The sequence below is a fragment of the Carcharhinus amblyrhynchos genome, chromosome 9 (genome assembly GCF_965287045.1).
Source record: "Carcharhinus amblyrhynchos chromosome 9, sCarAmb.v2.hapA, whole genome shotgun sequence".
In the NCBI taxonomy this organism is placed as follows: Eukaryota; Metazoa; Chordata; class Chondrichthyes; order Carcharhiniformes; family Carcharhinidae; genus Carcharhinus; species Carcharhinus amblyrhynchos.
Window position 1 is genome coordinate 103,523,600 of NC_137332.1, and position 70,762 is coordinate 103,594,361.

General features: G+C 49.0%; 2 protein-coding genes, 5 non-coding genes and 1 pseudogene across 7 annotated transcripts in view; 1 reads left to right on the forward strand and 7 right to left on the reverse strand.

The window, feature by feature from the left end:
• Positions 1-2,994: 2,994 nt before the first annotated feature.
• On the reverse strand, positions 2,995-13,998 carry LOC145348515 (nuclear factor 7, brain-like). The gene is made up of 6 exons (XM_080196702.1): positions 13,599-13,998; positions 13,409-13,504; positions 12,493-12,726; positions 8,109-8,131; positions 7,898-8,013; positions 2,995-3,621 (listed from the first exon to the last, which is right to left on the reverse strand). Exons 1-6 carry the CDS (start codon positions 13,995-13,997, stop codon positions 3,071-3,073), a joined length of 1,419 nt encoding a protein of 472 aa, XP_080052828.1. The 5' UTR covers position 13,998; the 3' UTR covers positions 2,995-3,070.
• Positions 13,999-18,741: 4,743 nt separating this feature from the next.
• On the reverse strand, positions 18,742-18,889 carry LOC145348780 (U1 spliceosomal RNA; annotated as a pseudogene).
• Positions 18,890-22,506: 3,617 nt separating this feature from the next.
• On the reverse strand, positions 22,507-22,670 carry LOC145348762 (U1 spliceosomal RNA). The gene has a single exon (XR_013888002.1). It is a non-coding gene; the product is annotated as a U1 spliceosomal RNA (small nuclear RNA).
• Positions 22,671-27,554: 4,884 nt separating this feature from the next.
• LOC145348763 (U1 spliceosomal RNA) lies at positions 27,555-27,718 on the reverse strand. Its single transcript, XR_013888003.1, has one exon. It is a non-coding gene; the product is annotated as a U1 spliceosomal RNA (small nuclear RNA).
• Positions 27,719-36,755: 9,037 nt separating this feature from the next.
• On the reverse strand, positions 36,756-36,919 carry LOC145348764 (U1 spliceosomal RNA). The gene has a single exon (XR_013888004.1). It is a non-coding gene; the product is annotated as a U1 spliceosomal RNA (small nuclear RNA).
• An 8,179-nt stretch (positions 36,920-45,098) lies between these two features.
• Positions 45,099-45,262, reverse strand: LOC145348756 (U1 spliceosomal RNA). The gene has a single exon (XR_013887997.1). It is a non-coding gene; the product is annotated as a U1 spliceosomal RNA (small nuclear RNA).
• Positions 45,263-52,420: 7,158 nt separating this feature from the next.
• LOC145348765 (U1 spliceosomal RNA) lies at positions 52,421-52,584 on the reverse strand. Its single transcript, XR_013888005.1, has one exon. It is a non-coding gene; the product is annotated as a U1 spliceosomal RNA (small nuclear RNA).
• Positions 52,585-65,694: 13,110 nt separating this feature from the next.
• The window catches only part of LOC145348516 (nuclear factor 7, brain-like), a 7,835-nt gene continuing 2,767 nt past the window's right edge, over positions 65,695-70,762 (forward strand). Inside the window, exons 1-4 of the mRNA XM_080196704.1 lie at positions 65,695-66,249; positions 67,417-67,512; positions 67,622-67,855; positions 70,698-70,720. Of these exons, the coding sequence (XP_080052830.1) occupies positions 65,812-66,249; positions 67,417-67,512; positions 67,622-67,855; positions 70,698-70,720 (791 nt within the window). The 5' untranslated portion in view covers positions 65,695-65,811. The remainder of the gene's footprint in view (positions 66,250-67,416; positions 67,513-67,621; positions 67,856-70,697; positions 70,721-70,762) is intronic.

Below are 70,762 nucleotides of genomic sequence, written 5' to 3' on the forward strand. Positions count from 1 at the left end.
GGGGACCATGAATTGGATTTCAATATGAATTGCTTTTTGGAGCAAGCGGGGAGATGGATTAAAACGTGCTCTGTCCACTCCGCACCTTGTCTTTGTAACTTTAAGAAAGGAATAACGTTTCTAAATTATAAAGAAGTTTTAAAAAGCTGTGTGCCTCCTGAGGTTCAAGAACATTGCTCCTCAATATGGACAAGGCATTCCCGCTGGTGAATCTTCATGCTGCGGTGATGCCGGCGTTAGACTGGGGTAAACGCAATAAGGAGTCTCACAACACCAGGTTAAAATCCAACAGGTTTATTTGGAATCATGAGATTTCAGAGCACTGCCCCTTCATCAGGTGAGTGGGAGTTGGGTTCACAAACAGGGCATGTATGGACACAGACTCAGTTTACAAGATAATGGTTAGCATGCGAGTCTTAACAGGTAATCAAGTCTTTGCAGACACAGACAATGTGAGTGGAGAGAGGATTAAGCACAGGTTAAAAAGGTGTGAATTGTCTCAAGCCAGGAAGTTAGTGAGATTTTACAAGCCCAGGCAAGTTGTGGGGGTTTCTGATAGTGTGGCATGAACCCAAGATCCCAGTTGAGGCTGTCCTTGAGTGCTGAACTTGGCTATCAGTTTCTGCTTGGCGATTCTGCATTGTTGTGTATCTTGAAGGCCGCCTTGGAGAACGCTTACCCGAAGATCAGAGGCTGAATGCCCTTGACTGCTGAAGTGTTCCCCGACTGGAAGGGAGCACTCCTGCCTGGTGATTGTCACGTGCTGTCCGTTAATCTGTTGTCGTAGCGTCTGCATGGTCTCATCAATGTACCATGTACATTGAGGAAGTGCCATTGTGTACAATGCAATGGGTATAAAAATGATCCAACACTTTCCACTGGTAAAGTGACTAATAAGCAATTATCTCCTATTTTTAAGCTTAAGTTTTTTAAGTTGATTTAGTAGTGTCACAAATTTTACATTAACACTGCAATGAAGTTACTGTGAAAATCCCCTAGCCACCACACTCCAGTGCCTGTTCAGGTACACTGAGGGAGAATTTAGCATGGCCCGCCTAACCCGCATGTCTATCGGACTGTGGGAGGAAACTGGAGCTCCTGGAGGAAACCCACGCAAACACGTACAAACATCAAATTCCGCACAGTAACCCAAACCGGAATCAAACCCAGATCCCTGGTGCTGTGAGGCAGCAGTGCTAACCACAGTGTCACCATGCTGGGGGAGCGTGCGGGTTAGATGCATTGGCCGTGCTAAATTCTCCCTCAGTGGACCTGAACAGGCGCTGGAGTGTGGTGGCTAGGGGATTTTCACAGTAACTTCATTGCAGTGTTAATGTACACTTATTTGTGACACTAATAAATAAACTTAAAAAACTTGAACTTAAAAATAGGAGATAGTTGCTTATTAGTCACTTTACCAGCAGAAAGTGCTGGATCATTTTTATAACTGCTGCATTTGTATACAATAGCACTTCCTCATGTACATGGTACATTGGTGAGACCATGCAGACGCTACGACAACGGATTAACGGACACCACGTGACACTCATCAGGCAGGAGTGTTCCTTTCCAGTTGGGGAATACTTCAGAGGTCACAGGCATTCAGCTTCCAATCTTCGGGTAAGCATTCTTCAAGGTGGCCTTCAAGACACACGACAGCGCAGAGTCACCGAGCAGAAACTGATAGCCAAGTTCCACACACATGAGGACGGCCTCAATCGGGATCTTGGGTTCATGTCGCACTATCTGTGATCCCCACCATTTGGCCTGGGTTTTCACACCTCTTTGACCTGAGATTATCTCTCTCTCTCTCCACTTGTACTGCCTGTACCTGTAAAGACTCGCATTCCAACCTTTTTGTAGTCAAATATCCTGCATTTGGGGGACAACTTTTTTTTCCTCAAAAAATACACCTTACCCATAAAATATCTGCAAGAACATTATAATAATTCCAAAATGACCATCATACAAAAAGCAATAATATTCAGGTTCTTCACATACATCAAGTAACATTCTGAGATGTTTCAATACATTGAAAGAAACGCTTCAGACATTTCACAATGATCTTTGAAATGTTGCAGCTATTTTAAAGATTGTCCACATGGAAAAAGTTCCACTCCGAGGTGCTTCAGTACATGCAATATTTACTGTATGCATTCATTTGGCCCCAGTAGGTTCTGCTCCCCTCAGTTCATGGTGGTTGAAAGGTCTGAGACAGCGACCTTCCCCACTGTACCTCTGCAGCAGCTGCCCCAACCTTTAGTGCGTCCCTCAGCACGTAGTCTTGAGCTTTGGAATGTGCCCGACTGCAACGTTCAGTCGGGGTCAACTCCTTGTACTGGAGGACCAACAGGTTTCGGGCAGACCACAGAGCATCTTGTGGTGTTTGCATGCCGAGGAATTACACACAGCTTGAGGCAGCCACACACAGAAATGGCCATCAGGAGTAGGGTGATGTTGGACACGCTTTCCCCCCCTTTATCTAGAGGTTTATACATTGTGAATTTTCTAGCCCAGAGTGCAGTGAACACTGGAACACTAAACAAATGTAAGGAGATAAATAGGTTTTTAATTAGTAGTGTGATAAAGGGTTATGGGAACCTGGCAGGAAGGTGGATTTGAGGCTGAAATGAAATCAGCCATGGTCAAATTGAATGGCGGAGCAGGCTCGAGGGGCAGAATTGCCAATTCCTACTCCAAAGATGTGCACATTAGGTGGATTGACCATGCTAAACTGTCCCTTTGTTTCCAAAGGTGTGCAGATTAGCTGAATTAATCATGGTAAACGTGCGGGGTTACGGGCATAGGAATGATGAGTGGGGCCTGGTAAGGTGATCTTGAAGAGTCATTGCACATTTGATGGGCTGAATGGCCTCCTTTTGTACCTGTAGAGACTCTAGGATTTGTATGTTGTTTCACAATTTGTTCCATGGCAAAGATCACCAACATTGTGACTTTGCTTGTGTCCGCTATGCCCTCTTGGATGGCATGTGGACTATCTGTACCTCCGGTGACAGACAGGGACTGACAAGAGAGGTTGTAGGTGATGTAGAATGATGGGATTGTGCTGTCAGTGAACTTTAGCCCCACAGATTGTCAGTGGTGCTGAGTTATTCCCACCATGCTTCAGTCCTGGAGAGAAGAGGGGAAGGAGTTTCTCCGTGAAAGTGTGGGTGAACGTGTGGAGATGGGACATGTTATCCGCATTGTAAAATGACACCTGCCCTGCCTCATAGTCCAGGTACAGCCCCACCTTTGTGGCGTTTGCTCTCGGGAAGAGTCGGATCCGTGAGGGGGATGTGCCGGCAACATAGTCGCAATCAGGCAGCAGCCACACAGCCCAGTATCCGGTCTCAGGCCTAAGGCTGATGTCGCCTTTCCTGCTGGCAGATTCTTGGGCCAATCCCATGAACCACTCGGTCTTCTTGCCTAGCTCCACCTCCCAGTAATGTCTCCCTGATGTGAATCCCTCTGATCCCAGCACGAAGGCACCATGATCAAACCTCTCTGGGGTGTCAGAGAGCACTTGCTTTTTGTCTCCAAGCCTCACACTGGTCCGGTCCTCAGACACAATGAGCTGGGGATGGGCTGTATCCGGATCCAAAGTCACAGAAGTTGGACCTGTGGGCAATTTACAGTCAACACAGCGAAAAATTTAATTTCTGGCTGTATTTTATTCAAGCGCTACATTCTGCACCCTCTCCTTTCCTTCTCCTCTATGCACTCTATGAATGGTATGTCTTGTCTTTATAGCACGCAAGAAACAATACTTTTCACTGTATTCCAATAGGTGGGGCAGCACGGTGGCACAGTGGTTAGCAGAGACCCAGGTTTGATCCCTGTCTTGCGTCACTGTCTGTGTGGCGTTTGCACGTTCTCTGTGGTTATCTGCACCTACAGCTCACCACAGCAACCTATTTTAATCTATTTCGTTGCATCTTACTCTGACCCTATCTAATACCTTATCGTCCCCTACTCTGGTGCTCTGTCTCTCCCAATTCTTGGTGCACCTTTTTGCCTGTTTTCTCATGCTACGGGCTACCTCCCATCTCCTAGCCAGATTGGTTCAAACTGCATTAGCAAATCGCCTTAAGAGGACATTGATCCCAGCTCTGCTGATGCCCAATCTGTCCACCTCTTCATAAGCAATCCCAATATCCCATGAATCTGTAGCCTCCTCTATCTCCCCAGACACACATTCATCTGCTATATCTTCCATTTTGTCTATGACCAATATATGATACAATGGGTAATTGTTGATTATTATCATTTGCTGCCTTTTTTCCCTAGACTTCTAAGGTTTGCCCTGTGCAAAAACCATATCTCCCTTTCTACCTATGGCATTGATGTTCCCCACTAGCTGGTCCCAATGCTGAATGCCACAGTGGCACAGTGTTTAGGACTGCTGGCTCACAGTACCAGGGGCCTGGGTTCAATTCCTGGCCTTGGATGACTGTCTGTGAGAAGTTTGCACGTTCTCCCCATGTCTTTGTGGGTTTCCTCCGGGTGCTCCAGTTTCCTCCCACACTCCAAAGATCTGCAGGTTAGGTGGATTGGCCATGCCAAATTGCCCCTTCGTGTCCCAAGATATGTAGGTTAGGGGGATTTGTGGGCTAAATGCGTGGGGTTACAGGGATAGAGCCTGGGTAAGATGCTCTGTTGGAACGTCAGTGCAGAGTCGATGGGCCGAATGGCCTCCTTCTGCACTGTAGGGATTCTACAATCCTATATTCCAGTCCCCCTGCAGTATAGGCCAACATGCCAGTCACCTTTCTAATTGCTTGCTGCATCTGCTTGCTAGCTTTCTGCATTCCTTGCATGTGCACACCCGAGCCTCTCCGAACATTAACATTCATAAGTATCACACCTTCTACAAGTGCTCTGCTTTCCATTCTTAGGACCAAAGGGAATAACTTACACCCCCCTATTGTACTCCATCTGTCACCCTGTTGCACACCTATCCAAATCTCTTTTCAGCCTCCTGGCTCCTCACAGCCTACATTCCCATTTAGCTTTGTATTGTCAGCAGTGGTGTAGCAGTACCTTGCTGGACTGGTAATCCAGAGATCCACAGTAATGCTCTGGAGACCTGGGTTCAAATCCCACCATCGCAGATGGTGAAATTTGAATTTATTAAAAAATCTGAAATTAAAAGTCTAATGATGACCACAAAACCATTGTTGATTGTTGTAAAAACCCATCTGGTTGACTAATGCCCTTTAGGGAAGGAAATCTGCCATCCTTACCTGGTCTAGCCTATATGTGATTCCAGACCCACAGCAATGGGGTTGACTCTTAACTGCCCTTAGGAATGGGCAGTGGCAGATTAACTACCACCCGGACCCCTACGCTGAGCTTTAGTAAGGCCCCCTGACTTTGCCCCCTGCCCCATTCTTCGTTGACAATAAGTGATGTTAGACAACTTACATCGTTGTACTATGTACAATGTACTACATGTATAATATCATAAAGTTATATGAATCAATTACAGCCCTTTTATTCATTTATATTCAGTATGCACTAAAATAAATATGTTTAGTGTCATGTTACAGCGTGACAATAAACTCTTTGTTGCATTTATTTTGTATTTATATGCATGTGGTACAAGTCTGAGGGTGAAGCTCCTCTATTTATAGGTATTTGTTATATTAATTCACCCCTGGGGTACAGTTGTGAAAATTTATTCACCCTTAAAAGGGTTAAACCAATTTATTTTTTGCTCTCGGGCCCCCCTCCTTCCAGGCCCCTACTCAGCCTAATGGTTAATCTGCCACTGGGAATGGGCAACAAATGCTGGTCCAGTCAACGACCCCCACATCCCATGAATGAATAAAAAACTCAGATACGTTACTCTCTGTCTCTTCATCTAAGTTCATTAATCCAGGTTGTGAATGGCTGAGGCCCTGATACCTGTATTTGTGGCACTCTCACTAGTTACTGACTGGCAACTTGTAAATGCCCTGTGTATCCCCACTCTGCCCAGCCTTCAACACCACACAACCCTGCTACAGCAACCTCTGCAAGATGTGCTGGATCACCAACATGGACTCCATCATCTCACGTGAGAACACCGTCCATCAGGTACACGGTACATTCTCTTGCAAATCGGCCAACGTTGTCTACCTGATATGCTGCAGGAAAGGATGTCCCGAGGCATGGGACACTGGGGAAACCATGCAAACGCTACGACAATGGATGGATGAACACCGCTTGACAATCACCAGGCAAGACTGCTCTCTTCCTGTTGGCGAACACTTCACCAGTCACGGGCATTCAGCCTCTGATCTTCGGGTCAGCGTTCTCCAAGGCAGCCTTCACAACACATGACAGCGCAGAGTCACTGAGCAGTGACTGATAACCAAGTTCCGCACACATGAGCATAGCCTCAACCGGGTTCATGTCACACCATCTGTAACACCCACAACTTGCCTGGACTTGCAAAATCTCACTAACTGTCCAGTCTGGAAACAATACACATCCCTTTAACCTGTGCTTAAAGCTCTCTCCACTCACATTGTCTGTACCTTTAAGACTTGATTAGCTGTAAAGACTTGCATTCTAATCACTACTCATGCAAATTGAGTTTGTGTCTTTGTGCCCTGTTTGTGATCAGAACTCCTACCCACCTAACAAAGGAATAGTCTGTTCCAAAAGCTTGTGGCATTTGCTACAAATAAACCTGTTGGACTTTAGCTGGTATTGTGAGACTTCTTTCTGTTTTTACCCCAGTCCAATGCCGGCATCTCCACATCATATTCCCAGTCTGCCAATTGCAAAAATAGCCATTAACCATTGCCCTTTGCTTCCCAGGCCTGAACCAACTTTTGGATCCACCTTCTTCTGAATCCCTTGGGCCTTTTACCTCTAGTGACCAGTTTGTTTGGTGGGATTTGTCAGAAGCCTGGATAAAATCCATACAGACTACATGAAGTGCACTACACTCATCAAGAGTCCTTGATGCCTCCTCACAGATTCAATCCAAGTTAGTCAGGTACGACGTTCTCTTAAAGAAGCCACGTTGAGTGGTTACAGTGCAGATTTTTTGTGGATTCAGCAGACATTGCTGGTAGCTTCACACAGTTAGCCAGAGGAACGCAGAAGAAAGCAAAGTAGGGGACAGAGTAGATCAGGAGAAACAGTTCCCATTTGTGGTAAGATTGAGAACGAGAGAGCGCAGGTTTAAGGTAACTGGCATGAGAAACGATGGGGACGTGGGGAAAATCTTTTTCACACAGTGAGCAGTTGGAACGCACTGCCTGAAAGTTTAGGTTTAAGTTTAATTGTTAGCGTCACAAGTAGGCTTACATTAATACTGCAATGAAGTTACTGTGAAAATCCCCAGGTTGCCACATTCTGGTGCCTGTTGGGTACACTGAGGGAGAATTTAGCATGGTCCATGCACCTAACCAGCAGGTCTTTTGGACTGTGGGAGGAAACTGGAGCACCTGAATGAAACCCACCCAAACATGGGGAGAATATGCAAACTCCACACACACAGTGACCCAAGCCAGAAATTGAACTTGAGTCCCTAGTGCTGTGAAGCAGCAGTGCTAATCATTGTGCCACTGTGCCACCCTGTGAGGTGGAAACAGGTTCAATTGAGGCATTCAGAGAGAGGATTGAATTATCTGAAAAGGATAGAGCGCGCAGAGCAACGAGGAGAAGACAGAGATGTGGCACTAGATGAATCACTCCTTCAGAGAGCTACCACAGACACAATGGGTCAAATGGTCTCCTTCTGCACAGGAACCATTCTGTGATTCCATGCTATGATTCTACGAGATTCAAGGGGAATTTCTGGAGTAACCACGATCACATTTAACCTGTGGTCAGGGAATCTGATTATGCTCTTTACATCTGAGTGCATTTATCACCAAAAAGAATCTAAGAATCATACCAGGGTTAATGGTGTCCATCATTTCCCTCCATGCTATGTACTGTAAAGGGCCTTTGAACTTTCCAATAGACAAGGCGGTATCTGCGACAGACAGTACTTTGTAGTTCTCACTGGTTCTGTAAAAATTAAACAAGCAGTGCAATAAATTGACCGCACACATTGCTGGCTCGCTTCTAGGTTAAACAGAATGTCAATGAAGAGAATGTCCTACCTCCTCTTCTGACGGACTTCTTCCTAAAATAAACAAAATACAGAAATGTGTTCATGAGAAATTGACCATCCGTAATCAGACAGCACACACCAAACTCAAGGTTAGAATTGACAAGGAATTATTATTCTCACTGCTGGGTCCAACAGGTGAAAAAAGGATGTTACTGCTCCTTCCAAACTATTGGGTTTGGGTGGGGGAGCTGGTGGAGGCATCATTTAAAAATGATTTGAAATTGGGCATGTTGTAGGCAATGAGGAGGATATTGACAGACTTCAGGAGGGTTATAGACTGTTGAAATGGGCAGACACAAGGCAGAATAAACCACACATGCCGGAATTTTACTGCCTTGCTGGCTCGAGGCTCACAAGATCCTGCCTGAGGCCAACGGAGAATCCGTTCTGCGAGCCTTGCCCACCATGATTCTAGGGCAGGCAAGCTGGTAAAATTTCACCCTTAGAGTCATAGAGGAATACAACACAGAAACAGGCCCTTTGGCCCAGTTGCTCTATACTCACCATGGTGCTCTCCCAGCTAGTCCCAGTTGCCCGCCTTTGGCCCATATCCCTCTGATCCTTTCCCCTCCATGTACTTATCCAAATGTTGCTATTGAACCTGCCTCAACCTCTTTCTCTGGCAGCTTATTCCATACAAACACCACCCTCTGCATGAAAAAGTTACCCCTCAGGTTCCTTTTAAATCTTTTCCCTCTCACCTTTAACCTCTTATCTTAGGTTTCAATTCCCCTTCCCTGGGAAAAAGGTTATCGGGGTTAGATGGGAATGTGGACAGGGTTACAATCAGATCAGCCATGATCTAATCTAATGGTGGAGCAGGTTCGAGGGGCCGAGTGACCTCCTGCTTCTCATTTGTTCATGTTATAAGGCTGCTGTCTGTGTTATTGCAAATTAGAATTTCATTGTAGCTGAAATGATTGATTTTGATTCTCGCTTTCAGAGATTGGTACAAGTCTCAATCAGACATAGAGGGAGTATTTTAATTTACTCTGAGCAGCAGAAAGGGGTGGAGGGAGAGAGTGGTGTCAGTTAGATGGACAGAATCTGATAGTCTGCTCATCTTTATCATGGAGGGAAGGTCATTGATGGAACTCCTTTCTAACAACACAGTGGGTATACCGACACCACATGGACTGCAGAGCTTCAAGGTAGCAACACCTTCCTAAGGGAAATTAGGGATGAGCAATGAATACAGGCCTATAGAATCATAGAATGTGCAGAAGGAGGCTATTCAGCCCATCAAATCTGCACTGACCACAATCCCACCCAAGCCCTATCCCCATAACCCCATTTAGCCTAGCTAATCTCCAGACACAAAGAATCAATTTAGCATGGCCAATCTATCTAACCTGCACAGCTTTGGACCGAGGGAGGAAACCAGAGGAAACCCATGCAGACACGGGGAGAATGTGCAGAATCCACACAGTTAGTGACCCAAATCTGGAATCAAACTCAGGTCTCTGGGGCTATGAGGCAGCAGTGCTAACCATTGTGTCACCATACCACCCCTAACTAGTAGTACCCATCCACATCCACAAACAAAATATTGAGGCAGCTGAACATATTTGGGCCAAGGTCCTAAGGAACTACTGCAGTGATGTCCTGGGCCTGCGACGATTGGCTTCCAACAACCATAACCATCTTCCTTTGTGCCAGATATGACTTGCAATCAATGGATACTTTGGGGAGCATTTGGTGCTGAGGCAGCCTGATGGCACAGTGATTAGCACTGTGATCTCACAGTGCCAAGAGCCTGGGTTCAATTCCCAGCTTGGGTCACTGTCTGTGCGGAGTTTGCATGTTCTCCCTGTGTCTGTGTGGGCTTCCCTGAATGCTCCGGTTTCCTCCCACAGTCCAAAGATGTGAGGGTTAGATAGATTGCTAAATTGCTGTTTAGTGTTCCAAAATGTGTTGGGGGAATTAGTGGGGAAATACATGGAAATAGTGCAGAGGAGGTTTGCCAGGATGTTGCCTGGTATGGAAGGACTAGGGTATGAGGAAAGATTGAAGAAATTGGGGCTCTTTTCCCTTGAAAGACACCGACTGAGGGGGGAATCTAATAGAGGTATATAAAATTATGAAGGGTATAGATAGAGTAAACAGAGGTAAGCTATTTCCTATAATAGAGACACATAGGACAAGGAGCCATGGACTTAAGGTGAGGGGGGAGTGGTACAACACAGATATTAGAGGGAGGTTTTTCACACAGAGGGTAGTGGGGGTATGGAATGCTCTGCCAAGTAAGGTGGTGGAGGCAAACACGCTAGAGTCCTTTAAGAGTAACTTAGGCACATGACTGGGTTGGAGATGGGTGGATATAGGAGAACCTTTTAAATAAGGGTCATTAGCATTGGGGCGTCCCTGGTAATGTAAATGGGTATAATATGACAATAATTTTTTTTTTCTCTTTCATTCACAGGTTTTTAAGTCGGTCCACCTCGTGTCCAACGAGGGGCATATAGGCGATTGGTCGTACTGGGGCTGCTCTTGGTTGTTTGAGATTGGCCTAGTGTTTCATGTCGTTAGTGTGTGCCTAAACTGGACAAGATACTGGGCAAGATGGCAGCTCAGTGACTATCGCTGATTGCTGTGCAGACACATGGATTTGGGCCTGTGTCTGTGGGAGTTTGCGCATTCTCCGTGCTTGCGTGGGTTTTCTCCGGGTGCTCCAGTTTCCTCCCACACCCCAAAGATGTGCTGTTAGGCTGATTGGCAGGAATAAATTGTCCCTAAATCAGATTCCCTCAATCTGGATGGCCATAAAACATTCGATGGGGGTCATGAGTAGAGAGGTGGACTGGTGGTGTTGAGATGGCGGCGCGGGCTCGTTGGGCTGAAGGGCCTGTTTCCTGGGCTGATTTTGTTCTTCTTTCTTAGTTACGGAGATAGGGCTTAGGTGAGATGCTATGTTGGGAGTTGGTACAGACTCAATGCACTGAATGACCCCATTCTGTACATAGGGATTGTATAATTCAGGGGGATATAATAGTTTGAGGAAGTTGGAACAGGAGGCATAGTGAAAGAACTTGTGAGGATTGCAAACCTGGTGGATTGAGACAGGGATTCAGACACTAGGGAGTGTGGCAGTAGGAGGCTTGGGCATAAATGATTTGGAGGCCATCAGGGATGGGGGATGGGAATTTTGTCTCCGCCAAACTCCTTTTGAGATCCGATACCACTGTAGTGGATCGGATCTCAAACAATGATATGGAGTACATGAACATAAGAACATAAGAAATAGGAGCAGGAGTAGGCCATCTAGCCCTTCGAGCCTGCCCCGCCATTCAATAAGATCATGGCTGATCTGTTGTGGCTCAGTTCCACTTTCCCGCCCTCTCCCCATAACCCTTAATCCCCTCTCTTATCAAGAACCCATCAACCCGCGTCTTAAAAATATTTAGCGAGGTAGCCTCCACCACTTCAACGGGCAGAGAATTCCAGAGATTCACCACCCTTTGAGTGAAGAAGTTCCTCCTCAACTCCGTTCTAAACCGCCCCCCCTTTATCTTGAGGCTGTGCCCCCTAGTCCTAGTGTCTTTTTTGAGCGGGAAGAGTCTCTCTACCTCTATCCTATCCATCCCATTCATCATCTTATACGTCTCAATGAGATCTCCCCTCATTCTTCTAAACTCTAACAAGTACAAGCCTAGTTTATTCAGCCTCTCCTCATAGCTCAATCCCCTCAACTCCGGTATCAGCCTAGTAAACCTCCTCTGCACTCCCTCCAGGGCCAAAATATCCTTGCGCAGGTGCGGCGCCCAAAACTGCACACAGTACTCCAGCTGCGGCCTCACCAATGCCCTATACAGCTGCAGCAAGACCTCCCTACTTTTATATTCAATCCCCCTCGCTATGAAGGCCAGCATCCCATTCGCCTTCCTGACCACCTGCTGCACCTGCAAGCTGGGTTTTTGCGACTCATGCACAAGGACCCCGAGGTCCCTCTGCACCGTCGCCTGCTGCAGTTTTTCGCCACGTAAGTAATAGTCCGAGAAAGAGGTAGAGAATCTAGTGAACTGGTGCGGCAACTATAGTGTCTCCCTCAATGTCAACAAAACGAAGGAGATTGCCTTTGACTTCAGGAAGTGTGGTGGAGAACATGCCCCTGTCTACATCAACAAGGATAAAGTGGAAATGATCAAGAGCTTCAAGTTTCTAGGCATCCAGATCACCAATCTTTCCTGCAGCCTCCAAGCAAATGCAATGGTTAAAAAAGGCCACTAATGCCTCTACTTTCTCGGGAGGCTAAGGAAATTTGGTATGTCTGCTACAACTCTCATCAACTTCTACAGTTGCACCATAGAAATTATTTCAAAGTTACCACTGATTATTTTTCAATTGCCACATTCCATGAAATAACGAGTCCTCACCTTCAGAAATTTCACTCCGTCTTGCTGCTCCATCTGTTGCTGCAACTTTGAAAGTTCCCTGTCAATGGAATTTAAGTTTTTCTGGATCTTCTGCAGGTTTTTCTCCATTGTGTCCAGAATCCTCTCCTTGTCTCTCCTGAGCTCTCGGAGTAAACACTGCTCTTTCTCAGTGAGAATCTGGTGCATTTGAGTGAACTCGGATGTGATGTGTGTCTGCAGGCTGCTGGATTGCTCCTTATCCAATGAAATGTGGAAAATAAATAAATATTTATTTATATAGGGTGGCACAGTAGTTAGCACTGCTGACTCACAGCGCCTGGGACCCGGGTTCAATTCCCGGCTTGGGTCACTGTCTGTGTGGAGTTTGCATGTTCTCTCCGTGTCTGTGTGGGTTTTCTCCTGGTGCTCCAGTTTCCTCCCACACTCCAGAGATGTGCAAGTTAGATGGACTGCCTGTTAAATTGACCTTTTGTGTCAGGGGGACTAGCTAGGGTAAATGCATGGGGTTATGGGAATAGGATCTGGGTGGGATTGTAGTCGGTGCAGACTCGATGGGCCGAATGGCTTTCTTCTGCACTGCAAGAATTCTGTGATTCAATATATATTAAGAATCATGTCCCGCAATAGAGGTGATGTAGAGATGCCAGCGTTGGACTGGGATGAACACAGTAATAAGTCTCACAACGCCAGGTTAAAGTCCAACAGGTTTATTTGGAATCATGAACTTTTGGAGCACTGCTCCTTCCTCAGATGAGTGGAGGTAGATTCATAAACATGGCATACATCTACCTCCAGTTAGTTGAAGAAACAGTGCTCCGAAAGCTCATGATTCCAAATAAACCTGTTGGACTTTCATGCGATAGAGGGGAGCAAAACTCACCCAGATCCCAGGAAATCAGCACAGGGAGAAACTTACCCTGACTTCAGAAATCTTTCCGATCTGTTTCAGTTCACTTTTCAGAAACATCGATTTCTTCTCTGTGAGAGATTTGATAGATGATTTCAATTTATCCTGGGATGGGGAGAGGAGATCACAGAATGAAAGGGTCAGACTGGGAAACAATGGGATCAAAATAATCTGGTGATGAAACCCAGTCCCATCTCACCTTGTAGATTTCAACAGCTTCTTTAATGGGGATGAAGTTGTGAGATTTGTGTTCCCGGGAATCTCTACAAATCAAACAAATCAATTTCTTGTCAGTTTCACAGAAAAGTTTCAGTTCTTCCTGATGTTCCTGGCAGTGAGGTTTACTTCCCTCCTGTACCGGATTCAGGGTCCATTTCCTAGCTTTCTCTGCCAATTTGGCCAAATTCCTGTTGATCGTCAGTTTTCCTTTGGGAAATTCCTGCCTGCATTCCGGGCAGGAGTTTCCCCGACACCCTGTGATACAGGAGCGGCAGAAGTTGTGCCCACACTCCAGGGAGACTGGATCGGTGAAGAAATCCAAACAAACAGAGCAATTTATATCTTCGGTCCAGCTCTCAGTCTCCTGTGTGGAGGCCATATTCACACTCCAGGCTCTTCCTGATTTTAACCCACTTTCAGTTTCACTATTTTCCCTTAGGCTCGAGAGCAAATGCAATAAATATTTCATGGATTTCACTTCCTCCTTTAAATTCTGCCACCAGGTGTCACTGCTGCTGGATATTTCTCAAGCATGCACATTTCAAGTGTTTAAATGAGTGTCGTGTGACAAAAGGGTATAAAACATCCTGGCTTTTACTCTATGAACCAGTTTAATGTGTGGAGGCAGGAAATGCTCTCTTGCCAATGTTGGAATATTTGCATTCGTTTCAAATGTTTTGCAGGTGTTCTGAATCTGTCAGCAACTGTGAAAAATTATCCCGGGCTTGATCAAGTATTTATTGCACCATCCTGCCGAGATTGATCTGCATCTCATCCCACGGTTGATTAATTTAGTGTAACTATTTGGAGTGGAAAAGTTGGGAGGCACGAGGTAACAAGGTTTGCTAGGGGATGGTGCCATACCTTATGGGGCTAGACACACACACACATAAAACAGAGACACACACAACTCATATTAATATAAGATCTTTCAATTTGCTTAATTCGTAGGGACAGGTACAGAAAAAAGTCACAAATACCGTTACAGATACACCTTTTTCCCAAAAATATACTTCTTACATAGAATGCACTGACCACAATCCCACCCAGGCCCCATTCCTGTAAACCCAAACATTTACCCTGCTAATCTTCCTGACCCTGGTGTCAATTTAGTGCGGCCAATCATGCTTTGTCTGTATAGCATACAAGATACAATACTTTTTTTTCACTTGTTGCCACCGGTGGAGGTCCCTCTACGGAGGGATCTCCCCTAATTACCTTGGGGACCTGAGGTGGAGGTTGCTGCACAGCGGTGCTGTACAACCATAGGTTTTTCTGGTACACGGGCTCCCGAGACTGCCCTTTTGGTTTCCTCAAAACACCTTTTACTGATGTTTTGTTTGCACTTCAGTCCCACGCTCCTGATCTACAGGCACCTGGTGCGGAGAGGGGCATATCGGGACACTGACCTCCTCGTGAACCTGCTCCTGGGCCTGGCAAGACACACCGTCAATAGGTCCAGGCAGCAGGCAATCAACGGGGCTGTCCATCCCGACTGCCTGCCCCTCTACCGTGGCTATGTTTGTGGCCAGGTGCCCCTGGAGAGGGAGCAGTGTCCACAGGCGCAGTTGACACCTTCCATGCCCGTTGGGCACCGCAGGGGCTGATGTGTGTTATAGACCCTTACAATCACATTTTGATTTAACATTTTAAGTTTCCTTTGGACTTTGGTTTCTGTTTGGGCCGTCCCCCCTTCCTTTTTGGGGGGCTGCCCCTCTTAATTTGTCCCTAAGTTAATTTGAATTTGTTTTACTTGTTGGGTACATGAAAAGAACTATAATACTTTTCACTGTATACTAATCCATGTGACAATAATAAATCAAATCAAACCTGCACATCTTTGGAGTGTGGGAGGAAACTCTCATAGACATGGGGGGAACATGCAAACTCCACAGTCACCCAAGGCCAGAATTGAACCCAAGTCCCTGGCGCTGTGAGGCAGCAGTGCTAACCACTGAGCCAACATGCTGCCCAAATATATCTACAAGAACATTACAATCATGTGATGACCATCAAATAAAAAGCAATAATATTCAGGTTCTTAACATACATGAAGTAACATTCTGAGATGCTTAAAAAAACCCCAATGGAACACAACACAGTGGCACAGTGGTTAGCATAGCTGCCTCACAGCGCCAGGGACTGGAGTTCAATTCCCAGCCTTGGGCCAGTGTCTTTGCAGAATCTGCATGTTCTCCATGTGTCTGTGTGGGTTTCCTCTGGGTGCTCTGGTTTCCTCCCATACTCCAAAGATGTGCAGATTAGGTTGATTGGCCATGGTAAATTGATCATTGGTGTCAGGGAGATTAGCAGAGTTAATACCTGGGGTTACAGGGATAGGGCCTGGGTGGGTGCAGGCTCAATGGGCTGCATGGCCTCCTTCTGCACTCTAGGGATTCTATGAAATGTTTCAGACATTTAGCAATGATCTATTGATTATTGTCACATGTATTACTACAGTGGAAAGTATTGTTTCTTGTGCACTTTACAGATAAAACACACCATTCATAGAGAAGAGAATGAGGGAGTGCAAAATGTAGTGTTACAGTCATAACTAGGATGTAGAGAAAGATCAACTTAATGCGAGATAGGTCCGTTCAAAATTCTAATGGCAGCAGGGAAGAAGCTGTTCTTGAGTCAGTTGGTTCCTGTCTTCAGACTTCTGTACCTTTCTCTTGATGGGAGAAGGTGGAAGACAGACAGTCTGGGGTGCATGGGGACCTTAGTTACGCTGGCTGCTTTTCCGAGGCAGCAGTAAGTGTGCAGTGTCAATGGATGGGAAGCTGTTTCTGGACTTTGTTCATGATCCTTTGTAGTTTCTTGTGGTCTTAGATAGAGGAGGAGCTACAGAGCTTTTTTACAAATGTTGCAAAGTTATTTTAAAGGTTGTCTACATAGAAAAGGTTGCACTCCAAGGTGCTTCAGTACAATTGAGATACATGCAATATTTGCTGTATGCATTCAGTGAGCCATTTGGCCCAAGGAGGCTCTGCTCCCTTCAGTTCAGTGTGGGTGAAAGATATGTGTGCAGATCCACAGTTCCCCAAAGGTGCCAACTCAGATGGACAAGGTGGTCAAGAAGGCATATGGCATTATGGCCTTCATCGGTTGAGGCGTTGAGTATAGGAATTGAAGTCATGTTGCAACTGTATAAGACTTTGGTTAGGCTGCATTTGGAGTATTGTGTACAATTCTGGTTGCCACACTACCAGAAGGATGTTGATGCATTGGAAAGGATGCAGAACAGATTGACCAGGATGTTGCCTGGTTTAGAGAATATAAACTATGAGGAAAGATTGAACAAACTTGGATTATTTTCATTGGAGCGTAGGAGGATGAGGGAGACATGATAGAGGTTTACAACATTACGAAGGCTTGGATAGAGTGGCTAGTCCTTTTTCCAGGGTCAAAAGGTCAATTACTTGGGGGCATAGGTTGAAAGTGAGAGTTTAAAAGAGATGTAAGGGGCAAGTTTGACACACAGAATGGTGATTGCCTTTCTCATTTGATCAGACTTATTCTCTCAACTGCAAGGAATGTTAAAACCTGCAAAGTGAAGTTTCAATGAGGGGGGTGGGATAAGGGGGAAGATAGAATTTGGGATCAGGACTCCTGACCAGAGGGGACAGATTGAGATCTTTTCCAAGGCTGCACTTCCATGGGCCCAGACAAATTTGTGTCTGTTTCATACCCTGAGATTTAATTTTGCTGGCTGTGGTTAATTAGTTCATCTTGGATCGGTGCCCTGGAGTTTCAAGCAGGTTTAAGCCCTGGGATTGAAGTAGCTCTATTCTCTCTCTACAGGTACTGTCAGAGCTGCAGAGATTTTCCAACACTATCTGTTTCAGATTCCAACATCTGTGGTATTTTGCTTTCATCCTTCTTAAATTTACTCAATGTTCTGGTATCCACTGCACTCTGGGGAAATGCGTCCCACAGATTCGCCCCTTTACGGCCATTACAAAATGCAGGATGGGTGTAAAATATGTGTAGCACTGTGCTGGGACAGTGGTGATGATTGTGTTCTTTATGTGTGAATCGGGGATAACACAAACCCAGTTTCTCTAGCCTATTATGAGTGATCCAACGCCACCCTCTACTGGTACATTGCCGCTATTGCACAAGAGAATGGAAATGTATGGAGAGGGGGTGGGGGGGAGGTTAAAATATCAATAAATAGAATCAATAAAAAAAAAGTTTTAAAAACCAGTTTTAAAAATCACAATGTAGTTCTGATTAGAATCTGCTGCCAGAGCATGGGTCAGTTGTTCAAATATATTAAGTTGATCTTTATCTACACCCTAGCTATAGGTGTAACACTATTTTCTGCACCCTCTCCTTTCCTTCTCCCCGTGTACTCTATGAACAGTATGGATAGCTCACAAGAAAGAATGCCTTTCACTGTGTACTAATACATGTGACAATAAATCAAATCAAATCATTCATCAAACATCTGAAAGAACATTAGAAACAATTTGAAATGCTCATTAGTGCAATTGTATTTAAGATAAAGGCAAAATATTGTGGGCGCTGTAATCTGAAACAAAAACAGAAAATGCTGGAGAAACTACGGGTCTTACATCATGTGCGGAGAGAGAATGGAGCCAACGTTTCAAGTCTACACAGAAGGTTCCTTTGACGAAGAGTTATGCAGACCCAAAACTTTGGGTCTATTCTCTCTCCAAAGATCTGCTTTGTTGTCAGACCTGCTGAGTTTCTCCAGCATTTACTCTTTTGGTTTCAGATTCCAGCATCCGCAGTAATTCGTTTTTATTTGAATGTCCATTGTTTGTGCCGTGTTGCTGACTCACTGAGAAGTGCTGAGTATTTTGCATTGTACTTTGTGTTTTCAGTGGGAGTTTGTGGGGTGATTTCCTCTGTGTCTGCCTGTGTGAAACAGAGAAGTGAGACTTAGCCGCAGGAAAGGCACAAATGGTAGCTGGCCATAGAATGGTTGGTGGCTAAAATTAAGGAAAGATTTATTTATTAGCCATTAGGAAGGTATAGCAGACTCGGCACAGACAGTGACCCGAGGAAAGAAATCAAAACCGTGCCTCTACTGTGATCCTGTGGCACACCCACACGATCAAAGTACAAAACTGTCCTACTTTTTATCATTAAATCAGGGGAGAGTGCGAACGCAGCCCCCCACTAGCACAAATTATGCAGTCGAGTATCCCGCATTTAGGGAGATCGCAGGCATCAACACACCCGCAAGTGCAATGGGATAGCCTCGTCCTGGGCGAACCACTTTTTTTTCCCCAAAAGTATACTTTATTCATAAAAGTCTCAAATAAACCATTGCAAATCTACATGTCTTTGAATTGCAAACAGTGCAGAATTAAAACTTTTTACAGTTCTATGCAAATTACAGTCATAATATTTCAATACTTAAAACTATATACATGCTTCAAAAATTACTGTGTGCCATTATTGCTCAGATTGGCACACAGTTACACAGGTCAAGGGTATTCTGCTGTTTCTGCGTCCTTGGTCTGCCTCCGTTACTTACAGTGTGGCCTTTCCCCATTGTGCCTTTGTGGCGGCTGCCCCAAGCTTCAGCGCGTCCCTCAGCACGTAGTCCTGGACCTTGGAATGTGCCAGTCTGCAACACTCGGTCGAGGACAGTTCTTTCAACTGGAAGATCAGCAAGTATCGGGCGGACCAAAGTGCGTCCTTCACTGAGTTGATGACCTTCCAGCAGCAGTTGATATTTGTCTCGGTGTGCGTCCCCGGAAACAGCCCATAGAGCACAGAGTCCTGCGTCACCGAGCTGCTCGGGACGAACCTCGACAAATACCACCTCATCTCACTCCAGACCTTCTTTGCAAAGGCACATTCCACAAGGAGGTGTGCGACCGTCTTATCAGCCCCGCAGCTGCTTCGAGGGCAGCGTGCAGTGCTGTTGAGACCTCGAGCGTGCACAAAGGGTCTGACGGGGGGTGACCTTCTCACCACCAGCCAAGCCAGATCTTGGTGCTTGTTTGTCAGTTCTGGTGATGAGACGTTCTGCCAGATGACACTGACAGTCTGCTCAGAGAACCATCCGACAGGATCCGCCATCTCCTTTTCTCTCAGGGTCTCAAGGACGTTACGCGCTGACCACTGCTTAATCGCAATGTGGTCAAAGGCGTGTTTGCGGAAAAATTTCTCCCGAAGGACAGGTGCTGCGGTACCGTCCAACTACTTGGAGCATTCTGTGGCAGTGTGGCCAGACCCGTCCTCTGCAACACTCGGGACAGGTACAACCTCAAAAAGTAGCGTCACTTGCTGTTAGTGTACCGAGGATCTATGCACAGCTTGGTGCAGCCGCACACAAAGGTGGCCATCAGGATGAGGGCAGCATTGGGAATGTTTTTCCCTCCGTTCCCTGGAGATTTGTGCATCGCCTCCCTCCGGATGCGTTCCATCTTTGATCTCCAGGTAAACTTGAAGATGGCCTGCATCACTGCTGCAGTGAAAAGTCTGACAACACCAGGTTTTTTTTTCCAAAAATATACTTTATTCATAAAAATCTCAAGTAATCTATTACAATGTACAGGGCTTCGAGTAGCAAAACAATGCGGAATCAAAACATTTTTGCAGATCTGTCCAAACTACAGTGACTACATTTCAGTACTTAAAAAACTATGTCCATGTCTCAAAATTTACATATTTGTACTAATTACCATGATTACATTTCAATACTTAAAAACTATATACACGCCTCAAAAGATTACTGTGTGCCGTTAGTGCTCAGATTGGCACACAGTTACGCAGGTCGAGGGTATTCTGCAGTTCCTGGGCCCTCGGTCTGCCTCCGTTAAAAGGCCTTACAGTGTGGCCTTTCCCCACTGTGCCTTTGCGGCGGCTGCCCCAAGCTTCAGCCTGTCCCTCAGCACGTAGTCCTGGACCTTGGAATGTGCCAGTCTGCAACACTCGGTCGAGGACAGTTCTTTCAGCTGGAAGATCAGCAAGTATCGGGCGGACCAAAGTGCGTCCTTCACCGAGTTGATGACCTTCCAGCAGCAGTTGATATTTGTCTCGGTGTGCGTTCCCGGAAACAGCCCGTAGAGCACAGAGTCCTGCGTCACCGAGCTGCTCGGGACGAACCTCGACAAATACCCCTGCATCTCGCTCCAGACCTTCTTTGCAAAGGCACATTCCAGAAGGAGGTGTGCAACCGTCTCGTCAGCCCCGCAGCCGCTTCGAGGGCAGCGTGCGGTGATGTTGAGACCTCGAGCGTGCATAAAGGATCTGACGGGGAGTGCCCTTCTCACCACCAGCCAAGCCAGATCTTGGTGCTTGTTTGTCAGTTCTGGTGATGAGGTGTTCTGCCAGATGACACTGACAGTCTGCTCAGGGAACCATCCGACAGGATCCGCCATCTCCTTTTCTCTCAGGGCCCCAAGGACGTTACGCGCTGACCACTGCTTAATCGCCTTGTGGTCAAAGGTGTGTTTGCGGAAAAATTTCTCCACGAAGGACAGGTGCTGCGGTACGGTCCAACTACTTGGAGCGTTCCGCGGCAGTGTGGCCAGACCCATCCTTCGCAACACTCGGGACAGGTAGAACCTCAAAAAGTAGTGGCACTTGCTGTTGGTGTACCGAGGATCTACGCACAGCTTGATGCAGCCGCACACAAAGGTGGCCATCAGGATGAGGGCGGCGTTGGGAATGTCTTTCCCTCAACACCAGGTTTTAGTCCAACCTATTTATTTGATAATATACTCACAAGCTTTCGGGTTAGTCCCTTCGTCAGGTGAATGGAGAGTTCAGAACTCTCCATTCACCTGACGAAGGGACTAACCCGAAAGCTTGCGAGTATATTATCAAATAAATAGGTTGGACTAAAACCTGGTGTTGTCAGACTTTTCACTGTGTTTACGCCAGTCCAACACCGGCATACCCACATCATCACTGCTGCAGCGCAGGATTTGGGGATAGGCCACTCCTGTGCCATGTGCAACAACATGGACAGCACCTCGCACCGGATCACCAGGTCTTTTCCTGTCATGGAGAGGGAACATAGCTCCCACCAGCCCAGTTTCTGCCTGACTTTCACGATGCGTTCATCCCAGGTTTTGGCGCATGCTCCTGCCGCTCCAAACCATATCCCCAGCAGCTTCAGGTAATCTGCCCTGACGGCGAAGGGGACAAAGGATTTGTCGGCCCAGTTCCCAAAGAACATGGCCTTGCTATTACCCTGGTTGACTTTGGCTCCCGAGGCCAGCTCAAAATGCTCACAGACCTGGAGAAGTCTGCAGACAGACGAGGGGTCCGAGCAGAAGACAGCCACGTCATCCATGTACAGGGAAGCTTTGACCTGCATGTGTCTGCTGCCTGGGATTGTCACCCCTTTGATGCCTGGGTCACTTCTGAGGGCCTCAGGCAAAGGGTTCAATGCAACACACAAAAAGGATGGAGGAGATGGGGCAGCCCTGTCTGACTCCAGACCTGATGTGAAAACTATCTGATTCTCACCCATTGACTGACACTGTGCTACTGACGTTTGTGTAGAACAGCCAGATCCAATTGTGGATTCCCTCCCCAAAGCCCATTTTGGACCTGAGTGATAAGATGACAGGAAAGACTGGAAGGCTATGCTGTCTGTTGGCTTCAGGTCATACAGTCCAGCATAGAAGGATTTGCAGATGCTCAGAATGTCAGACTCTAATGACCTTACTGAGCCGTCGTCTTCCTTCAGGCTGCTGATCACAGAGGTGTCTCTATGCACCTTCTGGAAGAAGAAACATGAGCACTTTTCATTCGGCTCTACAGAGTGGATGCTAGCCACCTCCAAAGCAAAGATTTTCACCTCCAGGATATCCTCGCCGACATAAACTCTCATTGACTGCAACTTCTCCTGTACTTCATGACTTAAAAGCTCTATTTTTTAATTAGAAAATCAGGGGAGAGCGCGAACGCAGTCCCCCACTACCACAAATTTTGCAGTCGAGTATCCCGCATTTGGGGACATCGCAGGCGTCAGCACACCCGAAGTGCAATGGGATAGCCTCGTCCTGGGCGAACCACCTGCTTGATCATGGTTTCACCCCTGCCAGGTAAGTATGCTCAAACACTCACAAACACTTCCCCTAGGCATCAATCACTACCTTTCATAGTCATATCTGCTCCGTTTCAAAAACACACAAGCCCACCTTTTTATCAATCTATTTGCACTGTCCATATCACTGTTCCTCAGATATTACGATTAATACTGAACATTCCTCTATCTTGAGTACAAAATTCTGCTACTCTCTGCTCTTATTTGCATATTACCCGTAAAAGGAAAACGAACACCACCCCCCCCCCGGAAAATGAACGGCCCTCCTGGCAAGTTGGCTGCAGTATGGATAGTCTCCGGCTGGTGGCGCTGTTTCCTCACCTCTGAGGAAGGAAGTGACGCAGTAAGAAGTCTCACAACACCAGGTTAAAGTCCAACAGGTTTATTCGGTACAAAAGCCACTCGCTTTCAGAACGCAGAAGGACATGACACTCATTGATAAGTCAAAGGGGGAGTCACGGTGAACCTGGCCACTAAATTTCACACTGGTTTTAGATTGCTTCTTTTCATGTGTGCAGACAGATGAACTAACCCAGCAATCCTCGTTACACCCAAAGGGAAAGGCAGAATTGCTTTAAAACATATACCTGCAAAAAAAACCTCACATTTCTTGTTGACCACATTTCTAGTGATAACACTGGGGAAAATAAAACTCGAGGTCTAGTGTTGTATCCCCTGGAATGTAGAAAGTTGACTGGTGCTTTGATTGAATCTTTCTAAGCTTTAGGAACATAGAAACATTTTTGATTTAATATTGTCACATATATTAACATACAGTGTAAAGTATTGTTTCTTGTGTGCTATACATACTGTTCATAGAAAAGGAAACGAGAGAGTGCAGAATGTAGTGTTACAGTCATAGCTAGGGTGTAGAGAAAGATCAACTTAATGCAAGGCAGGTGCATTCAAGAGTCTGATGGCAGCAGGGAAGAAGCTGTTCTTGAGTCGATTGGTACGTGTCCTCAGACTTTTGTATCGTTTTCCCAAGGTTCGTCCCAAGCAGCTCAGTGACGCAGGACTCTGCTCTACGGGCTGTTTCCGGGGACGCACACCGAGACAAATAGCAACTGCTGCTGGAAGGTCATCAACTCAGTGAAGGACGCACTTTGGTCCGCCCGATACTTGCTGATCTTCCAGTTGAAAGAACTGTCCTCGACCGAGTGTTGCAGACTGGCACATTCCAAGGTCCAGGACTACGTGCTGAGGGACGCGCTGAAGCTTGGGGCAGCCGCCACAAAGGCACAATGGGGAAAGGCCACACTGTAAGGCCTTTTAACGGAGGCAGACCGACGGCATGGGAACAGCAGAATACCCTTGACCTGCGTAACTGTGAGACAATCTGAGCAATAACGGCACACAGTAATTTATTGAGTCATGTATATCGCTTTAAGTATTGAAATGTAATGAATGTAATAAATGCAAAAATGTTTTGATTCTGCACTGTTTGTAATTTAAAGCCATGTAGATTTGCAATAGTTTGAGACTTTTATGAATAAAGTATATTTTTGGAAAAAAAAATCTTTTTCCCGAAGGAAGAATGTGGAAGAGAGAATGTCCGGTGATGCTGCCGTCAACATCGACATCCCCCCCGCTTCCTCCTGCCAGAAAGGATAGTGCGACTTAGCTTCACCAAAATATAACTCAGACAGCAAACAGTGAGGAAAGTGAGAAAGTGATAACTGCAAACACAGGTTGCACTTTTCATTAGGCTCCAAAGCAGCAACCATCAGCAGCAAGGGCCACCTTTGTGTGCGGCTGCATCAAGCTGTGCGTAGATCCTTGGTACACGAACAGCAAGTGCCACTACTTTTTGAGGTTGTACCTATCCTGACTGTTGCGAAGGACGGGTCTGGCCACACTGCCACGGAATGCTCCAAGTAGTTGGACTGTGCCGCAGCACCTGTCCTTCGGGGAAAAATTTTTCCGCAAACGCACCTTTGACCACATGGCGATTAAGCAGTGGTCAGCGCGTAACGTCCTCGGGGCCCTGAGAGGAAAGATGGCGGATCCTGTCGGATGATTCCCTGAGCAGACTGTCAGTGTCATCTGACAGAATGCCTCGTTACCAGAACTGACAAACAAGCACCAAGACCTGGCTTGGCTGGTGGTGAGAAGGGCACTCACTGTCAGACCCTTTATGCACGCTCGAGGTCTCAACATCACCACATGCTGCCCTCGAAGTGGCTGCGGGGCTGATAAGACAGTCGCACACCTCCTTGTGGAATGTGCCTTTGCAAAGAAGGCCTGGAGTGAGATGCAGTGGTATTTGTCAAGGTTCATCCCGAGCAGCTTGGTGACGCAGGACTCTGTGCTCTACGGGCTGTTTCCGGGGACGCACATCAAGACAAATATCAACTGCTGTTGGAAGGTCATCAACTCGGTGAAAGACGCACTTTGGTGCATCCCAGGGGGCTGGTCTGTCGCGCACCTTCTTGTCATTAGATTAGGAGAAGGTGTTTGACAGGGTGGAGTATGAGTATTTACTCGGAACTCTGCAGGCATTTGGGTTTGGGACGCGTTTTGTCTCCGGATCCGATTACTGTACTCGGCCGCAGAGTGTCTGATTAACGTTAACGAGTCTCTGACGGTGCCTGCTCACTTTGGGAGAGGAGTACGGCAGGGCTGCCCCTTGTCTGGCCGACTATTCTATACGCGTGGAGCTGTTCCTGTGCCTCTTGCGGAGAAGGTTGTTGGATTTGGCTCTGCACAACTTGGGTGTAGGGATGGTCCTGTCGGCTTATGCCAATGACGTGCTCCTCGTGTTTACAGACCCGGCTGACCTGCAGAGGATGTGAGAATGCCAGGCGGTGTACTCCGCCGCGTCCTCCGCCAGGATCAACTGGGCCAAGTGCACCGGATTTCTGAACAAGCTCAGGCCTTTTACTTGGAGCAGTTCCAACCTCCTCTACTTCGGGGCCTGTGTCTGCCAGGCCGAGGGACCCTGACCAGAGAACTGGTGGGAGCTGGAGGCCAAAGTCTCCGCCTGCCTGAGTCGATGGACAGGACTGCTCCGAGTGCTGTCCTACAGGGCACAAGTTCTCATCATAAACCAGCCGCTCGCCTCCATGTTGTGCTACCGGCTGTTCGCTTTGACCCCTCCCCCGACTTTCTCACAAATCTGCAAAAACCCTCATGGTTTCATTTGGGACAACCGACTGCACTGGGTCTCTGCTGCAGTTCTGTATCTCCTGCTTTCGGAGGGCAGTCAAGCTCTCGTGTGCCTTCACACACAGGTGGTGACCTTCCGCCTCCACCCCCTGCAGAGGTACCTTTACGTGGAGCCTTCTCCACGATGGCGTGCCCTAGCAATGTGCCAGTTGCACGGCCCGAGTTAAGGAGTGCAGCTCCTGCATATCAATCTGGGGCGCGGTTCGAACTCCCTGCAGGAGTTGTCCCGTCTTTTACCAGGACCTCCTCACTATCTGGAACAGGGTCGCCTCGCGATGCAGCTCTTCCCCGGCAGGAGTAGCGGCTCTCGTGTGAGAGCTGCTGATCAGGAATCCGCTCCTCCAGCCTTATAACTTCCGGAGGCTGGCAGAAAGGAGGATTATGGATGCCAGGGTGACCAGGATCTGGGACATGTTGGATGTGGAGGAGTGGACAGGATGAGACCCCACATGTTGGCTGAGCGCACGGGGATGCCCGTCTGGCACAATCCAAAACCGTCCAAGTCCTTAGGGCGGTTGTGCTCGGCCCTGAAAATGCACGTGGTCACGAGGCGGTGCATACGTGTGTTGGGATCCCACCCGAGCAGTCTCCATGTTCTGACAGAATTCCACATTGGCCCAAAGTCTATGCCCCCCTCCCGGGACAGGTCCACACAGCATGAGCCACCTCGGGGAAATGTCCTCCGTACCTTTTTCCAGCGCACGGAGATGTTTCCTGTATGGGCTGCAGCTGCACACCTTCCACTACCACGCCCTCACCTGTCGCCTGGATTCACCTTGGCGGGCCTTGTTGCCGCTGGGCAGCAGAGGTCCCCAGTGGAGGTCCCTCTACGGAGGGATCCCCCCCAATTGTCTTGGGGGCCTGGGATGGAGGGCGATGCATGCAGTAGTGCTGTACAATCACAGGTCTGGCAATCTGACAGGCTCCAAAGCTTGCCCCTTCTGTGGCCTTGTGGAGTCCGTGGACCATGCCTATGTTTTGTGCCTTAGGTTGCATTCCCTTTTTGTTTTCCTAAAGAGCTTCTAATGTTCCGTTTGCACTTCAATCCCATACTTCTGAGGAAGTGGGGGGCGGGTCAGGATGGCAACCTCCTCATGAACCTGCTCCTGGGCCTGGCAAAATTTTCCATTAACAAGTCCAGGCAGCGGGCGATCGATGGGGTGGTCCACACCAACTGTCTGCCCGTCTAGCACAGAGAGGGAGAATGCAGTGTCCACGGGCACAGTAGATGCCTTCCATGCCCATTGGGCACTGCAGGGGTTGGAGTGCATTATAGACCCTGATAATGACATTATGATTTAACGTTTTAAGTTTCAATCCAGGTTGTTCTCCCTTCTTTTTGGGGAGCTGCCCCTTCTACATTATCCCAGAGTTAATTTGAGTTGGTTTATTTGGTTTGCCTTGAAAGAGGCCTAACCTGCACATCTTTGGACTGTGGGGGGAAAGTGGAGCACCGGGAGGAAATGCACACAGACACAGGAAGAATGTACAAACTACAGACGGATAGTGACGCAAACGAGGATTCAAAGCTGGGACCTTGCCACTGTGAGGCAGCAGTGCTAAGCAATCTCACCGCGCAGCATCAGACAATGTGAATATGGGAAGAATAAATAAAATTAAAAAAAAACAAAAGACATCTTAAAGCAGTTGAAAGGAAAAACTGGGTAACACACAACCCCTTTAAAATGAAAGAAATATAAACTCTATTTTTAATTAGAAAATCAGGGGAGAGCGCGAACGCAGTCCCCCACTACCACAAATTTTGCAGTCGAGTATCCCGCATTTGGGGACATCGCAGGCGTCAGCACACCCGAAGTGCAATGGGATAGCCTCGTCCTGGGCGAACCACCTGCTTGATCATGGTTTCACCCCTGCCAGGTAAGTATGCTCAAACACTCACAAACACTTCCCCTAGGCATCAATCACTACCTTTCACAGTCATACCTACTCCGTTTCAAAAACACACAAGCCCACCTTTTTATCAATCTATTTGCACTGTCCATATCACTGTTCCTCAGATATTATGATTAATACTGAACATTCCTCTATCTTGAGTACAAAATTCTGCTACTCTCTGCTCTTATTTGCATATTACCCGTAAAAGGAAAACGAACCCCCCCCCCCCCCGCCCCCGGAAAATGAACGGCCCTCCTGGCAAGTTGGCTGCAGTATGGATAGTCTCCGGCTGGTGGCGCTGTTTCCTCACCTCTGAGGAAGGACGTGACGCAGTAAGAAGTCTCACAACACCAGGTTAAAGTCCAACAGGTTTATTCGGTACAAACGCCACTAGCTTTCAGAGCGCAGAAGGACATGACACTCATTGATAAGTCAAAGGGGGAGTCACGGTGAACCTGGCCACTAAATTTCACACTGGTTTTAGATTGATTCTTTTCAAGTGTGCAGACAGATGAACTAACCCAGCAATCCTCGTTAAACCCAAAGGGAAAGGCAGAATTGCTTTAAAACATATACCTGCAAAAAAAAACCCCACCAGTTGACCACATTTCTAGTGATAACACTGGGGAAAATGAAACTCGAGGTCATGAAACAAGATTAACACTTACAGCTAGTGTTGTATCCCCTGGAATGTAGAAAGTTGACTGGTGATTCGATTGAAGCTTTCTAAGTTTTAGGAACATAGAAACATTTTTGACTTGATTTAATATTGTCACGTGTATTAACATACAGTGTAAAGTATTGTTTCTTGCGTGCTATACATACTGTTCATAGAAAAGGAAATGAGAGAGTGCAGAATGTAGTGTTACAGTCATAGCTAGGGTGTAGAGAAAGATCAACTTAATGCAAGGCAGGTGCATTCAAGAGTCTGATGGCAGCAGGGAAGAAGCTGTTCTTGAGTCGATTGGTACGTGTCCTCAGACTTTTGTACCTTTTTCCCAAGGTTCGTCCCGAGCAGCTCAGTGACGCAGGACTCTGCTCTACAGGCTGTTTCCAGGGACGGACACCGAGACAAATATCAACTGCTGCTGGAAGGTCATCAACTCGGTGAAGGACGCACTTTGGTCTGCCCGATATTTGATCTTCCAGCTGAAAGAACTGTCCGAGTGTTGCAGACCGGCACATTACAAGGTCCAGGACTACGTGCTGAGGGACGCGCCGAAGCTTGGGGCAGCCGCCACAAAGGCACAATGGGGAAAGGCCACACTGTAAGGCCTTTTAACAGAGGCAGACCGAGGGCCCGGGAACAGCAGAATACCCTCGACCTGTGTAACTGTGTGCCAATCTGAGCAATAACGGAACACAGTAATTTATTGAGGCTTTAAGTATTGAAATGTAATAACTGTAATTTGCACAAATCTGTAAAAATGTTTTGATTCTGCACTGTTTGTAATTTAAAGCCATGTAGATTTGCAATAGTTTGAGACTTTTATGAATAAAGTATATTTTTGGAAAAAAAATCTTTTTCCCGAAGGAAGAATGTGGAAGAGAGAATGTCCGGTGATGCTGCCGTCAACATCGACATCCCCCCCCCTTCCTCCTGCCAGAAAGGATAGTGCGACTTAACTTCACCAAAATATAACTCAGACAGCAAACAGTGAGGAGAGTGAGAAAGTATTAACTGCAAACACAGGTTGTACTTTTCATTAGAGTCCAAAGCAGCAACCATCAGCAGCAAGGGCCACCTTTGTGTGTGGCTGCATCAAGCTGTGCGTAGATTCTCGGTACACTAACAGCAAGTGACGCTACTTTTTCAGATTCTACCTGTCCCGAGTGTTGCAGAGGATGGGTCTGGCCACACTGCCACAGAACGCGCCGAGTAGTTGGACCGTACCGCAGCACCTGTCCTTCGGGGAGAACGCACCTTTAACCACATGGTGATTAAGCAGTGGTCAGCGTGTAACTTCCTTGGGGCCCTGAGAGAAAAGGAGATGGCGGATCCTGTTGGATGTTCCCTGAGCAGACTGTCAGTGTCATCTGGCAGAACGCCTCATCACCAGAACTCACAAACAAGCACCAAGATCTGGCTTGGCTGGTGGTGAGAAGGGCACTCCCCGTCAGACCCTTTGTGCACGCTCGAGGTCTGAACAGCACTGCATGCTGCCCTCGAAGCGGCTGCGGGGCTGATAAGACGGTCGCACACCTCCTTGTGGAATGTGCCTTTGCAAAGAAGGCCTGGAGTGAGATGAGGTGGTATTTGTCGAGGTTCGTCCCGAGCAGCTCGGTGACGCAGGACTCTGTGCTCTATGGGCTGTTTCCGGGGACGCACACCGAGACAAATATCAACTGCTGCTGGAAGGTCATCAACTCAGTGAAGGACGCACTTTGGTCCGCCCGATACTTGCTGATCTTCCAGCTGAAAGAACTGTCCTCGACTGAGTGTTGCAGACTGGCACATTCCAAGGTCCAGGACTACGTGCTGAGGGACGCGCTGAAGCTTGGGGCAGCCGCCACAAAGGCACAATGGGGAAAGGCCACACTATAAGGCCATTTAACAGAGGCAGACCGAGGGCCCGGGAACAGCAGAATACCCTCGACCTGTGTAACTGTGTGCCAATCTGAGCAATAATGGCACACAATAAAATTTGAGGCATGTATATAGTTTTAAGTTTTGAAATGTTATGACTACAATTTGTGTAGAACTGTAAAAAAAGATTTAATTCTGTACTGTGTGGTACTCATAAAAATGTATATTTGCAATGGTTATTTGAGATTTTTATGAATAAAGTATATTTTTAGAGAAAAAAAACCCATCAGCAGCAAGGGGATGTAGCTGAGACCCAGGTTCAATCCCCGGCATCTCCACTTTTGCGGAGGGGTCGAATGGGCTTTATTTGGTCTGTATGTACTTGATGGAGAGTCTGTTCTCTGAGGTGTAGTCGGGGAGCGGCTATGATAAGATCAGTAACAAGCTCAGTCGAAATAAAGAAGCGTGGAATGGTTTCCCTTCAGAAACCAATGACCCAGCCCCAATCTCCACAATACACTTGGGTTGGGTTGCTGGAAGGACCTGTTAGCCATCGATAGGTTGCAGTTGAGTGTGTGGCTTCAGTGAGAGCCATTGCTGCTGCTCCACAGAAAGGTCGTGACGAGGATTTCTCCTGCAAGATTGTTGAGTTTCCAACCAGAAAAAAGAAGGAGCCGCCATCGCCTGCCTGCCATCCTGCCACGGGAGAGAGACAGTTTCTTTCTTTCCATTGACAGGAGGGAGGACAGCACGACTGCAATAACACCATCAAAGGACTGAGTGTTTGGGTTGGTGCCCTCGTCATCTAAAGGTCAGTGGCTGGAGGCGGGGGCGGTGAAGAACATCAAGGCCTTTTCTTTCCATCTACGGTGCAGGGGGGTGGGGCAGGGGGTGGGTGAGGACACCCTGGACTTGCCTCCTTCAGCCCTCCTGGGTGCAAAGGTGAAAGTCCCCCCACCCACTGCCGCTGCCCTCAACATCGACATCCCTTTTCCTTCCTCCTGCCAGGGGCATCAGCCTCCTCAGTGCCCTGTCCCTCGTCCTCCCTCCTGCTCCTCCAACCTCCTCTCTCCCTCTCTAGCTCTTGTGCACCTGAACCCCCCATCCACCCACCCACCCACCCCACCCTCTCTCTGACCCCATCCTGGGCAGAGAGGCCTATTACCTGTCCCACCCTACAACCTGCCCCCTTTCCCACTCCCCTCCCACGGACACACTAGACACCAATACGCTCTGCCATGCATCTGGGCAGTCTCGGGGTGGGCGTAGCAGTCCCCTGATTACCATGATAGCCTCACCAGCATCGCCAGTGGCAGGGCCTTCTACACCCATCTATGCTGGTATGAAGGCGGCCAAAGCCCCACCACTCCCAGGGCCCTGCCACCATTTCAGCTCAATACCAAGCAGCTCAGGGTCAAGTGCTATGCTCACTCTGACATGATAATTGAGGTCTGTGTGAGGGCAATGGCTGGGGTTGACGGCCCATCAGCCAACGTTGCAGCCTCAAAGATGTACGGTGGGGCTGAATTCTTTTTGAAGGCCGAGCAGGTGGTCCACCTCGCCCTGGAAACGGGGCTCATGGTGGGTGGGCCGTTCCTGATGATGGACCCTTTAGAGGCTGACTTAGAGACGGAGAATTCTCTGGGCTTGTAGATGCCCAGGTATCGGGTGGCAGGGTGGGGGGACAGGGGACTTGGAATCACAGGGCGACTGCCCCGAGGAAGTAAGCTGCTCAGTGGTGGGCATGGTGACGCATTTTGCACCAGCGCTTCCCCACACGATGAGATAAGTGGTGCTGGTGGCACTATGCTTCTAACACGAAGGTGATGATAGCCAGCCTCAACATCAGCAGCAGCAGTGAGCCACTCCGCAGGTTCCTGAATTTCTCAGTGCTCGGTGACGGGGAGTATGGTTCCTGCAGGAAACCTATACCGTTCCAGGAGGCGAAGCCCAATGGCTCCGGGAATGGCAGGGTGGCCCCGTGTTTTCAGCTGGCTCCAGGGCCTTCACTTTCGTGGGTCTGGAGGCGGACCGACCAGAATCGACCGCCTTTATATTTTGAGGGCACACGTGTCTGGCAGGTCGTCGGCCTCCATGCGGCAGGTAGTGTGCACGGACCACCACCTGGTGTGGGCGGACTTTATCCTGTCTTGCGGCTGGGGCGGTGGGTATGCGTACTGGTACTATAACACACTGTTGGAGGACGAGCGCTTCCTTGACTTGTTTCGTCGATTCTGGGCCAGCTGGAGAAGGAAATGGGGAGGCTTCCCCTCCTTGAGGCTAAGGTAGGTTATGGGCAAGAGTCACATCTGTACTTTCTATCGGGAGCACACAAAGGGATAGACAAAGAGGTGGGAATCCAAGCTCGAGGAGTTGGAGGAGGAGGTGTTCGAACTGGGGGCACGCCTCAGTCAGCACGATGCGGACCCGGTCCTGCGTCTGGAGTACAGGGAGAAGAAGGGCGCGCTGTGGGACCTGCAATTTGGTGGGTCCCATGGAGCGTATGTGAGGTCACGGCTCCAGTTCCGAGTGGACCTGGACTGCGGCTCCCCCTTCTTCTCCTCACTGGAAAAAGGGCGGGCTAACCATTAGCAGCTCCTTACGCTGCTGGCCGATGATGGTTCCTCCGTCTCAGATCCAGAGGGTATCCGAGCCATTGCCTGGGATTATTTCACCTACTTCTTCTTTCCGGATCCGTCCAGCGAGGATGCCCGCAGAGTTTTGTGGGAGGACCTTCTGCAGGTTAGCCCGGAGGGAATCGGCAGGCTTGAGGCCCCATCAGCCTGGCCAAGCTGACCGGCGCCCCCAGTGGCCTCAGGCGGGGAAAGGCCCCGGGGCTCGATGGGCTGACAATGGAGCTCTTCAGGATGTTCTGGGACGTCCCGGGGAATGACTACCTGGAGGTCCTGGGGGAGAGCGTTGCTTCTGGGGATATGCCCCTTTTGTGGTGCAGATTCATTATTGCTCTGCTGCCCAAGAAAGGCGATCTCCCCCAGCTTAAGAACTCCTCCTCAGCACGGATTACAAGATCTTTGCCGGGGTGATGGCTTCACACCTTGGATCCGTGCTGGACCACATGATCCACCTTGACCAGTCCAATACAGTCCTAGGCTGCTCTATTCATGACAACGTCCATCTGCTCCAAGATCTAATACACCACTCCCAGGGGGCTGGTCTGTCGCGCACCTTCTTGTCATTAGATTAGGAGAAGGTGTTTGACAGGGTGGAGTATGAGTATTTACTCGGAACCCTGCGGGCATTCGGGTTTGGGATGCGTTTTGTCTCCGGATCCGATTACTGTACTCGGCCGCAGAGTGTCTGTTTAAGGTTAATGGGTCTCTGACGGTGCCCGCTCACTTTGGGAGAGGAGTACGGCAGGGCTGCCCCTTGTCTGGCCGACTATTCTATATGCGTGGAGCTGTTCCTGGCCTCTTGTGGAGAAGGTTGTCAGGTTTGGCTCTGCACAGCTTGGACGTAGGGGTGGTCCGTCGGCTTACGCCAATGACGTGCTCCTCGTGCTCACAGACCCGGCTGACCTGCAGAGGACGCGAGAATGCCGGGCGGTGTACTCCGCCGCGTCCTCCGCCAGGTTCAACTGGGCCAAGTGCACCGGATTTCTGGACAAGCTCAGGCCTTTTACTTGGAGCAGTTCCAACCTCCTCTACTTTGGGGCCCATGTCTGCCAGGCCGAGGGACCCTGACTGGAGAACTGGTGGGAGCTGGAGGCCAAAGTCTCCGCCTGCCTGAGTCGATGGACAGGACTGCTCCGAGTGCTGTCCTACAGGGCACGAGTTCTCATCATAAACCAGCCGCTCGCCTCCATGTTGTGCTACCGGCTGGTCGCTTGACCCCTCCCCCTGGCTTTCTCACAAATCTGCAAAAACCCTCATGGTTTCATTTGGGACAACCGACTGCACTGGGTCTCTGCTGCAGTTCTGCATCTCCTGCTTTTGGAGGGCAGTCTAGCTCTCGTGTGCCTTCGCACACAGGTGGTGACCTTCCGCCTCCACCCCCTGCAGAGGTACCTTTACGTGGAGCCTTCTCCACGATGGCGTGCCCTAGCAATGTGCCAGTTGCACGGCCCGAGTTAAGGAGTGCAGCTCCTGCATATCAATCTGGGGCGCGGTTCGAACTCCCTGCAGGAGTTGTCCTGTCTTTTACCAGGACCTCCTCACTATCTGGAACAGGGTCGCCTCGCGTTGCAGCTCTTCCCCGGCAGGAGTAGCGGCTCTCGTGTGAGAGCTGCTGATCAGGAATCCGCTCCTCCAGCCTTATAACTTCAGGAGGCCGACAGAAAGGAGGATTATGGATGCCAGGGTGACCAGGATCTGGGACATGTTGGATGTGGAGGAGCGGACAGGATGAGACCCCACATGCTGGCTGAGCGCATGGGGATGCCTGTCTGGCACAATCCAAAACCATCCAAGACCTTAGGGTGGTCGTGCTTGGCCCCAAAAGTGCACGCGGTCGCGAGGCGGTGCATACGTGTGTTGGGATCCCACCCGAGCAGTCTCTGTGTTCTGACGGAATTCCACATTGGCCCAAAGTCTATGCCCCCCTCCCAGGACAGGTCCACACATCATGAGCCACCTCGGGGAAATGTCCTCCATGCCTTTTTCCAGCGCACGGAGATGTTTCCTGTACGGGCTGCAGCTGCATACCTTCCACTACCACGCCCTCACCTGTCGCCCGGATTCACCTTGGCGGGCCTTGTTGCCGCCGGGCAGCAGAGGTCCAGTGGAGGTCCCTCTACGAAGGGATCCCCCCCAATTGTCTTGGGGGCTTGGGATGGAGGGTGATGCATGTAGCAGTGCCGTACAATTACAGGTCTGGCAGTCTGACAGGCTCCAAAGCTTGCCCCTTCTGTGGCCTTGTGGAGTCCGTGGACCATGCCTATGTTTTGTGCCTTAGGTTGCATTCCCTCTTTGTTTTCCTAAAGAGCTTCTAATGTTCCGTTTGCACTTCAATCCCATACTTCTGAGGAAGTGGGGGGCGGGTCAGGATGGCAACCTCCTCATGAACCTGCTCCTGGGCCTGGCAAAATTTTCCATTAACAAGTCCAAGCAGCGGGTGATCGATGGGGTGGTCCACACCGACTGTCTGCCCGTCTACCACGGAGAGGGAGAATGCAGTGTCCACGGGCACAGTAGATGTCTTCCATGCCCATTGGGCACTGCAGGGGTTGGAGTGCATTATAGACCCTGATAATGACATTATGATTTAACGTTATCCAGGTTGTTCTCCCTTCTTTTTGGGGAGCTGCCCCTTCTACATTATAAAGTAAAAAGTCTGACAACACCAGGTTTTAGTCCAACCTATTTATTTGATAATATACTCACAAGCTTTCGAGGGACACCCTCTTCGTCAGGTGAATGGAGAGTTCTGGCCTCAGACAGAGCATATAAAGCACAGACAGTTTAGAGATTACTGATTAGAATGCGAATCTTTACACCTAACCTGCTGTTCAAGACCTGAAGTGGCTGATAATGTGAGTGGAAGGAGCACTGATCACAGTTTAAAGAGATGTGTATTGTCTCCAGACAGTACAGTAAGTGAGGTTTTGCAAACCCAGGCAAGTCACGGGGGTTACAGATAGTGCGACATGAACCCAAGATCCCTGTTGAGACCGTCCTCATGTGTGTGGAACTTGGCTATCAGTCTCTGTTCAGCGACTCTGCGCTGTCGTGTGTCATGAAGGCCGCCTTGGAGAACGCTTACCCGAAGGTCAGAGGCTGAATGCCCGTGACCACTGAAGTGTTCGCCAACAGGAAGGGAACAGTCTTGCCTGGTGACTGTCGAGCGATGTTCATTCATCCGTTGTCGTAGCGTCTGCATGGTCTCCCCAATGTACCATGCTTCGGGACATCCTTTCTTGCAACGTATCAGGTAGACAATGTTGGCCGAGTTGCAAGAGTATTTACCATGTACCTGGTGGACGGTATTCTCACGTGTGATGATGGTATCCATGTCAATGATCCGGCATGTCTTGCAGAGGTTGCTGTGGCAGGGTTGTGTGGTATTGTGGTCACTGTTCTCCTGAAGGCTGGGTAGTTTGCTGCGAACAATGGTCTGTTTGAGGTTGTGTGGTTGTCTGAAAGCAAGAAGTGGGGGTGTGGGGATAGTCCTTCTACATTATCCCAGAGTTAATTTGAGTTGGTTTATCTGGTTTGCCTTGAAAGAGGCCTAACCTGCACATCTTTGGACTGTGGGGGGAAAGTGGAGCACTGGGAGGAAATGCACACAGACACAGGAAGAATGTACAAAATACAGATGGATAGTGACGCAAACCAGCATTCAAAGCTGGGACCTTGCCACTGTGAGGCAGCAGTGCTAAGCAATCTCACCGCGCAGCATCAGACAATGTGAATATGGGAAGAATAAATAAAATTAAACAAAAAAAAAACAAAAGACACATCTTAAAGCAGCTGAAAGGAAATACTGGGTAACACACAACCCCTTTAAAATGAAAGAAATATAAGCTCTATTTTTAACTAGAGAATCAGGGGAGAGCGCGAACGCAGTCCCCCACTACCACAAATTTTGCAGTCGAGTATCCCGCATTTGGGGACATCGCAGGCGTCAGCACACCCGAAGTGCAATGGGATAGCCTCGTCCTGGGCGAACCACCTGCTTGATCATGGTTTCACCCCTGCCAGGTAAGTATGCTCAAACACTCACAAACACTTCCCCTAGGCATCAATCACTACCTTTCACAGTCATATCTACTCCGTTTCAAAAACACACAAGCCCACCTTTTTATCAATCTATTTGCACTGTCCATATCACTGTTCCTCAGATATTATGATTAATACTGAACATTCCTCTATCTTGAGTACAAAATTCTGCTACTCTCTGCTCTTATTTGCATATTACCCGTAAAAGGAAAACGAACCCCCCCCCCCCCCCGCCCCCGGAAAATGAACGGCCCTCCTGGCAAGTTGGCTGCAGTATGGATAGTCTCCGGCTGGTGGCGCTGTTTCCTCACCTCTGAGGAAGGACGTGACGCAGTAAGAAGTCTCACAACACCAGGTTAAAGTCCAACAGGTTTATTCGGTACAAACGCCACTAGCTTTCAGAGCGCAGAAGGACATGACACTCATTGATAAGTGAAAGGGGGAGTCACGGTGAACCTGGCCACTAAATTTCACAATGCTTTTAGATTGATTCTTTTCATGTGTGCAGACAGATGAACTAACCCAGCAATCCTCGTTAAACCCAAAGGGAAAGGCAGAATTGCTTTAAAACATATACCTGCAAAAAAACCTCACCAGTAGACCACATTTCTAGTGATAACACTGGGAAAATAAAACTTGAGGTCATGAAACGAGATTAACACTTACAGCTAGTGTTGTATCCCCGGAATGTAGAAAGTTGACTGGTGATTCGATTGAAGCTTTCTAAGTTTTAGGAACATAGAAACATTTCCGATTTGATTTAATATTGTCACGTGTATTAACATACAGTGAAAAGTATTGTTTCTTGCGTGCTATACATACTGTTCATAGAAAAGGAAATGAGAGAGTGCAGAATGTAGTGTTACAGTCATAGCTAGGGTGTAGAGAAAGATCAACTTAATGCAAGGTAGGTGCATTCAAGAGTCTGATGGCAGCAGGGAAGAAGCTGTTCTTGAGTTGATTGGTACGTGTCCTCAGACTTTTGTACCTTTTTCCCAAGGTTCGTCCCAAGCAGCTCAGTGATGCAGGACTCTGCTCTACAGGCTGTTTGCAGGGACGGACACCGAGACAAATATCAACTGCTGCTAGAAGGTCATCAACTCGGTGAAGGACGCACTTTGGTCCGCCCGATATTTGATCTTCCAGTTGAAAGAACTGTCCTCGACCGAGTGTTGCAGATTGGCACATTCCAAGGTCCAGGACGTGCTGAGGGACGCGCTGAAGCTTGGGGCAGCCGCCACAAAGGCACAATGGGGAAAGGCCACACTGTAAGGCCTTTTAACGGAGGCAGACCGAGGGCATGGGAACAGCAGAATACCCTCGACCTGCGTAACTGTGTGCCAATCTGAGCAATAACGGAACACAGTAATTTATTGAGTCATGTATATTGCTTTGAGTATTGAAATGTAATGAATGTAATAAATGCAAAAATGTTTTGCTTCTGCACTGTTTGTAATTTAAAGCCATGTAGATTTGCAATAATTTGAGACTTTTATGAATAAAGTATATTTTTGGAAAAAAAAATCTTTTTCCCGAAGGAAGAATGTGGAAGAGAGAATATCCGGTGATGCTGCCGTCAACATCGACATCCCCCCCGCTTCCTCCTGCCAGAAAGGATAGTGCGACTTAGCTTCACCAAAATATAACTCAGACAGCAAACAGTGAGGAGAGTGAGAAAGTGATAACTACAAACCCAGGTTGCACTTTCCATTAGGCTCCAAAGCAGCAACCATCAGCAGCAAGGGCCACTTTTGTGTGCGGCTGCATCAAGCTGTGCGTAGATCCTCGGTACACCAACAGCAAGTGCCACTACTTTTTGAGGTTGTACCTGTCCTGACTGTTGCGAAGGATGGGTCTGGCCACACTGCCACGGAATGCTCCAAGTAGTTGGACTGTGCCGCAGCACCTGTCCTTCGGGGAAAAATTTTTCCGCAAACGCACCTTTGACCACATGGCGATTAAGCAGTAGTCAGCGCGTAACGTCCTCGGGGCCCTGAGAGAAAAGATGGCGGATCCTGTCGGATGATTCCCTGAGCAGACTGTCAGTGTCATCTGACAGAATGCCTCGTTACCAGAACTGACAAACAAGCACCAAGACCTGGCTTGGCTGGTGGTGAGAAGGGCACTCACCGTCAGACCCTTTATGCACGCTTCAGGTCTCAACATCACCACATGCTGCCCTCGAAGCGGCAGCGGGGCTGATAAGACGGTCGCACACCTCCTTGTGGAATGTGCCTATGCAAAGAAAGTCTGGAGTAGGATGCAGTGGTATTTGTCAAGGTTCATCCCGAGCAGCTCGGTGACGCAGGACTCTGTGCTCTATGGGCTGTTTCCGGGGACGCACACCGAGACAAATATCAACTGCTGTTGGAAGGTCATCAACTCGGTGAAGGACGCACTTTGGTCCGCCCAATACTTGCTGATCTTCCAGTTGAAAGAACTGTCCTCGACCGAGTGTTGCAGACTGGCACATTCCAAGGTCCAGGACTACGTGCTGAGGGACGCACTGAAGCTTGGGGCAGCCGCCACAAAGGCACAATGGCGAAAGGCCACACTATAAGGCCATTTAACAGAGGCAGACCGAGGGCCCGGGAACTGCAGAATACCCTCGACCTGTGTAACTGTGTGCCAATCTGAGAAATAACGGCACACAATAAAATTTGAGGCATGTATACAGATTTAAGTTTTGAAATGTTGTGACTACAATTTGTGTAGAACTGTAAAAAAGATTTAATTCTGTACTGTGTGGTACTCATAGAAATGTAGATTTGCAATGGTTTATTTGAGATTTTTATGAATAAAGTATATTTTTAGAGAAAAAAAACCCATCAGCAGCAAGGGGATGTAGCTGAGACCCAGGTTCAATCCCCGGCATCTCCACTTTTGCGGAGGGGTCGAATGGGCTTTATTTGGTCTGTATGTACTTGATGGAGAGTCTGTTCTCTGAGGTGTAGTCGGGGAGCGGCTATGATAAGATCAGTAACAAGCTCAGTCAACATAAAGAAGCGTGGAATGGTTTCCCTTCAGAAACCAATGACCCAGCCCCAATCTCCACAATACACTTGGGTTGGGTTGCTGGAAGGACCTGTTAGCCATCGATAGGTTGCAGTTGAGTGTGTGGCTTCAGTGAGAGCCATTGCTGCTGCTCCACGGAAAAGTCGTGACGAGGATTTCCCCTGCAAGATTGTTGAGTTTCCAACCAGAAAAAAGGAGAAGGAGCCGCCATCGCCTGCCTGCCATCCTGCCACAGGAGAACGCTCTCTCCCTGGAGGGAGAGAGACAGTTTCTTTCTTTCCATTGACAGGAGGGAGGACAGCACGACCGCAATAACACCATCAAAGGACTGAGTGTTTGGGTTGGTGCCCTCGTCATCTAAAGGTCAGTGGCTGGAGGCGGGGGCGGCGAAGAACATCAAGGCCTTTTCTTTCCAACTACGGTGCAGGGGGGTGGGGCAGGGGGTGGGTGAGGACACCCTGGACTTGCCTCCTTCAGCCCTCCTGGGTGCAAAGGTGAAAGTCCCCCCGCCCACTGCCGCTGCCCTCAACATCGACATTCCTTTTCCTTGCTCCTGCCAGGGGCATCAGCCTCCTCAGTGCCCTGTCCCTCGTCCTCCCTCCTGCTCCTCCAACCTCCTCTCTCCCTCTCTAGCTCTTGTGCACCTGAACCCCCCATCCATCCACCCACCCACCCACCCCACCCTCTCTCTGACCCCATCCTGACACCTGGGCAGAGAGGCCTATTACCTGTCCCACCCTACAACCCGCCACCTTTCCCACTCCCCTCCCAAGGACACACTAGACACCAATACGCTCTGCCATGCATCTGGGCAGTCTCGGGGTGGGCGTAGCAGTCCCCTGATTACCATGATAACCTCACCAGCATCGCCAGTGGCAGGGCCTTCTACACCCATCTATGCTGGTATGAAGGCGGCCAAAGCCCCACCACTCCCAGGGCCCTGCCACCATTTCAGCTCAATACCAAGCAGCTCAGGGTCAAGTGCTATGCTCACTCTGACATGATAATTGAGGTCTGTGTGAGGGCAATGGCTGGGGTTGACAGCCCATCAGCCAACGTTGCAGCCTCAAAGATGTACGGTGGGGCTGAATTCTTTTTGAAGGCCGAGCAGGTGGTCCACCTCGCCCTGGAAACGGGGCTCATGGTGGGTGGGCCGTTCCTGATGATGGACCCTTTAGAGGCTGACTTAGAGACGGAGGATTCTCTGGGTTTGTGGATGCCCAGGTATCGGGTGGCAGGGTGGGGGGACAGGGGACTTGGAATCACAGGGCGACTGCCCTGAGGAAGTAAGCTGCTCAGTGGTGGGCATGGGGATAAATTTTAGAGTCTGACTGGAGTGAGGCGGGAGACTCCCTTGGTTCCCCCCCCCCCACCGAGTCGCTCCTCATCCTCTCTGGGGAACTCAGAGCTTTTCAGCGAGACCACCTTGGTCGCCCTCACAGCGTCCACTATACCTCAACCGTTGGACAGACCTGGCACTGCTCATTATTTCAGCCAGGCCCAGAGCGGCAATGGATACTGGAGTTCCTCTACGGGCTCGTGGGGAATGGACTGACGCATTTTGCACCAGCGCTTCCCCACACGATGAGATAAGTGGTGCTGGTGGCACTATGCTTCTAACACGAAGGTGATGATAGCCAGCCTCAACATCAGCAGCAGCAGTGAGCCACTCCGCAGGTTCCTGAATTTCTCAGTGCTCGGTGACGGGGAGTATGGTTCCTGCAGGAAACCTATACCGTTCCAGGAGACGAAGCCCAATGGCTCCGGGAATGGCAGGGTGGCCCCGTGTTTTCAGCTGGCTCCAGGGCCTTCACTTTCGTGGGTCTGGAGGCGGACCGTCCGGAATCGACGGCCTTTATATTTTGAGGGCGCACGTGTCTGGCAGGTCGTCGGCCTCCATGCGGCAGGTAGTGTGCACGGACCACCACCTGGTGAGGGTGGACTTTGTCCTGTCTTGCGGCCGGGGCGGGGGGTATGCGTACTGGTACTATAACACACTGTTGGAGGACAAGCGCTTCCTTGACTTGTTTCGTCGATTCTGGGCCAGCTGGAGAAGGAAATGGGGAGGCTTCCCCTCCTTGAGGCTAAGGTAGGTTATGGGCAAGAGTCACATCCGTACTTTTTATCGGGAGCACACAAAGGGATAGACAAAGAGGTGGGAATCCAAGCTCGAGGAGTTGGAGAAGGAGGTGTTCGAACTGGATGCATGTTAGTCAGCACGATGCGGACCTGGTCCTGCGTCTGGAGTACAGGGAGAAGAAGGGCGCGCTGTGGGACCTGCAATTTGGTGGGTCCCATGGAGCGTATGTGAGGTCACGGCTCCAGTTCCGAGTGGACCTGGGCTGCGGCTCCCCCTTCTTCTCCTCACTGGAAAAAGGGCGGGCTAACCATTAGCAGCTCCTTTCGCTGCTGGCCGATGATGGTTCCTCCGTCTCAGATCCAGAGGGTATCCGAGCCATTGCCTGGGATTATTTCACCTACTTCTTCTTTCCGGATCCGTCCAGCGAGGATGCCCGCAGAGTTTTGTGGGAGGACCTTCTGCAGGTTAGCCTGGAGGGAATCGGCAGGCTTGAGGCCCCATCAGCCTGGCCAAGCTGACCGGCGCCCCCAGTGGCCTCAGGCGGGGAAAGGCCCCGGGGCTCGGTGGGCTGACAATGGAGCTCTTCAGGATGTTCTGGGACGTCCCGGGGAATGACTACTTGGAGGTCCTGGGGGAGAGCGTTGCTTCTGGGGATATGTCCCTTTTGTGGTGCAGATTCATTATTGCTCTGCTGCCCAAGAAAGGCGATCTCCCCCAGCTTAAGAACTCCTCCTCAGCACGGATTACAAGATCTTTGCCGGGGTGATAGCTTCACACCTTGGATCCGTGCTGGACCACATGATCCACCTTGACCAGTCCAATACAGTCCTAGGCTGCTCTATTCATGACAACGTCCATCTGCTCCAAGACCTAATACACCACTCCCAGGGGGCTGGTCTGTCGCGCACCTTCTTGTCATTAGATTAGGAGAAGGTGTTTGACAGGGTGGAGTATGAGTATTTACTCGGAACCCTGCGGGCATTTGGGTTTGGGATGCGTTTTGTCTCCGGATCCGATTACTGTACTCGGCCGCAGAGTGTCTGATTAAGGTTAATGGGTCTCTGACGGTGCCAGCTCACTTTGGGAGAGGAGTACGGCAGGGCTGCCCCTTGTCTGGCCGACTATTCTATATGCGTGGAGCTGTTCCTGTGCCTCTTGCGGAGAAGGTAGTTGGTTTTGGCTCTGCACAGCTTGGGCGTAGGGATGGTCCTGTCGGCTTACGCCAATGACGTGCTCCTCGTGTTCACAGACCCGGCTGACCTGCGGAGGATGCGAGAATGCCGGGCGGTGTACTCCGCCGCGTCCTCCGCCAGGATCAACTGGGCCAAGTGCATCGGATTTCTGGACAAGCTCAGGCCTTTTACTTGGTAGCAGTTCCAACCTCCTCTACTTTGGGGCCCGTGTCTGCCAGGCCGAGGGACCCTGACCGGAGAACTGGTGGGAGCTGGAGGCCAAAGACTCCGCCTGCCTGAGTCGATGGACAGGACTGCTCCGAGTGCTGTCCTACAGGGCACGAGTTCTCATCATAAACCAGCCGCTCGCCTCCATGTTGTGCTACCGGCTGTTCGCTTTGACCCCTCCCCCTGGCTTTCTCACAAATCTGCAAAAACCCTCATGGTTTCATTTGGGACAACCGACTGCACTGGGTCTCTGCTGCAGTTCTGCATCTCCTGCTTTTGGAGGGCAGTCTAGCTCTCGTGTGCCTTCGCACACAGGTGGTGACCTTCCGCCTCCACCCCCTGCAGAGGTACCTTTACGTGGGGCCTTCTCCACGATGGCGTGCCCTAGCAATGTGCCAGTTGCACGGCCCGAGTTAAGGAGTGCAGCTCCTGCATATCAATCTGGGGCGCGGTTCGAACTCCCTGCAGGAGTTGTCCCATCTTTTACCAGGACCTCCTCACTGTCTGGAACAGGGTCGCCTCGCGATGCAGCTCTTCCCCGTCAGGAGTAGCGGCTCTCGTGTGAGAGCTGCTGATCAGGAATCCGCTCCTCCAGCCTTATAACTTCAGGAGGCCGACAGAAAGGAGGATTATAGATGTCCTCCATGCCTTTTTCCAGCGCACGGAGATGTTTCCTGTACGGGCTGCAGCTGCACACCTTCCACTACCACGCCCTCACCTGTCGCCCGGATTCACCTTGGCGGGCCTTGTTGCTGCCAGGCAGCAGAGGTCCCTCTACGAAGGGATCCCCCCCAATTGTCCTGGGGGCCTGGGATGGAGGGTGATGCATGTAGCAGTGCCGTACAATCACAGGTCTGGCAGTCTGACAGGCTCCAAAGCTTGCCCCTTCTGTGGCCTTGCGGAGTCCGTGGACCACGCCTACGTTTTGTGCCTTAGGTTGCATTCCCTCTTTGTTTTCCTAAAGAGCTTCTAATGTTCCGTTTGCACTTCAATCCCATACTTCTGAGGAAGTGGGGGGCGAGTCAGGATGGCAACCTCCTCATGAACCTGCTCCTGGGCCTGGCAAAATTTTCCATTAACAAGTCCAAGCAGCGGGTGATCGATGGGGTGGTCCACAACGACTGTCTGCCCGACTACCACGGAGAGGGAGAATGCAGTGTCCACGGGCACAGTAGATGTCTTCCATGCCCATTGGGCACTGCAGAGGTTGGAGTGCATTATAGACCCCGATAACGACATTATGATTTAACGTTTTAAGTTTCTATCCAGGTTGTTCTCCCTTCTTTTTGGGGAGCTGCCCCTTCTACATTATCCCAGAGTTAATTTGAGTTGGTTTATTTGGTTTGCCTTGAAAGAGGCCTAACCTGCACATCTTTGGACTGTGGGGGGGAAAGTGGAGCACCGGGAGGAAATGCACACAGACACAGGAAGAATGTACAAACTACAGACGGATAGTGACGCAAACGAGGATACAAAGCTGGGACCTTGCCACTGTGAGGCAGCAGTGCTAAGCAATCTCACCGCGCAGCAGACAATGTGAATGTGACAAGAATAAATAAAGTTAACCAAAAAAAAACAAACGACACATCTTAAAGCAGTTGAAAGGAAATGCTGGGTAACACACAACCCCTTTAAAATGAAATAAATATAAGCTCTATTTTTAAATTAGAGAATCAGGGGAGAGCGCGAACGCAGTCCCCCACTACCACAAATTTTGCAGTCGAGTATCCCGCATTTGGGGACATCGCAGGCGTCAGCACACCCGAAGTGCAATGGGATAGCCTCATCCTGGGCGAACCACCTGCTTGATCATGGTTTCACCCCTGCCAGGTAAGTATGCTCAAACACTCACAAACACTTCCCCTAGGCATCAATCACTACCTTTCACAGTCATATCTACTCCGTTTCAAAAACACACAAGCCCACCTTTTTATCAATCTATTTGCACTGTCCATATCACTGTTCCTCAGATATTATGATTAATACTGAACATTCCTCTATCTTGAGTACAAAATTCTGCTACTCTCTGCTCTTATTTGCATATTACCCGTAAAAGGAAAACGAACACCACCCCCCCCCGCCCCAGAAAATGAACGGCCCTCCTGGCAAGTTGGCTGCAGTATGGATAGTCTCCGGCTGGTGGCGCTGTTTCCTCACCTCTGAGGAAGGACGTGACGCAGTAGGAAGTCTCACAACACCAGGTTAAAGTCCAACAGGTTTATTCAGTAGAAGCGCCACTAGCTTTCAGAACGCAGAAGGACATGACACTCATTGATAAGTCAAAGGGGGAGTCACGGTGAACCTGGCCACTAAATTTCACACTGGTTTTAGATTGATTCTTTTCAAGTGTGCAGACAGATGAACTAACCCAGCAATCCTCGTTAAACCCAAAGGGAAAGGCAGAATTGCTTTAAAACATATACCTGCAAAAAAAAACCCCACCAGTTGACCACATTTCTAGTGATAACGCTGGGGAAAATGAAACTCGAGGTCATGAAACAAGATTAACACTTACAGCTAGTGTTGTATCCCCTGGAATGTAGAAAGTTGACTGGTGATTCGATTGAAGCTTTCTAAGTTTTAGGAACATAGAAATATTTTTGATTTGATTTAATATTGTCACATATATTAACATACAGTGTAAAGTATTGTTTCTTGCGTGCTATACATACTGTTCATAGAAAAGGAAATGAGAGAGTGCAGAATGTAGTGTTACAGTCATAGCTAGGGTGTAGAGAAAGATCAACTTAATGCAAGGCAGGTGCATTCAAGAGTCTGATGGCAGCAGGGAAGAAGCTGTTCTTGAGTCGATTGGTACGTGTCCTCAGACTTTTGTACCTTTTTCCCAAGGTTCGTCCCGAGCAGCTCAGTGACGCAGGACTCTGCTCTACAGGCTGTTTCCAGGGATGGACACCGAGACAAATATCAACTGCTGCTAGAAGGTCATCAACTCGGTGAAGGACGCACTTTGGTCTGCCCGATATTTGATCTTCCAGCTGAAAGAACTGTCCGAGTGTTGCAGACCGGCACATTACAAGGTCCAGGACTACGTGCTGAGGGACGCGCCGAAGCTTGGGGCAGCCGCCACAAAGGCACAATGGGGAAAGGCCACACTGTAAGGCCTTTTAACAGAGGCAGACCGAGGGCACGGGAACAGCAGAATACCCTCGACCTGTGTAACTGTGTGCCAATCTGAGAAATAACGGCACACAATAAAATTTGAGGCATGTATATAGTTTTAAGTTTTGAAATGTTATGACTACAATTTGTGTAGAACTGTAAAAAAAGATTTAATTCTGTACTGTGTGGTACTCATAGAAATGTAGATTTGCAATGGTCATTTGAGATTTTTATGAATAAAGTATATTTTTAGAGAAAAGAAACCCATCAGCAGCAAGGGGATGTAGCTGAGACCCAGGTTCAATCCCCGGCATCTCCACTTTTGCGGAGGGGTCGAATGGGCTTTATTTGGTCTGTATGTACTTGATGGAGAGTCTGTTCTCTGAGGTGTAGTCGGGGAGCGGCTATGATAAGATCAGTAACAAGCTCAGTCGAAATAAAGAAGCGTGGAATGGTTTCCCTTCAGAAACCAATGACCCAGCCCCAATCTCCACAATACACTTGGGTTGGGTTGCTGGAAGGACCTGTTAGCCATCGATAGGTTGCAGTTGAGTGTGTGGCTTCAGTGAGAGCCATTGCTGCTGCTCCATGGAAAGGTCGTGACGAGGATTTCCCCTGCAAGATTGTTGAGTTTCCAACCAGAAAAAAGGAGAAGGAGCCGCCATCGCCTGCCTGCCATCCTGCCACGGGAGAGAGACAGTTTCTTTCTTTCCATTGACAGGAGGGAGGACAGCACGACTGCAATAACACCATCAAAGGACTGAGTGTTTGGGTTGGTGCCCTCGTCATCTAAAGGTCAGTGGCTGGAGGTGGGGGCGGCGAAGAACATCAAGGCCTTTTCTTTCCATCTATGGTGCAGGGGGGTGGGGCAGGGGGTGGGTGAGGACACCCTGGACTTGCCTCCTTCAGCCCTCCTGGGTGCAAAGGTGAAAGTCCCCCCACCCACTGCCGCTGCCCTCAACATCGACATCCCTTTTCCTTCCTCCTGCCAGGGGCATCGGCCTCCTCAGTGCCCTGTCCCTCGTCCTCCCTCCTGCTCCTCCAACCTCCTCTCTCCCTCTCTAGCTCTTGTGCACCTGAACCCCCCATCCACCCACCCACCCACCCCACCCTCTCTCTGACCCCATCCTGACTCCTGGGCAGAGAGGCCTATTACCTGTCCCACCCTACAACCCGCCACCTTTCCCACTCCCCTCCCAAGGACACACTAGACACCAATACGCTCTGCCATGCATCTGGGCAGTCTCGGGGTGGGCGTAGCAGTCCCCTGATTACCGTGATAGCCTCACCAGCATCGCCAGTAGCAGGGCCTTCTACACCCATCTATGCAGGTATGAAGGCGGCCAAAGCCCCACCACTCCCATGGCCCTGCCACCATTTCAGCTCAATACCAAGCAGCTCAGGGTCAAGTGCTATGCTCACTCTGACATGATAATTGAGGTCCGTGTGAGGGCAATGGCTGGGGTTGACGGCCCATCAGCCAACGTTGCAGCCTCAAAGATGTACGGTGGGGCTGAATTCTTTTTGAAGGCCAAGCAGGTGGTCCACCTCGCCCTGGAAACGGGGCTCATGGTGGGTGGGCCGTTCCTGATGATGGACCCTTTAGAGGCTGACTTAGAGACGGAGGATTCTCTGGGCTTGTAGATGCCCAGGTATCGGGTGGCAGGGTGGGGGGACAGGGGACTTGGAATCACAGGGCGACTGCCCTGAGGAAGTAAGCTGCTCAGTGGTGGGCATGGGGATAAATTTTAGAGTCTGACTGGAGTGAGGCGGGAGACTCCCTTGGTTCCCCGCCCCCCCCACCGAGTCGCTCCTCATCCTCTCTGGGGAACTCAGAGCTTTTCTGCGAGACCACTTTGGTCGCCCTCACAGCGTCCACTATACCTCAACCGTTGGACAGACCTGGCACTGCTCATTGGGCCTGGCTGAAATAGAGCGGCAATGGATACTGGAGTTCCTCTACGGGCTCGTGGGGAATGGACTGACACATTTTGCACCAGCGCTTCCCCACACGATGAGATAAGTGGTGCTGGTGGCACTATGCTTCTAACACGAAGGTGATGATAGCCAGCCTCAACATCAGCAGCAGCAGTGAGCCACTCCGCAGGTTCCTGAATTTCTCAGTGCTCGGTGACGGGGAGTATGGTTCCTGCAGGAAACCTATACCGTTCCAGGAGGCGAAGCCCAATGGCTCTGGGAATGGCAGGGTGGCCCCGTGTTTTCAGCTGGCTCCAGGGCCTTCACTTTCGTGGGTCTGGAGGCGGACCGACCAGAATCGACCGCCTTTATATTTTGAGGGCACACGTGTCTGGCAGGTCGTCGGCCTCCATGCGGCAGGTAGTGTGCATGGACCACCACCTGGTGTGGGCGGACTTTATCCTGTCTTGCGGCTGGGGCGGTGGGTATGCGTACTGGTACTATAACACACTGTTGGAGGACGAGCGCTTCCTTGACTTGTTTCGTCGATTCTGGGCCAGCTGGAGAAGGAAATGGGGAGGCTTCCCCTCCTTGAGACTAAGGTAGGTTATGGGCAAGAGTCACATCCGTACTTTCTATCAGGAGCACAGAAAGGGTTAGACAAAGAGGTGGGAATCCAAGCTTGAGGAGTTGGAGGAGGAGGTGTTCGAACTGGGGGCACGCCTCAGTCAGCACGATGCGGACCCGGTCCTGCGTCTGGAGTACAGGGAGAAGAAGGGCGCGCTGTGGGACCTGCAATTTGGTGGGTCCCATGGAGCGTATGTGAGGTCACGGCTCCAGTTCCGAGTGGACCTGGACTGCGGCTCCCCCTTCTTCTCCTCACTGGAAAAAGGGCAGGCTAAAAATTAGCAGCTCCTTTCGCTGCTGGCCGATGATGGTTCCTCCGTCTCAGATCCAGAGGGTATCCGAGCCATTGCCTGGGATTATTTCACCTACGTCTTCTTTCCGGATCCGTCCAGCGAGGATGCCCGCAGAGTTTTGTGGGAGGACCTTCCGCAGGTTAGCCCAGAGGGAATCGGCAGGCTTGAGGCCCCATCAGCCTGGCCAAGCTGACCGGCGCCCCCAGTGGCCTCAGGCAGGGAAAGGCCCCGGGGCTCGATGGGCTGACAATGGAGCTCTTCAGGATGTTCTGGGACGTCCCGGGGAATGACTACCTGGAGGTCCTGGGGGAGACTGTTGCTACTGGGGATATGCCCCTTTTGTGGTGCAGATTCATTATTGCTCTGCTGCCCAAGAAAGGCGATCTCCCCCAGCTTAAGAACTCCTCCTCAGCACGGATTACAAGATCTTTGCCGGGGTGATAGCTTCACACCTTGGATCCGTGCTGGACCACATGATCCACCTTGACCAGTCCAATACAGTCCTAGGCTGCTCTATTCATGACAACGTCCATCTGCTCCAAGACCTAATACACCACTCCCAGGGGGCTGGTCTGTCGCGCACCTTCTTGTCATTAGATTAGGAGAAGGCATTTGACAGGGTGGAGTATGAGTATTTACTCGGAACTCTGCAGGCATTTGGGTTTGGGATGCGTTTTGTCTCCGGATCCGATTACTGTACTCGGCCACAGAGTGTCTGATTAACGTTAACGAGTCTCTGACGGTGCCAGCTCACTTTGGGAGAGGAGTACGGCAGGGCTGCCCCTTGTCTGGCCGACTATTCTATACGCGTGGAGCTGTTCCTGTGCCTCTTGCGGAGAAGGTAGTTGGATTTGGCTCTGCACAGCTTGGGCGTAGGGGTGGTCCTGTCGGCTTACGCCAATGACGTGCTCCTCGTATTCACAGACCTGGCTGACCTGCAGAGGATGCGAGAATGCCAGGCGGTGTACTCCACCGCGTCCTCCGCCAGGTTCAACTGGGCCAAGTGCACTGGATTTCTGAACAAGCTCAGGCCTTTTACTTGGAGCAGTTCCAACCTCCTCTACTTTGGGGCCCGTGTCTGCCCAGCCGAGGGACCCTGACCAGAGAACTGGTGGGAGCTGGAGGCCAAAGTCTCCGCCTGCCTGAGTCGATGGACAGGACTGCTCCGAGTGCTGTCCTACAGGGCACAAGTTCTCATCATAAACCAGCCGCTCGCCTCCATGTTGTGCTACTGGCTGGTCGCTTTGACCCCTCCCCCGGCTTTCTCACAAATCTGCAAAAACCCTCATGGTTTCATTTGGGACAACCGACTGCACTGGGTCTCTGCTGCAGTTCTGTATCTCCTGCTTTCGGAGGGCAGTCAAGCTCTCGTGTGCCTTCGCACACAGGTGGTGACCTTCTGCGTCCGCACCCTGCAGAGGTACCTTTACGTGGAGCCTTCTCCACGATGGCGTGCCCTAGCAATGTGCCAGTTGCACGGCCCGAGTTAAGGAGTGCAGCTCCTGCATATCAATCTGGGGCGCGGTTCGAACTCCCTGCAGGAGTTGTCCCGTCTTTTACCAGGACCTCCTCACTATCTGGAACAGGGTCGCCTCGCGATGCAGCTCTTCCCCGGCAGGAGTAGCGGCTCTCGTGTGAGAGCTGCTGATCAGGAATCCGCTCCTCCAGCCTTATAACTTCCGGAGGCTGGCAGAAAGGAGGATTATGGATGCCAGGGTGACCAGGATCTGGGACATGTTCGATGTGGAACGGACAGGATGAGACCCCACATGTTGGCTGAGCGCATGGGGATGCCCGTCTGGCACAATCCAAAACCGTCCAAGATCTTAGGGCGGTCGTGCTCAGCCCTGAAAATGCACGTGGTCACGAGGCAGTGCATACGTGTGTTGGGATCCCACCCGAGCAGTCTCCGTGTTCTGACGGAATTCCACATTGGGCCAAAGTCTATGCCCCCCTCCCGGGACAGGTCCGCACAGCATGAGCCACCTCGGGGAAATGTCCTCCGTGCCTTTTTCCAGCGCACGGAGATGTTTCCTGTACGGGCTGCAGTTGCACACCTTCCACTACCACGCCCTCACCTGTCGCCCGGATTCACCTTGGCGGGCCTTGTTGCTGCCGGGCAGCAGAGGTCCCCAGTGGAGGTCCCTCTACGGAGGGATCCCCCCCAATTGTCTTGGGGGCCTGGGCTGGAGGGTGATGCATGCAGCAGTGCCGTACAATCATAGGTTTCGCAGTCTGACAGGCTCCAAAGCTTGCCCCTTCTGTGGCCTTGTGGAGTCCGTGGACCACACCTATGTTTTGTGCCTTAAGCTGCATTCCCTTTTTGTTTTCCTAAAGAGTGTCTTCTTAATGTTCTGTTTGCACTTCAATCCCATACTTCTGAGGAAGTGGGGGGCAGGTCAGGATGGCAACCTCCTCATGAACCTGCTTCTGGGCCTGGCAAAATTTTCCATTAACAAGTCCAGGCAGCGGGCGATCAATGGGGTGGCCCACACAGACTGTCTGCCCGTCTACCACGGAGAGGGAGAATGCAGTGTCCACAGGCACAGTAGATGCCTTCCATGCCCATTGGGCACTGCAGGAGTTGAAGTGCATTATAGACCCCGATAACGACATTATGATTTAACGTTTCAAGTTTCTATCCAAGTTGTTCTCCCTTCTTTTTGGGGAGCTGCCCCTTCTACATTATCCCAGAGTTAATTTGAGCTGGCATATTTGGTTTGCCTTCAAAAAGGCCTAACCTGCACATCTTTGGACTGTGGGGGGAAAGTGGAGCACCGGGAGGAAATGCATACAGACACAGGAAGAATGTACAAACTACAGACGGATAGTGACGCAAACCAGCATTCAAAGCTGGGACCCTGCCGCTGTGAGGCAGCAGTGCTAAGCAATCTCACCGCGCAGCATCAGACAATGTGAGTGTAACAAGAATAAATAAAACAAAAAAAAAAGACACATTTTAAAGCAGCTGAAAGCAAATACTGGGTAACACACAACCCCTTTAGAATAAAAAAAAGCTCTATTTTTAAATTAGAGAATCAGGGGAGAGCGCGAACGCAGTCCCCCACTACCACAAATTTTGCAGTCGAGTATCCCGCATTTGGGGACATCGCAGGCGTCAGCACACCCGAAGTGCAATGGGATAGCCTCGTCCTGGGCGAACCACCTGCTTGATCATGGTTTCACCCCTGCCAGGTAAGTATGCTCAAACACTCACAAACACTTCCCCTAGGCATCAATCACTACCTTTCACAGTCATATCTACTCCGTTTCAAAAACACACAAGCCCACCTTTTTATCAATCTATTTGCACTGTCCATATCACTGTTCCTCAGATATTATGATTAATACTGAACATTCCTCTATCTTGAGTACAAAATTCTGCTACTCTCTGCTCTTATTTGCATATTACCCGTAAAAGGAAAACGAACACCACCCCCCCCCCCGCCCCCCCGGAAAATGAACGGCCCTCCTGGCAAGTTGGCTGCAGTATGGATAGTCTCCGGCTGGTGGCGCTGTTTCCTCACCTCTGAGGAAGGACGTGACGCAGTAGGAAATCTCACAACACCAGGTTAAAGTCCAACAGGTTTATTCAGTACAAAAGCCACTCGCTTTCAGAACGCAGAAGGACATGACACTCATTGATAAGTCAAAGGGGGAGTCATGGTGAACCTGACCACTAAATTTCACATTGCTTTTAGATTGATTCTTTTCATGTGTGCAGACAGATGAACTAACCCAGCAAACCTCGTTAAACCCAAAGGGAAAAGCAGAATTGCTTTAAAACATATACCTGCAAAAAAACCTCACCAGTTGACCACATTTCTAGTGATAACACTGGGGAAAATATAACTTGAGGTCATGAAACGAGATTAACACTTGCAGCTAGTGTTGTATCCCCTGGAATGTAGAAAGTTGACTGGTGATTCGATTGAAGCTTTCTAAGTTTTAGGAACATAGAAACATTTCCGATTTGATTTAATATTGTCACGTGTATTAACATACAGTGAAAAGTTTTTTTTTGCGCGCTATACATACTGTTCATAGAAAAGGAAACGAGAGAGTGCAGAATGTAGTGTTACAGTCATAGCTAGGGTGTAGAGAAAGATCAACATAATGCAAGGCAGGTGCATTCAAGAGTCTGATGGCAGCAGGGAAGAAGCTGATCTTGAGTCGGTTGGTACGTGTCCTCAGACTTTTGTATCTTTTTCCTGAAAGAAGAATGTGGAAGAGAGACTGTCCGGTGATGCTGCCGTCAACATCGACATCCCCCCTCCTTTCTCCTACCAGAAAGGATAGTGCGACTTAGCTTCACCAAAATATAACTCAGACAGCAAATAGTGAGGAGAGTGAGAAAGTGTTAACTGCAAACCCAGGTTGCACTTTTCATTAGGGTCCAAAGCAGCAACCATCAGCAGCAAGGGCCATCTTTGTGTGCAGCTGCATCAAGCTGTGCGTAGACTCTTGGTACACCAACAGCAAGTGCCACTACTTTGAGGTTCTACCTGTCCCCAAGCGTTGCGAAGGATGGGTCTGGCCACATGGCCTCGCTCTTACCCTGGTTGACTTTGGTTCCTGAGGCCAGCTCAAAATGCCCACAGACCTGGAGGAGCCTGCGAACAGACGAGGGGTCTGAGCAGAAGACAGCCACATCATCCATATATAGGGAGGCTTTGACCTGCATGCCTCTGCTGCCGGGGATTGTCACCCCTTTGATGCCTGGCTTGCTTCTGAGGGCCTCGGCAAAGTGTTCAATTCAACACACAAAAAGGAGAGAGGGCAGCCCTGTCTGACTCCAGACCTGATCTGAAACCTATCTGATTCCACCCATTGACTGACACTGTGCTACTGATGTCTGTGTAGAGCAGCCGGATCCAATTGCAGATTCCCTCCCCAAAGCCCATTTTGGACAGCACATCCATCATGTAGATGTGCGATATTCTGTCAAACGCCTTCTCCTGGTCTAGGCTGATGAGGCAGATATCCACCTGCCTATCCTGCAGGTAGGCGATCGTATCCCTGAGTAGTGCGAGGCTGTCAGAGATCTTCCTGCCGGGTACAGCACAGGTTTGATCAGGATGGATCACTGACCTCAGAGCAGACTTGACCCGGTTGGTGATGACTTTGGCCAGAATTTTATAATCCACGTTCAATAGTGAAATGGGTCGCCAATTTCTTCCCTTTCCCCCTTGTTTGTAGATAAGGGTAATGATGCCTTTCCTCATGGATTCTGACATTCTGCCTTCCAGAAGCAGACTCTCGTATACTTCCAGGAGATCTGGGCCTGTCAAGTCCCACAACGCCAAGTAAAACCCAGCTGGTAAGCCATCGCTTCCGGGAGTTTTACCCTTCCGAAAGGACTTGACGGCCTTCATCAGCTCATCCAGAGATACCGGTCTGTCCAGCCTGTCCTGCTCACCGTTGTCTAAGACCTGAGTGATAGACGACAGGAAAGACTGGGAGGCCGTGCTATCTGTTGGCTTCAGGTCACACAGTCCGGTGTAGAAGGATTTGCAGATCCTCAGAATGTCAGACTGTAATAACCTTACTGAGCCATCTTCTTCCTTCAGGCTGTTGATCACAAAGGTTTGTGTATCTTCTGGAAGAAGAAACGCGAGCACTTTTCATTCTGCTTCACGGAGCAGGCCCTGGATGGGAAGATAACCTTGGCTGCCTCCAAGGCAAAGAGCGAAGCTTGCTGACTCTTCACCTCGTGGAGATCCTCCCTGACATCAACCCCCATCGACTGCAGTTGGAGTAGATTCTGCATGCTTTTCTGGAGTCGGGACATATCCCCCCCATCTCTCCCTGGCCTTCTGAACTCTTTTGCGAATGAAGAACCTTTTGATGTCTTTGATAGTTTCCCACCAGAGCGATGGAGACTCAAAAAGGAGGGTTTCCACAGTCCTCCAACTGTGATAAACCCTCCTGAGTTAAAGGTTCTCTGGGGTCAGCTTCCAGGACCCCCTGCCCACTTTCTGGTTTCCCTCCAGCTGACAGTCGGCCAGCAGGAAACATTGGTCAGAAAAGAACACCAGCTTAACGTCAGTGGGCCTGACCGTGAGTGTGCGGGACACAAACGTAAAGTCAATCCTGGAGCGGACAGCCCTATCTGGCCGCAACCACGTGTACCTGCACTGCCCTCCGTCTGCTGGGTTACTGAAGACGTCAAGCAGCTTGGCATCTATGACCATCTCTAGGACTCTGGACATGGCGTCCAGTTTGTTTTCAGCCCTGCTGGATTGGTCGGCCTTGTCGATGATGCAATTGAAACCCCCCACCCAGAACGACAGGCCTGGAGGTGGGGAGCAGCAGTGGCAGCTGCTCAAAAACCACCAGCCACTTGGTTTTGACGGCAGGGGCATACACTTTAAATCAACCTGAGAGGACAGATTTTGTACGTGATGTCTGCTACGAGGAGGCGACCCCCCTACCACCTCCCTAACTTTGGAGATAAAGCCACCGCCCCTCAGCAGGATGCCTAGGCCCGAGGAACGGCAGTCACTCCCAGATGGACGGTCCGTGGGACCACACACTCGACCAACGCCTGTAGCTGCTGAGGTGAGGTATCCCATACTCCTGCAGGAACAGCAGGTCAGCCTTGATATTGGCCAGGTGGGACAAGGTGGCCGCACATCTCAAACTGCTTTTGATGCCGCGTACATTCATAGTGGCAAACTTTAAAGCCATTTTTACAATTTAAAGGATGTCAGTTCTGGTCTGCATGCTCTAGGTGTCACATCCCTGTGGTTGATAAAACTCTGCAGAGCTGCAGGGTTGAGGTAGCAGGCCGACCCTGGCTCAGGTCCCCGTCGGCAACTAGGTAACATCAGTGATGTTGTGCTGCCATTGGTTGGTGTTGGGGTTGCAGGCTGGTCTCCACATCGGACGTTGTTAGTGTCCTTGTTTCTGCTCTGCGGGGTCAGGATAGCCTCGGCAGCACTGGTGCCTCCATCGCCTGCATGAGCCCCGTCTGTTACGACATCAGTGGTGGTTTGTGACTGCTGTGGTTCCCGTGTCACTTTTACACTGAACCATTTATGTTTCGTCATCTGCCAGCTTTCTTTTCCTCATCTGAGGAGACGTCACCATTGGGGGCTCCAGCTACCAAGGGTTTCCTTTTCCAGTTGTTTTTCCTTGACCTTGTATCCTGCCAGGGGTTCTCAGGGCCTGCTTCCTCTTATTCCATATCCTCTGCATCCTCTGGTATTGGTGGTGTGGGTGTGTCATCCTGCTGCATTGGGGGGTCCACCCCTGCTTCAGAAGCTTTCTCCAGGTCAGCTTCTTTTGTGGTGGATTTCTTCTTTCCTGAGGCAGTAGGAACATTTACCTTTTCTGCTTTGTCTCTGGTAATCTGGGCGTAGGTGACTTTCCACTTGGGGCAGGTCCTGTAAACGTGGCCAGCCTCCCCACACAGGTTGCAACATTTGCTGTCTTTGCAGTCGTTGGTCGCATGTCCCTCCTTCAGGCAGTTTCTGCAGAAAGTGGTGCTGCAGCTCGCAGCAAGATGGCCGGTTTTGCCACAGATGTGGCACTCTTGGCTGCCCTGTGTAGTACAGGAAGACTTGATTCCCTCCGATGGCAAAATTGGAGAGCAGGTGCAGAAGACCTCCCTTGGGTTCAGCCTTCAGTGACTTTCACCTGTCTTTTGCAGGTCCAGATCCCATACTTGTCCATGACGTCCACACTCTCTCCCTTCACCTCCACGTACCTGGAGAGGAACGTCAGCACATCATCCCCAGGGACGTAGGGGTTATACATTTGGAACACGATAACCTGGTTCCGCTGGGACGGCAAGGTGAACAGGGGCTCCGCCGTCAGGATAGAGAGGAGCCCCTCTTTGCCTTTCTCCTTCAAGGCTGTCAAGAACTTGACACATCCTGACACGTTGAAGTGGTGAAGGCTACCTCGCTAAATATTTTTAAGACACGGATTGATAGGTTTTTGATAAGCAAGGGGATTAAGGGTTATGAGGAGAGGGCAGGAATGTGGAACTGAGCCATGACAGATCAGCCATGATCTTATTGAATGGCGGGGCAGGCTCAAAGGACTGGATGGCCTACTCCTGCTCCTATTTCTTATGTTCTTATGTTTCTTATGACAGGCTCCTGAAACTGACATCCACATAGGGCTAGTTGCTGTATTTAGCCACATCGAATCCACAGCACTCAAACAATACCTTTTTGATGTAGTCGCAGCCCACAGGTGAGCCTCCTCCTGAAGGCTTCACCCGGACAGTGTTGGGCAGTCCCTAGCCTGTAGCTCTTGGTGCAGCTGCAGCCATAGCTTGAAAACACTGAGTCGTGTTGTACCAGCGTTAGGTCCAGGCCAGAAGCTTGAAACCAGCATGGAGATCCACCAATAGCTGCAGAACTCAAGTGATGCAGATGATCATGTGCTTGTGGATCGAAACTCAGTCTGATGCCTGGAATCTGTTCTGAAAAGAACAGATTTCTCTAGGAAAAAAACCATAGAAATGATTCCTGAAAGTATAGCCCTGGGCAAACCACCTGCTTGACCATGGTTTCACCCCTGCCAGTTAACTATACCTGAATATTGACAAACACTTCCCTCAGGCATCAATCACTACCTTTCAGTCACATATACTCAGTTTCAAGAACTCACAAGCCTACCTTTTTATCAATCTATTTGTACAATACCTTCTTGACGAGGTAGTTCCAGCCCACAGGCAAGCCTTCTCCTGAAGGCTTCACTCAGACTGTGTTGGGTAGTCCTTGGCCTGTAGCTCGCAGAGCAGCTGTAACCATAGCTCCAAGAGACTGAGTCGTGCTGTACCAGTGTTAAGTCCAAGGCAGAAGCTTGAAACCAGCATGAAGATCCACCAGTAGCAGCAAAGCTCAAGTGTTGTAGACACTCACACACCAGTAGATCCAAATTTGCTCTGAAGCCTGGAATCTGTTCTGATAAGAACAAATTACTCCATGAAAAATACTGCATCTATAAAGGTATAGCCCACTGCAAACATCTTCTTGGTCATCTTTCCACACCTGGCAAATAACCTTCTAAAGCAATTCCCAAACACTTCCCTCAGGCATCAATCACTACCTTTCACAGTCACACATACTCAGTTTCAAGAACTCACAAGCCTGCCTTTCTATCAATCTATTTGTACTGGCCATATCAATATTCCTCAGATATTATGATAAATATTGAACATTCATTTCTCTATCTTGAGTACAAAAAGCTGCCTATCTCTGCTCTTATTTGCATATTACCCGCAAAAGGAAAATAAACTGCCCTCCTGGAAAGTTGGCTGCAGTATGGATAGTCTCCAGCTGGTGGTGCTGTTTCCTCACCTCTGAGTAAGGACATGACACTCTTTGATAAGTCACTGTGAACCTGGCCACTACATTTCACACTGCTTTTAGATTGATTCTTTTCATGTGTGCAGACAGATGAACTAACCCAGCAATCCTCGTTACACCCAAAGGGAAAGGCAGAATTGCTTTCAAACATATACTTGCAAAAAAACCTCACCAGTTGACCACATTTCTAGTGATAACACTGGGGAAAATAAAACTTGAGGTCATGAAACGAGATTAACACTTACAGCTAGTGTTGTATCCCCTGGAATGTAGAAAGTTGACTGGTGACTTGATTGAAGCCTTCTAAGCTTTAGGAACATTGAAACATTTTTGATCTGATTTAATATTGTCACATTAACATACAGTCAAAAGTGTTGTTTCTTGCACACTATACACACTAATCATTCACACTATACAGACAAAACATACTGTTCATAGAGAAGGAAACGAGAGAGTGCAGAACGTAGTGCTACAGTCATCGCTAGGGTGTAGAGAAAGATCAACTTATGCAAGGTAGATCCATTCAAAAGTCTGACAGGGAAGAAGCTGTTCTTGAGTCAGTTGGTACGTGACCTGAGACTTTTGTATCTTATATACGCACACCCACAGTGCTGTTCGGGAGGATTTTGACCCAGTGACGGTGAAGGAGCGGCCGATATATTTCCAAGCCTGGAAGGTGCGTGTGACTTGGAGAGAGGATGGTGTTCCCCTGTTGTCCTTCTAGGTGATAGAGGTTGTAGATTTGGAAGATTCTGTTGAAGGAGCCTTGGTGAGTTCCTGCAGTGCATCTTGTAGATGCTACATATGATTGCAACTGTGCATCGTGGCAGAGAGACTGAGTGTTTAAGGTGGTAGACAGGGGGCCAATTGAGCGGGGTTTCTTTATTCTGGATTGTATCTCAGTTCTTGAGTGCTGTTGGAGCTGCACCCATCCAGGCAAATGGAGAGTGTTCAGTCACACTCAGGACCTGTGTCTTGCAGACGGTGGACGGGCTTTGGGGAGTCGGGAGGTGAATTACTCACCACTGGATTCCCAGCCTCTGACCTGCTGATGTCGGCAAACCATTTTACATAAAGTTCACTTCTTAGTGTCACAAATAGACTCACATTAACACTGCAATGAAGTTACTATGAAAATCCACTAGTTGCCACACTCCGGCGCCTGTTTGGGTACACTGAGGGAGAATTTAGCATGGCCAATGCACCAAATCAGCGCGCCTTTTGGACTGTGGGAGGAAGCCAGAGCACGTGGACGAAACCCACGCAGACACGGGGAGAACATGTAAGCTCCAACAGATAGTGACCCAAGCCGGGAATCGAACCTGGCACTGTGAGGTAGCAGTACTAACCACTGTGCCACCATGCCTCCCTGACCAGTTCAGTTCAGTTTCTGGTCAATAGACACTCCAGGATGTTGATAGTGGGGCTTCAGTGAAGGTAATACCATTGAAGGTAAAACGGAAATGGTTAGTTTAACCCTTGCTGGGGATGGTCTCTGCCTGACACGTGTGGCGTGAATGTTACTTGTCACTTATCAGCCTGCATTTGAACACTGATTGGCTGCTGCTGTACGCGGACATCACAACTTCAGAGGTAAAAATGGTGCTGATCATCAGTGACTATCCTGCAGTGATATCTTGGGGACACTGTCACTATCCATACAAACATGGGAATCAGGAGCAGGATTAGGCCATTTGGCCCCTTGAGCCTGCTCAGCCATTCTGTAAGATCATGGCTGATCTGATTGTGGTCTCACCCCCACATTCCCACTGATCCCCGAAGACCTTTGAATCCCTTGTACTCAAGAATTTATTTACTCCAGCCTTAAAATTTATTAGGGTCGGGAGCTTCAAGTTTTTAGGTGTTCAGCTCACCAACAACCTGCCCTGGTCCCCCCATGCAGACGCTATAGTTAAGACAGCCCACCAACGCAGCTACTTTCTCAGAAGACTAAGGAAATGTGGCATGTCCGTTACGACTCTCACCAACTTTTACAGAGGCACTATGGAAGGCATTCTTTCTGGTTGTATCACAGCTTGGTATGGGCTCCTGCTCTATCTAAGACCACAGAAACTACAAAAGGTCGTGAATGTAGCTCAATCCATCACGTAAACCAGACTCCCATCCATTGACACTGTCTACACTTCCTGCTGCCTCAGAAAAGCAGCCAGCATAATTAAGAACCCCACACATTCTCTCTTCTACCTTCTTCAGTCAGAAAAGATACAAAAGTCTGAGGTCACGTACCAACCGACTCAAGAACAGCTTCTTCACTGCCGCTGGCAGAGTTTGAATGGACCTACCTCACATTAAGTTGATCTTTCGCTACCCTAGCTGTGACTGTAACACTACATTCTGCACTCTCTCGTTTCCTTCTCTACGAACAGTATGCTTTGTCTATAGTGAACAAGAAACAATACTTCTCACCGTAAGCTAACACATGTGACGATAAATCAAATCAAATCAAATCACTCTCTGGGGAAGAGAGTCACCAGCCTCTGAGGGAGAAAAATATACTCCCTGTCTCCGTCTTAAATGGGAGACACCTAATTTTTTAAAAAGTGACCGTGGATTCTAGTCTCTCCTTGGGGTGGGAGGGTCGGGGGGAGCAGTGTCCAGTGCTTGATGGGCAACACAGACACAATGGGTCGAAGGGCCTCTTTCTGTGCTGTCTGATTCTATGACACCTCTGGGAAATGGCCAACCACATCTGCACAGTTGTGGCAGAAACAAGAGCAGGAAGCAGGAAGTAGAGCAACCTGTAGCAAGAGCCAGACTTTAATCCGGATGGGCAATTGGAATGTGGGCCCTTTAACATCTAAAGAACTGGGATTATAGGAAGAGCCAGGTTGTCTCTGCAGCTGGGCAAAGCCCTGCTGGGACCTCAGGAAGGATATGTGCCGCCGCAGGAAGGATAGTGCAACTTAGCTTCACCAAAATGCAACTCGGAGACCAAATAGTGAGGAGAGAGGGAGAGAGAGAGAGAGAGATAACTGCAAACCCAGGTCACACTTTTCATTAGGTGCCAAAGTACGCACCTTATTCTCCAACCTGGGGATGTAGCTCAGTGATAGAGTGCATGCTTTGCATGCATGAGGCCCTGCGTTCAATCCCTGGCATCTCTACTTTTGCGGAGGGGTCATTTGGTCTGTATGTACTTGATGGAGAGTTTGTTCTCTGTGGTGCAGTCAGGGTACGGCTATGATAAGATCAGTAATGAACAATTGCTCAGTCAAAATAAAGAATATGTATAAATAAAGAAATGTGGAACGGTTTCTCTTCAAGTTATAACAGCAGATGCCAGTGTGCAGTAATAAATCTGAGATCCATGCATTCTTTTGCTTGTCAGGGATACACAAAGTGATAAAAGCCAATTACAGAGGAAGCTGGATAGTGAAACTGAAAGAAAAATGCTGGAACATCTCATGGAATGCAGCATGCGACGGTGCAGAGGGACCTGGGGGTCCTTGTGCATGAGCTGCAAAAACCCAGTCTGCAGGTGCAGCAGGTGGTCAGGAAGGCGAACGGGATGCTGGCCTTCATAGCAAGGGGGATTGAATATAAAAGTAGGGAGGTCTTGCTGCGGCTGTATAGGGTATTGGTGAGGCCGCAGCTGGAGTACTGTGTGCAGTTTTGGGCGCTGTACTTACGCAAGGATATTTTGGCCTTGGAGGGAGTGCAGAGGAGGTTTACTAGGCTGATTCCGGAGTTGAAGGGGCTGAACTATAAGGAGAGGCTGAATAAACTAGGCTTGTATTCGTTAGAGTTTAGAAGAATGAGGGGAGATCTCATTGAGACGTATAAGATGTTGAATGGGATGGATAGGATAGAGGTGTAGAGATTCTTCCCGCTCAGAAAGGACAGTAGGACTAGAGGGCACAGCCTCAAGATAAAGGGGGGGCGGTTTAGAACGGAGTTGAGGAAGAACTTCTTCACTCAAAGGGTGGTGAATCTCTGGAATTCTCTGCCCGTTGAAGTGGTGGAGGCTGCCTCGCTAAATATTTTTAAGAAGCGGGTTGATGGGTTCTTGATAAGAGAGGGGATTAAGGGTTATGGGGAGAGGGCGGGAATGTGGAACTGAGCCACGACAGATCAGCCATGATCTTATTGAATGGCGGGGCAGGCTCGAAGGGCGAGATGGCCTACTCCTGCTCCTATTTCTAATGTTCTTATGTTCTTAGCATTTGTAAGGAAAGGAAAGAGCTGACTTCAAGTCTGGATGACCCTTTCTCAAAGCCCTTTTCTGACAAAACTTTGACAAAGGGATGGCATTGTGGTTCGCACTGCTGCCTCATAGCACAGGTTCAATTCCAGCCTTGGGTCACTGTGCGGAGTCTACACATTCTCCCCGTGTCTCTGTGGGTTTCCTCCGGGTGCTCTGATTTCCTCCCACAGTCCAAAGATGTGCAGGTTAGGGTGATTGGCCATGCTAAATGGCCCCTTAATGTCAGGGAGATTAGCAGGGTAAACGTGTGGTGTTACAGGAGTAACCTGGGTGGGATTGCAGTCGATGCAGACTCGATGGGCTGAATGGCCTCCTTCTGCACTGTAGGGGTTCTATGAAAGGACACAAAATGTCAGCTCGTTTCTCTCCATACAGAAGCTGCCTGTTGAGATTTTCCAGCATTTTCTCTTTTGATATACATAGCGATATGGAGACAAGGTTGCACATTGGGGAAATGAGAGCTGGTCCACTTTGGTAGCAGGAAAGAGATGGTAAATGCTAAATGGCGAGAAATTAGAAAGTGTGGCTGTACAAAGGTATCCTTGTCCGTAAGTCACTGGAGGCTAACATTCAAGTTCGGCAAGTTATTCGGAAGGCTAATGGAATGTTAGTCTTTATCAAAAAAGGGTTTGAGTACAGGAGTAGTGAGGTTTTGTTTCAATTGTATAGGAGCTTGGTTAGACCAAGTACTTGGAGCACTGTGTACAGGTTTAGTTCACTTACCTCAGCAAGGGCATTGGCTGGAATTTTCGGACCAGAGAATCCCACTGCTTTTGGAAACATGAGACTAGGAGACCAGGAGATCTTGCTCCTATTGCCACAGAGGGAGCGCAACAAAGGGTTACCAGACTCGTTCCGGGGATGGTGAGTTGTGAAGGGAAATTGCGAAAATTGGGCCTGTATTCCCTTTCGAAGAATGAGAGGTGATCTCATTGAAACCTACAAAATACTGAGAGGAACAGACGGGGCAGATGCAGGTAAGAGGTTTCCTTTTGATTGGGGAGTCTAGAACCAAGGGGCACTGTTGCAGCCTGGCACTATTGCCACCGTTCCTGGGATCAAATGCAAGATTTTTTCTGCAGCAAAATATTCACTTTATTTGTAAAATATCTGAAAAAACATTACAAACATTTCAAAATGGTCATTATCAGAGAGGGTGCAATGATATTCAAGTTTTCTACAATACGGTCAAAGGAACAATACGGACATTTCAAAATAAATGTTACAAATGGTTCAAAGGTACTTAATTTGTCCACATACTGCATTTGAGGACCTTCAATAAAATTGTGATAAATGTAGAAGGCATATGGGACACTTGTCTTTATTAGCTAAGGCATAGAATATGAGAGCAGGGAGGTTATGATGGAGCTGCAAAAAGGGTGGTTAGACCACAGTTAGAGTATTGTTTGTCGTTCTGGTCACCACACTACAGGAAGGATGTGATTGCACTGGGGAGGGTGCAGAGGAGATTCACCAGGATGTTGCCTGGGCTGAAGGGTTTCAGCTATGAGGAGAGGCTGGATAGGCTGAGGTTGTTCTCCTCAGACAGAGAAGGGTGGGTGGGGGGAGGGGTCCTGATTGAAGCACATAGAATTACAAGGAACATAAATAGATTTTGATTTGATTTATTATTGTCACATATATTCACATACAGTGAAAAGTATTGTTTCTTGCACGCTATACAGACAAAACCTACTGTTCAGAGGGAAGGAAACGAGAGAGTGCAGAATGTAGTGTTACAGGCATAGTGAAGAGAAAGATCAATTTAGTGAAAGGTAAGTCCATTCAAAACTCTGACAGCAGCAAGGAAGAAGCTGTTCTTGAGTCATTTGGTATGTGAACTCAGACTTTTGTATAGGAAGGAACTTTTCCCCTGAGCAGAACATCAATAGAGAGGGAGCATAGATTTAAGGCAACGGGAGGAGATTTCGAGGGGATTTGAGGAAAAATGTTTTCACCCAGAAGGTGGTGGGAATCTGGAACTCACTGCCTGGAAGATGGTAGAGGCGGGAACACTCACAACATATAGAATCCCTACAGTGCAGAAAGAGACCATTCAGCCCATTGAGTCTACATAATCCCACCCAGGCTCTATCCCTGTAACCCCATGCATTTACCCTGCTAGTTCCCCCTGACACTAAGGGGCACGGCACGTCCACCTAACCAGCACATCTTTGGATTGTGGGAGGAAACTGGAGCACCCGGAGGAAACCCATGCAGACATGGGGAGAACATGCAGACTCCGCACAGACAGTGACCCAAGCCGGGAATTAAACCCTGCGCTGTGAGGCAGCAGTGCTGACCACCTTGCTGTCCCTAAGCCTTTAGATGAGCACTTGAAACACCATAACACGCAGGGTTACAGAAATACTGGAAAATGGGATTAGGAGAGGTAGGTGGTGGATGGGCGGCACAGACACGGTGGGCCGAAGGGACTCTCGCTGACTCTGTCAGATTGGATGAATGAACTGTCGGACAAAGCTCTTGAACGGACCAAAGAATAAGTGTTCTAGTGAAGCAGCCATCCATTTGAAGAAATGCAGGGTAATTCTCTCAGAGAGTCACCTCCTTTAACATGTTCATGTCGCACTGGAACTGTTACTTCTGCACCTTCAAGAAGGCATCTGCTGGGGGCTCCATCAAACTGAAATTGGTCGGGGTAACATGGCACAGAAAGTTAAATTCACCCCAAATCGGTGACAAACCGAGGCAAAGAGCTGGATAAGAAATATTTATCGTATATCACAATATTTACCCCTCCTCCCCCAAGTTAGAGGTGGAAATTAATTCCCTGAATACTGCGATGAAATTGATCAGAGAATCGCTGAACACAGTGTGTGTGTGTGAGAGAGAGATAGGAAAGGCATCGAAAGTGAAAGATGCGTTTAAAATCAGGAAGTGCCTGGGATGTGAACATGTCCTCCAGACAGCTGCAGCCCCCGAGCTGGACCCAGGAGCTATGTTGCCGCATTTGTGTAGATTTCTTCATTGACCCTGTCTCCCTGGAGTGTGGGCACAATTTCTGCCGCTCCTGTATCACAGGGTATGGAGGAAACTCCTGCCCGGAATGCAGGCAGGAATTTCCCAAAGAAAAACTGACGGTCAACAGGAATTTGGCCAAATTAACGGAGAGAGCTTGGAAATGGACCCTGAATCCAGGAGAGGAGGGAAGTAAACCTCACTGCCAGGAACATCAGGAAGAACTGAAACTCTTCTGTGAAACTGACAAGAAATTGATCTGTTTGATTTGTAGAGATTCCCGGGAACACAAATCTCACAACTTCATCCCCATTAAAGAAGCGGTTGAAATCTATAAGGTGAGATGGGACTGGGCTTTATTGTTTTGATCACATTTTTTTTCACAGTCTTACTGACCATTCTGTGATCTCCTCTTCAAGTTAAAGAGCAGGAAATTTTGAGGTAAGTCTTCCTTGCCTCTCTTCATCTGTAACTTCCCAACTGGAGACCGTGGGTGGGATTTTACAGCCTCGCCCATCCCGAGACCATAAAATCCAAGCCAAGGTCAACAGACCTTTCCATGGTCTGCCCCTCGCCTGCTCCGATTCCCGTGGCAGGCAGGACAGTAAAATTCTGGCCAGTGAATCCTTTGGCGTATTTTCCTGCTCTTGGGTCTCTGTGTCCTGGTAATACTTGATTTTTTTTTCCTTAAATAACTATTCTTCCATGATTCTCTGCCACGAGGTTTGTTCCACATTAACCAAACAAATATGGCCAACAAGATAAATAACCAGGGGACATGGATTTACTGTAAGGGGCACAGGATTCGGAGGGGATTTGAAGGAAAACTTCAGCATGGGGGGGTGGTCAGCTCAGTGGCACAGTGGTGAGCGCTGATGCCTCACAGCACCGGGGACTCAGGTTCAATTCCCAGCTTGGGTCAGTGTGTGAAATTTGCACATTCTCTCCATGTCTGTGTGGGTTTCCTCCCACAGTCTGAAAGACGTGGTGCATTGACCATGTTAAATTCTCTCTCCCGAACAGGTGCCAGAGTGTGGCAACTAGGGGATTTTCACAGTAACTTCATTGCAGTGTTAATGTAAAGTGGAACTGATCCACTTCAGATCAGCCATGATCTTATTGAATGGCGGGGCAGGCTCGAAGGGCTAGATGGCCTACTCCTGCTCCTATTTCTAATGTTCTTACAACAGATAAGAAGTGGAGATGCTGGCTTTGGACTGGGGTGAGCACAGTAAGAAGTCTCACAACACCAGGTTAAAGTCCAACAGGTTTACTTGGAATCACGAGTTTTTGGAGTGCTGTTCATGATTCCACATAAACCTGTTGGACTTTAACATTTATGAACATTTAGATGAACACTTGAAGCACCATTGCATACAAGGGTACAGATCAAGTGCTGGAAAATGGAGTTAGAATGAATAGGCGGTTGATAGCTAGTGTAGACATGATGCAGCGAAGAGTCCCTTTCTGTTCTGTGAAACTCTGACACTCTGACTCTATCCCAGGATCAGCTGGAATCATCTTCCAAATCTCTCGCAGAAAAGAAATTGATGTTTCTGGAAGCTGAATTGAAACAGATCCAGAAGATTTCTGAGCTCAGGGTAAGTTTGGGATAACTGCTTCAATTTCCCGGGACCTAGGTGAGTTTTGTTCCTCTCGATCACGGGATATGATTCTTATTTATTTATTTTCCACATTTCATTGGACAAGGAGCAGTCCAGCAGTCTGCAGACTCACATCACATCCGAGTTCGCTCAAATGCACCAGATTCTCACTGAGAAAGAACAGCGTTTGCTCCGAGAGCTCAGGAGAGATGAGGAGAAGATTCTGGACACAATGGAGAAAAACCTGCAGAAAATCCAGGAGAATTTATATTCCATTGAGGGGGAACTTTCAAAGTTGCAGCAACAGATGGAGCAGCAAGACAGAGTGAAATTTCTGAGGGTGAGGATTACTAAAACAAATGGAATGATGTGACGAAACAGCATGATGATTGGGGCAGCACAGTGGCACAGTGGTTAGCACTGCTGCCTCACAGCGCCAAGGACCTGGGTTCGATTCCCAGCTTGGGTCACTGTCTGTGTGGAGTTTGCATGTTCTCCCCATGTCTGTGTGGGTTTCCTCCGGGTGCTCTGGTTTCCTCCCATGGTCCAAAGATGTGCCGGTTAGGTGGGTAGGCCATGCTAAATTGCCCCTTAGTATCCTAGGATGTGTAAGTTAGAGGGATCAGCAGGGTAAATATGTGGGGTTACAGGGATAAGGCCTCGGTGGGATTGTTAGAGTTGCAGACTTGATGGGTCGAATGGCCTCCCTCTGCACTGAAGGGATTCTATGAAGAGTGGTACAGTGGGTAGCACTGATGCCTCACAGCACCAGGTTCGATTCCGGCCTCAGGTCACTGCCTGTGTGGAGTCTGCATTTTCTCCCCGTGTCTGCATGGGTTTCCTCTGGGAGCTCCAGTGTCGTCCCACACTCCAAAGATATGCAGGTTAGATTGATTGGCCGTGCTAAGGAGGATTGGCAGGGTAAATGTGTGGCGTTACGGGAATAGGACCTGGGTGGGATTGTGGTTGGTGTGGAGTTGATGGGCTGAATGGCCTCCTTCGGCATTGTAGGGATTCTATGAAACAATTGTAAATAATTTGTTTCTGGAGCAAGACTTTTTATTGCAAATTAACTAGCCGGGTAATCCGCAGAGATCCAGGAAGGAGTGGCATGGCTTTGAAACTTAGCTTGCATTTATTTATTGCTGCTTCCCTGTTTGTGATTACTGTGTTGTTGTGACACACATTGCATTCCAGTTGTATTGTGTGAGTATCGGGGAGGGTTGTTTTGGTATCGGTGTCAGAATCACTTGTGCCTAATCTTGACCTTTCAAAAGAATAAAACAGTAAATGCTGGACAACTCAACAGATCAGGCAACATCTGTGCAGAGAGAGAGATAGGCTGGTCCTGAACTCTCTGGTCTTGTTCTCCCTGCCACCACTGCCAGTGAGAATTTGGCGCTCAGCCAAAACTTCATTTGCTGCAGCAGGTCTGGAAAATCCCAGCTGCGGGCATGGCCGGAGAATCCCACCCTCTTTGATGTTTCAAGTCCATGGCTGGGATTCTCTGACCTCGCCTGTGGCCGGAATTCTTCGTCTTTGCCCGTGGCTGGGATTCCCCAGTCCCGCCTCAGTGAATGGAGATTTAGCTGAGCGCCAAATTTTCCATTCTCGCTTAGAGTGGTGGCAGGGCGAATGGGATTGGAGTATCCTATCCTCTTTGAATTTTTGAGTCAATGGCTGGAATTCTCCGACCTTGTCTGTGGCTGGGATTCTCCAGTCCCGCTGCAGTTAATTGAAGTTTTGGCTGAGCGCCAAATTCTCCCTTCTCGTGGGCAGCGATGGCGGGATGAATGAGGTTGGAGAATTGTGGTCAACCTGTTTCTCTCTCCCTCCACAGATACTGCCGGATCTGCTGAGTTTATCCAGCATTTTCTATTTTTATTTCAGCTCTCCAGCATCCATGGTATTTTGCTTTGAACTTTTTTTTGAGCGTCTGGAGTGAGTTCTCGCTGACTCTGTGTGTGAGCTAGAGAGATGTCACGTTCCAAGACTTGGCAATGGCAGCCATTCATCTCTGCCCTGTCATGATTACAGTCAAAAATACTGGTTCAAATCTCACCATAATTAAAAATAAAGTCTGGAATTGAAAGCTGGTCTCAATCCTGGTGACTGTGACAACTATCATCGAACAGTCAGAGTCTTTTTCCCAGGGTTGAAATGTCAATTACTAGAGGACGTAGGTTTAAGGTAAAAGGGGGAAAGTTTAAAAGTGATGTGAGAGGTAAATTTTTTACACAGAGAGTGGTTTAGTGCCTGGAATGTGCTGCCAGAGGAAGTGGTAAAAGCAGATACAATAGCAACGTTTAAGAGGCATCTTGACAAATACACGATTAGGCATCTCTTTTGACACCCACCAAATAATCAAACTCGAATTAACTTAGGGACAAATTAATGGGGACAGCTCCCCAAAAGGAAGGGGACAGCCCAAACAAAAAACAAAATCAGGAGGAAACTTAAAACATTAAGTCAAAAGGTGATTATCAGGGTCCCAGTGGGCGCAGAAACGATTATAGAGAATACGGACCGTGTCGAGGTCTTTAGTTTACAAAGGCGTCATGTATCAGCTCAGGCTTAATGGGCCGAAGGGCCTGTTCTTGTGCTGTACTGTTCTTTGTTCTTCATTGATCTTCAAATATTGTTTAAAAAAATCCCACCTGGTTGAACTATGCCGCCCTGACTTAGAAATATGTTCCTTCACTGTCGCTGGGTCAAAATCTTGGAAGTCCCTCCCAAACAGCACTGTGGGTGTATCTACACCTCAGGGACTTCAATAGTTCAAGAAGATGTCTCATCACCATTTTCTAAAGGGGTATTTAGGGATGGGCAGTAAATGCTGGCCAAGCCAACGATGCCCACCTCCCATTAATGAATCTTAAAAATTCCTTACCGGGTCTGGCCTACACGTGGCTCCAGACCCACAGCAATGTGGCTGACTCTCCATTGCCCCTCTGAAATGGCGGAATGAGACACTCAGTTCAAGGGTAATTAGGGATAGACAACAAATGCTGACCTTGCCAGTGACACCCACATCCCATGAATGAGTAAAACATGAGCTTGGTTTTATACGAGAGTCTGTTTTTCCTTTTAGCATGTTTGTGATAATGTTGAGATAACTCTTTCTGTCTGGACCTAGACAGTCAGCCTTCCTTAACCCAGCCTTGTCTATTTATTCGTTTCAGGTGGAAATATCACAGAGGAGGAGGTAGGATAATGTCTTTTCAGCACAATTTAGTGAAATAACGCA

Bases quoted from the DNA above. Each gene is read 5' to 3' on its own strand.
- LOC145348515 (XM_080196702.1), bottom strand. From the start codon at position 13,997: ATGGCCTCCACACAGGAGACTGAGAGCTGGACCGAAGATATAAATTGC. The intron at 13,505-13,598 runs GTGAGATGGGAC...TCCCCATCCCAG, and splicing joins AAGCTGTTGAAATCTACAAG to GATAAATTGAAATCATCTAT. The intron at 8,132-12,492 runs GTGAGGACTCGT...TGTTTATTTTAG, and splicing joins ACGGAGTGAAATTTCTGAAG to GAAGAAGTCCGTCAGAAGAG.